General features: G+C 54.8%; 4 non-coding genes and 1 pseudogene across 4 annotated transcripts; all 5 read right to left on the bottom strand.

Moving 5' to 3' along the window:
• Positions 1-48,729: 48,729 nt before the first annotated feature.
• Positions 48,730-48,848, bottom strand: LOC142907556 (5S ribosomal RNA). Its single transcript, XR_012931082.1, has one exon. It is a non-coding gene; the product is annotated as a 5S ribosomal RNA (ribosomal RNA).
• Positions 48,849-49,100: 252 nt separating this feature from the next.
• LOC142907539 (5S ribosomal RNA) lies at positions 49,101-49,219 on the bottom strand (annotated as a pseudogene).
• A 186-nt stretch (positions 49,220-49,405) lies between these two features.
• LOC142907565 (5S ribosomal RNA) lies at positions 49,406-49,524 on the bottom strand. Its single transcript, XR_012931091.1, has one exon. It is a non-coding gene; the product is annotated as a 5S ribosomal RNA (ribosomal RNA).
• Positions 49,525-49,777: 253 nt separating this feature from the next.
• On the bottom strand, positions 49,778-49,896 carry LOC142907543 (5S ribosomal RNA). The gene has a single exon (XR_012931069.1). It is a non-coding gene; the product is annotated as a 5S ribosomal RNA (ribosomal RNA).
• Positions 49,897-50,328: 432 nt separating this feature from the next.
• On the bottom strand, positions 50,329-50,447 carry LOC142907573 (5S ribosomal RNA). The gene has a single exon (XR_012931099.1). It is a non-coding gene; the product is annotated as a 5S ribosomal RNA (ribosomal RNA).
• Between the last annotated feature and the right edge of the window lie 18,464 nt (positions 50,448-68,911).

The following is a 68,911-nucleotide window of genomic DNA, read 5'->3' as shown; positions in this document are numbered from 1 at the left end:
TGCAGGAGTGAGCGTGGATTTTGTATGAGAGAGCGTGGATGTTGCAGGAGTGAGCGTGGCTGTTGTAGGAGTAAACGTGGATGGTGTAGGGGTGAGTGTGGATGGTGTAGGGGTGAGCGTGGATGTTGTAAAGGTGAGCATGGATGATGTAGGAGCGTAGATGGTTAGGGGGTGAGCGTGGATGTTGCAGGGGTGAGCGTGGATATTGCAGGAGTGAGCGTGAATGTTGTAGGGGTGAGCGTGGATGGTGTAGGGGTGAGCGTGGCTATTGTAGGGGTGAGCGTGGATGGTGTAGCGGTGAGCTTGGATGGTGTAGGAGTGAGCGTGGACGTTGTAAAGGTGAGCATGGATGATGTAGGAGTGAGCGTAGATGGTGTAGGGGGTGAGCGTGGGGGTTGTAAAGGTGAGCATGGATGGTGTAGGAGTGAGCGTGGATGTTGTAGGGGTGAGAGTGAATGGGGTTGGGTTGAGCGTGGATGGTGTTAGGGTGAGTGTGGATGTTGGCGAGGTGAGCGTGGATGTTGCAGGAGTGAGCGTGGGTGTTGTAGGAGTAAACGTGGATGGTGTAGGGGTGAGCGTGGATGGTGTAGGGGTGAGCATGGACTTTGTAAAGGTGAGCATGGATGGTGTAGGAGTGAGCGTGGACGTTCTAGGGGTTAGAGTGGATGGGGTTGGGGTGGGCGTGGATGGTGTTGGGGTGAGAGTGGATGGTGTCGGGGTGAGTATGGATGTTGGAGAGGCGAGCGTGGATGGTGTAGGGGTGAGAGTGGATGTTGTAAAGGTGAGGGTGGATGGTGTAGGGGTGAGCGTGGATGTTGTAGAAGTGAGCGTAGATGGTGTAGAAGTGAGGGTGGATGTTGTAGCGGTGAGCGTGGATGGTGTTGGGGTGAGGGTGGATGTTGTAGGGGTGAGCGTGGATGTTGTCGGGGTGAGGGTGGATGGTGTAGAGGTGAGTGTGGATGTTGTAGAGGTGAGCGTGGATGGTGTAGGGGTGAGCGTGGCTATTGTAGGGGTGAGCGTGGATGGTGTAGGGGTGAGCGTGGATGTTGCAGGAGTGAGCATGGATTTTGTATGAGAGAGCGTGGATGTTGAAGGCGTGAGTGTGGTTGGTGTAGGGGTGAGCGTGGATGTTGCCGGAGTGAGCGTGGGTGTTGTAGGAGAAAACGTGGATGGTGTAGGGGTGAGCGTGGATGGTGTAGGGGTGAGCGTGGACGTTGTAAAGGTGAGCATGGATGATGTAGGAGTGAGCGTAGATGGTGTAGGGGGTGAGTGTGGAGGTTGTAAAGGTGAGCGTGGAGGTTGTAAAGGTGAGCGTGGATGGTGTAGGAGTGAGCGTGGATGTTGTAGGGGTGAGAGTGGATGGGGTTGGAGTGGGCGTGGATGGTGTCGGGGTGAGTATGGATGTGGAGAGGTGAGCGTGGATGGTGTAGGGGTGAGAGTGGATGTTGTATGAGTGAGCATGGACGGTGTAGATGTGAGTGTGGATGGTATAGGGGAAAGCGTGGATGGTGTAGTGGTGAGCGTGGCTATTGTAGGGGTGAGCGTGGATGGTGTAGGTGTGAGCGTGGATGGTGTAGGGGTGAGCGTGGATGTTGCAGGAGTGAGCGTGGATTTTGTATGAGAGAGCGTGGATGTTTAAGGGGTGAGTGTGGATGGTGTAGGGGTGAGCGTGGTTGGTGTAGGGGTGAGCGTGGATGTTGCAGGAGTGAGCGTGGATTTTGTATGAGAGAGCGTGGATGTTGCAGGAGTGAGCGTGGGTGTTGTAGGAGTAAACGTGGATGGTGTAGGGGTGAGCGTGGATGGTGTAGGGGTGAGCGTGGACGTTGTAAAGGTGAGCATGGATGATGTAGGAGTGAGTGTAGATGGTTAGGGCGTGAGCGTGGATGTTGCAGGGGTGAGCGTGGATATTGCAGGAGTGAGCGTGAATGTTGTAGGGGTGAGCATGGATGGTGTAGGGGTGAGCGTGGCTATTGTAGGGGTGAGCGTGGATGGTGTAGGGGTGAGCTTGGATGGTGTAGGAGTGAGCGTGGACGTTGTAAAGGTGAGCATGGATGATGTAGGAGTGAGCGTAGATGGTGTAGGGGGTGAGCGTGGGGGTTGTAAAGGTGAGCATGGATGGTGTAGGAGTGAGCGTGGATGTTGTAGGGGTGAGAGTGAATGGGGTTGGGGTGAGCGTGGATGGTGTTAGGGTGAGTGTGGATGTTGGCGAGGTGAGCGTGGATGTTGCAGGAGTGAGCGTGGGTGTTGTAGGAGTAAACGTGGATGGTGTAGGGGTGAGCGTGGATGGTGTAGGGGTGAGCATTGACTTTGTAAAGGTGAGCATGGATGGTGTAGGAGTGAGCGTGGATGTTGTAGGGGTTAGAGTGGATGGGTTTGGGGTGGGCGTGGATGGTGTTGGGGTGAGAGTGGATGGTGTCGGGGTGAGTATGGATGTTGGAGAGGCGAGCGTGGATGGTGTAGGGGTGAGAGTGGATGTTGTAAAGGTGAGGGTGGATGGTGTAGGGGTGAGCGTGGATGTTGTAGAAGTGAGCGTAGATGGTGTAGGAATGAGGGTGGATGTTGTAGCGGTGAGCGTGGATGGTGTTGGGGTGAGGGTGGATGTTGTAGGGGTGAGCGTGGATGTTGTCGGGGTGAGGGTGGATGGTGTAGAGGTGAGTGTGGATGTTGTAGAGGTGAGCGTGGATGGTGTAGGGGTGAGCGTGGCTATTGTAGGGGTGAGCATGGATGGTGTAGGGGTGAGCGTGGATGTTGCAGGAGTGAGCATGGATTTTGTATGAGAGAGCGTGGATGTTGAAGGGGTGAGTGTGGTTGGTGTAGGGGTGAGCGTGGATGTTGCCGGAGTGAGCGTGGGTGTTGTAGGAGAAAACGTGGATGGTGTAGGGGTGAGCGTGGATGGTGTAGGGGTGAGCGTGGACGTTGTAAAGGTGAGCATGGATGATGTAGGAGTGAGCGTAGATGGTGTAGCGGGTGAGCGTGGAGGATGTAAAGGTGAGCGTGGAGGTTGTAAAGGTGAGCGTCGATGGTGTAGGAGTGAGCGTGGATGTTGTAGGGGTGAGAGTGGATGGGGTTGGAGTGGTCGTGGATGGTGTCGGGGTGAGTATGGATGTGGAGAGGTGAGCGTGGCTATTGTAGGGGTGAGCGTGGATGGTGTAGGTGTGAGCGTGGATGGTGTAGGGGTGAGCGTGAATGTTGCAGGAGTGAGCGTGGATTTTGTATGAGAGAGCGTGGATGTTTAAGGGGTGAGCGTGGATGGTGTAGGGGTGAGCGTGGATGTTGCAGGAGTGAGCGTGGATTTTGTATGAGAGAGCGTGGATGTTGCAGGAGTGAGCGTGGGTGTTGTAGGAGTAAACGTGGATGGTGTAGGGGTGAGTGTGGATGGTGTAGGGGTGAGCGCTGGACGTTGTAAAGGTGAGCATGGATGATGTAGGAGTGAGCGTAGATGGTTAGGGGGTGAGCGTGGATGTTGCAGGGGTGAGCGTGGATATTGCAGGAGTGAGCGTGAATGTTGTAGGGGTGAGCGTGGATGGTGTAGGGGTGAGCTTGGATGGTGTAGGAGTGAGCGTGGACGTTGTAAAGGTGAGCATGGATGATGCAGGAGTGAGCGTAGATGGTGTAGGGGGTGAGCGTGGGGGTTGTAAAGGTGAGCATGGATGGTGTAGGAGTGAGCGTGGATGTTGTAGGGGTGAGAGTGAATGGGGTTGGGGTGAGCGTGGATGGTGTTAGGGTGAGTGTGGATGTTGGCGAGGTGAGCGTGGATGTTGCAGGAGTGAGCGTGGGTGTTGTAGGAGTAAACGTGGATGGTGTAGGGGTGAGCGTGGATGGTGTAGGGGTGAGCATTGACTTTGTAAAGGTGAGCATGGATGGTGTAGGAGTGAGCGTGGATGTTGTAGGGGTTAGAGTGGATGGGGTTGGGGTGGGCGTGGATGGTGTTGGGGTGAGAGTGGATGGTGTCGGGGTGAGTATGGATGTTGGAGAGGCGAGCGTGGATGGTGTAGGGGTGAGAGTGGATGTTGTAAAGGTGAGGGTGGATGGTGTAGGGGTGAGCGTGGATGTTGTAGAAGTGAGCGTAGATGGTGTAGGAGTGAGGGTGGATGTTGTAGCGGTGAGCGTGGATGGTGTTGGGGTGAGGGTGGATGTTGTAGGGGTGAGCGTGGATGTTGTCGGGGTGAGGGTGGATGGTGTAGAGGTGAGTGTGGATGTTGTAGAGGTGAGCGTGGATGGTGTAGGGGTGAGCGTGGCTATTGTAAGGGTGAGCGTGGATGGTGTAGGGGTGAGCGTGGATGTTGCAGGAGTGAGCATGGATTTTGTATGAGAGAGCGTGGATGTTGAAGGGGTGAGTGTGGTTGGTGTAGGGGTGAGCGTGAATGTTGCCGGAGTGAGCGTGGGTGTTGTAGGAGAAAACGTGGATGGTGTAGGGGTGAGCGTGGATGGTGTAGCGGTGAGCGTGGACGTTGTAAAGGTGAGCATGGATGATGTAGGAGTGAGCGTAGATGGTGTAGGGGGTGAGTGTGGAGGTTGTAAAGGTGAGCGTGGAGGTTGTAAAGGTGAGCGTGGATGGTGTAGGAGTGAGCGTGGATGTTGTAGGGGTGAGAGTGGATGGGGTTGGAGTGGGCATGGATGGTGTCGGGGCGAGTATGGATGTTGGCGAGGTGAGCATTGATGTTGCAGGGGTGAGCGTGGATGTTGCAGGAGTGAGCGTGAATGTTGTAGGGGTGAGAGTGGATGTTGTAAAGGTGAGCGTGGATGGTGTAGGGGTGAGAGTGGATGTTGTATGAGTGAGCATGGAAGGTGTAGAGGTGAGTGTGGATGGTATAGGGGAAAGCATGGATGGTGTAGTGGTGAGCGTGGATGGTGTAGGGGTGAGAGTGGATTTGGTGGGGGTGAGCGGGGATGTGGTAGGGGTGAGCGTGGAAGGTGTAGGGGTGAGCGTGGATGGTGTAGGAGTGAGCGTGGATGGTGTAGGGGTGAGCGTGGGTGGTGTAGGGGTGAGCGTGGATGGTGTAGGGGTGAGCGTGGATGGTGTAGGAGTGAGCGTGGACATTGTAAAGGTGAGCGTGGACGGTGTAGGGGTGAGCGTGGACGTTGTAGGGGTGAACGTAGATGTTGTAGGGGTGACCGGGGATGTTGTAGGGGTGAGGGTGGATGTTGTAGCGGTGAGCGTGGATGGTGTTGGGGTGAGGGTGGATGTTGTAGGGGTGAGCGTGGATGTTGTAGGGGTGAGCGTGGATGGTGTAAGGGTGAGCGTGGATGTTGCGGGAGTTAGCATGGATTTTGTATGAGAGAGCGTGGATGTTGTAGGGGTGAGTGTGGATGGTGAAGGGGTGAGCGTGGATGTTGCCGGAGTGAGCGTGGGTGTTGTAGGCGTAAACGTGGATGGTGTAGGGCTGAGCGTGGATGGTGTAGGGGTCAGCGTGGACGTTGTAAAGGTGAGCATGGATGATGTAGGAGTGAGCGTAGATGGTGTAGGGGGTGAGCGTGGAGGTTGTAAATGTGAGCGTGGAGGTTGTAAAGGTGAGCGTGGATGTTGTAGGAGTGAGCGTGGATGTTGTAGGGGTGAGAGTGGATGGGGTTGGAGTGGGCGTGGATGTTGTCAGGGTGAGTATGGATGTTGGAGAGGTGAGCGTGGATGGTGTAGGGGTGAGAGTGGATGTTGTATGAGTGAGCATGGACGGTGTAGATGTGAGTGTGGATGGTATAGGGGAAAGCGTGGATGGTGTAGTGGTGAGCGTGGATGGTGTAGGGGTGAGCGTGGATGTTGTAGAGGTGAGCGTGGATGGTGTAGGGGTGAGCGTGGCTATTGTAGGGGTGAGCGTGGATGGCGTAGGTGTGAGCGTGGATGTTGCAGGAGTGAGCGTGGATTTTGTATGAGAGAGCGTGGATGTTTAAGGAGCGAGTATGGTGTAGGGGTGAGCGTGGATGGTGTAGGGGTGAGCGTGGATGGTGTAGGAGTGAGCGTGGATGGTGTAGGGGTGAGCGTGGGTGGTGTAGGGGTGAGCGTGGATGGTGTAGGGGTGAGCGTGGATGGTGTAGGAGTGAGCGTGGACATTGTAAAGGTGAGCGTGGACGGTGTAGGGGTGAGCGTGGACGTTGTAGGGGTGAACGTAGATGTTGTAGGGGTGAGCGGGGATGTTGTAGGGGTGAGGGTGGATGTTGTAGCGGTGAGCGTGGATGGTGTTGGGGTGAGGGTGGATGTTGTAGGGGTGAGCGTGGATGTTGTAGGGGTGAGCGTGGATGGTGTAAGGGTGAGCGTGGATGTTGCAGGAGTTAGCATGGATTTTGTATGAGAGAGCGTGGATGTTGTAGGGGTGAGTGTGGATGGTGAAGGGGTGAGCGTGGATGTTGCCGGAGTGAGCGTGGGTGTTGTAGGCGTAAACGTGGATGGTGTAGGGGTGAGCGTGGATGGTGTAGGGGTCAGCGTGAACGTTGTAAAGGTGAGCATGGATGATGTAGGAGTGAGCGTAGATGGTGTAGGGGGTGAGCGTGGAGGTTGTAAATGTGAGCGTGGAGGTTGTAAAGGTGAGCGTGGATGGTGTAGGAGTGAGCGTGGATGTTGTAGGGGTGAGAGTGGATGGGGTTGGAGTGGGCGTGGATGTTGTCAGGGTGAGTATGGATGTTGGAGAGGTGAGCGTGGATGGTGTAGGGGTGAGAGTGGATGTTGTATGAGTGAGCATGGACGGTGTAGATTTGAGTGTGGATGGTATAGGGGAAAGCGTGGATGGTGTAGTGGTGAGCGTGGATGGTGTAGGGGTGAGAGTGGATGTTGTAAAGGTGAGGGTGGATGGTGTAGGGGTGAGCGTGGATGTTGTAGAAGTGAGCGTAGATGGTGTAGAAGTGAGGGTGGATGTTGTAGCGGTGAGCGTGGATGGTGTTGGGGTGAGGGTGGATGTTGTAGGGGTGAGCGTGGATGTTGTCGGGGTGAGGGTGGATGGTGTAGAGGTGAGTGTGGATGTTGTAGAGGTGAGCGTGGATGGTGTAGGGGTGAGCGTGGCTATTGTAGGGGTGAGCGTGGATGGTGTAGGGGTGAGCGTGGATGTTGCAGGAGTGAGCATGGATTTTGTATGAGAGAGCGTGGATGTTGAAGGCGTGAGTGTGGTTGGTGTAGGGGTGAGCGTGGATGTTGCCGGAGTGAGCGTGGGTGTTGTAGGAGAAAACGTGGATGGTGTAGGGGTGAGCGTGGATGGTGTAGGGGTGAGCGTGGACGTTGTAAAGGTGAGCATGGATGATGTAGGAGTGAGCGTAGATGGTGTAGGGGGTGAGTGTGGAGGTTGTAAAGGTGAGCGTGGAGGTTGTAAAGGTGAGCGTGGATGGTGTAGGAGTGAGCGTGGATGTTGTAGGGGTGAGAGTGGATGGGGTTGGAGTGGGCGTGGATGGTGTCGGGGTGAGTATGGATGTGGAGAGGTGAGCGTGGATGGTGTAGGGGTGAGAGTGGATGTTGTATGAGTGAGCATGGACGGTGTAGATGTGAGTGTGGATGGTATAGGGGAAAGCGTGGATGGTGTAGTGGTGAGCGTGGCTATTGTAGGGGTGAGCGTGGATGGTGTAGGTGTGAGCGTGGATGGTGTAGGGGTGAGCGTGGATGTTGCAGGAGTGAGCGTGGATTTTGTATGAGAGAGCGTGGATGTTTAAGGGGTGAGTGTGGATGGTGTAGGGGTGAGCGTGGTTGGTGTAGGGGTGAGCGTGGATGTTGCAGGAGTGAGCGTGGATTTTGTATGAGAGAGCGTGGATGTTGCAGGAGTGAGCGTGGGTGTTGTAGGAGTAAACGTGGATGGTGTAGGGGTGAGCGTGGATGGTGTAGGGGTGAGCGTGGACGTTGTAAAGGTGAGCATGGATGATGTAGGAGTGAGTGTAGATGGTTAGGGCGTGAGCGTGGATGTTGCAGGGGTGAGCGTGGATATTGCAGGAGTGAGCGTGAATGTTGTAGGGGTGAGCATGGATGGTGTAGGGGTGAGCGTGGCTATTGTAGGGGTGAGCGTGGATGGTGTAGGGGTGAGCTTGGATGGTGTAGGAGTGAGCGTGGACGTTGTAAAGGTGAGCATGGATGATGTAGGAGTGAGCGTAGATGGTGTAGGGGGTGAGCGTGGGGGTTGTAAAGGTGAGCATGGATGGTGTAGGAGTGAGCGTGGATGTTGTAGGGGTGAGAGTGAATGGGGTTGGGGTGAGCGTGGATGGTGTTAGGGTGAGTGTGGATGTTGGCGAGGTGAGCGTGGATGTTGCAGGAGTGAGCGTGGGTGTTGTAGGAGTAAACGTGGATGGTGTAGGGGTGAGCGTGGATGGTGTAGGGGTGAGCATTGACTTTGTAAAGGTGAGCATGGATGGTGTAGGAGTGAGCGTGGATGTTGTAGGGGTTAGAGTGGATGGGTTTGGGGTGGGCGTGGATGGTGTTGGGGTGAGAGTGGATGGTGTCGGGGTGAGTATGGATGTTGGAGAGGCGAGCGTGGATGGTGTAGGGGTGAGAGTGGATGTTGTAAAGGTGAGGGTGGATGGTGTAGGGGTGAGCGTGGATGTTGTAGAAGTGAGCGTAGATGGTGTAGGAATGAGGGTGGATGTTGTAGCGGTGAGCGTGGATGGTGTTGGGGTGAGGGTGGATGTTGTAGGGGTGAGCGTGGATGTTGTCGGGGTGAGGGTGGATGGTGTAGAGGTGAGTGTGGATGTTGTAGAGGTGAGCGTGGATGGTGTAGGGGTGAGCGTGGCTATTGTAGGGGTGAGCATGGATGGTGTAGGGGTGAGCGTGGATGTTGCAGGAGTGAGCATGGATTTTGTATGAGAGAGCGTGGATGTTGAAGGGGTGAGTGTGGTTGGTGTAGGGGTGAGCGTGGATGTTGCCGGAGTGAGCGTGGGTGTTGTAGGAGAAAACGTGGATGGTGTAGGGGTGAGCGTGGATGGTGTAGGGGTGAGCGTGGACGTTGTAAAGGTGAGCATGGATGATGTAGGAGTGAGCGTAGATGGTGTAGCGGGTGAGCGTGGAGGATGTAAAGGTGAGCGTGGAGGTTGTAAAGGTGAGCGTCGATGGTGTAGGAGTGAGCGTGGATGTTGTAGGGGTGAGAGTGGATGGGGTTGGAGTGGTCGTGGATGGTGTCGGGGTGAGTATGGATGTGGAGAGGTGAGCGTGGCTATTGTAGGGGTGAGCGTGGATGGTGTAGGTGTGAGCGTGGATGGTGTAGGGGTGAGCGTGAATGTTGCAGGAGTGAGCGTGGATTTTGTATGAGAGAGCGTGGATGTTTAAGGGGTGAGCGTGGATGGTGTAGGGGTGAGCGTGGATGTTGCAGGAGTGAGCGTGGATTTTGTATGAGAGAGCGTGGATGTTGCAGGAGTGAGCGTGGGTGTTGTAGGAGTAAACGTGGATGGTGTAGGGGTGAGTGTGGATGGTGTAGGGGTGAGCGCTGGACGTTGTAAAGGTGAGCATGGATGATGTAGGAGTGAGCGTAGATGGTTAGGGGGTGAGCGTGGATGTTGCAGGGGTGAGCGTGGATATTGCAGGAGTGAGCGTGAATGTTGTAGGGGTGAGCGTGGATGGTGTAGGGGTGAGCTTGGATGGTGTAGGAGTGAGCGTGGACGTTGTAAAGGTGAGCATGGATGATGCAGGAGTGAGCGTAGATGGTGTAGGGGGTGAGCGTGGGGGTTGTAAAGGTGAGCATGGATGGTGTAGGAGTGAGCGTGGATGTTGTAGGGGTGAGAGTGAATGGGGTTGGGGTGAGCGTGGATGGTGTTAGGGTGAGTGTGGATGTTGGCGAGGTGAGCGTGGATGTTGCAGGAGTGAGCGTGGGTGTTGTAGGAGTAAACGTGGATGGTGTAGGGGTGAGCGTGGATGGTGTAGGGGTGAGCATTGACTTTGTAAAGGTGAGCATGGATGGTGTAGGAGTGAGCGTGGATGTTGTAGGGGTTAGAGTGGATGGGGTTGGGGTGGGCGTGGATGGTGTTGGGGTGAGAGTGGATGGTGTCGGGGTGAGTATGGATGTTGGAGAGGCGAGCGTGGATGGTGTAGGGGTGAGAGTGGATGTTGTAAAGGTGAGGGTGGATGGTGTAGGGGTGAGCGTGGATGTTGTAGAAGTGAGCGTAGATGGTGTAGGAGTGAGGGTGGATGTTGTAGCGGTGAGCGTGGATGGTGTTGGGGTGAGGGTGGATGTTGTAGGGGTGAGCGTGGATGTTGTCGGGGTGAGGGTGGATGGTGTAGAGGTGAGTGTGGATGTTGTAGAGGTGAGCGTGGATGGTGTAGGGGTGAGCGTGGCTATTGTAAGGGTGAGCGTGGATGGTGTAGGGGTGAGCGTGGATGTTGCAGGAGTGAGCATGGATTTTGTATGAGAGAGCGTGGATGTTGAAGGGGTGAGTGTGGTTGGTGTAGGGGTGAGCGTGAATGTTGCCGGAGTGAGCGTGGGTGTTGTAGGAGAAAACGTGGATGGTGTAGGGGTGAGCGTGGATGGTGTAGCGGTGAGCGTGGACGTTGTAAAGGTGAGCATGGATGATGTAGGAGTGAGCGTAGATGGTGTAGGGGGTGAGTGTGGAGGTTGTAAAGGTGAGCGTGGAGGTTGTAAAGGTGAGCGTGGATGGTGTAGGAGTGAGCGTGGATGTTGTAGGGGTGAGAGTGGATGGGGTTGGAGTGGGCATGGATGGTGTCGGGGCGAGTATGGATGTTGGCGAGGTGAGCATTGATGTTGCAGGGGTGAGCGTGGATGTTGCAGGAGTGAGCGTGAATGTTGTAGGGGTGAGAGTGGATGTTGTAAAGGTGAGCGTGGATGGTGTAGGGGTGAGAGTGGATGTTGTATGAGTGAGCATGGAAGGTGTAGAGGTGAGTGTGGATGGTATAGGGGAAAGCATGGATGGTGTAGTGGTGAGCGTGGATGGTGTAGGGGTGAGAGTGGATTTGGTGGGGGTGAGCGGGGATGTGGTAGGGGTGAGCGTGGAAGGTGTAGGGGTGAGCGTGGATGGTGTAGGAGTGAGCGTGGATGGTGTAGGGGTGAGCGTGGGTGGTGTAGGGGTGAGCGTGGATGGTGTAGGGGTGAGCGTGGATGGTGTAGGAGTGAGCGTGGACATTGTAAAGGTGAGCGTGGACGGTGTAGGGGTGAGCGTGGACGTTGTAGGGGTGAACGTAGATGTTGTAGGGGTGACCGGGGATGTTGTAGGGGTGAGGGTGGATGTTGTAGCGGTGAGCGTGGATGGTGTTGGGGTGAGGGTGGATGTTGTAGGGGTGAGCGTGGATGTTGTAGGGGTGAGCGTGGATGGTGTAAGGGTGAGCGTGGATGTTGCGGGAGTTAGCATGGATTTTGTATGAGAGAGCGTGGATGTTGTAGGGGTGAGTGTGGATGGTGAAGGGGTGAGCGTGGATGTTGCCGGAGTGAGCGTGGGTGTTGTAGGCGTAAACGTGGATGGTGTAGGGCTGAGCGTGGATGGTGTAGGGGTCAGCGTGGACGTTGTAAAGGTGAGCATGGATGATGTAGGAGTGAGCGTAGATGGTGTAGGGGGTGAGCGTGGAGGTTGTAAATGTGAGCGTGGAGGTTGTAAAGGTGAGCGTGGATGTTGTAGGAGTGAGCGTGGATGTTGTAGGGGTGAGAGTGGATGGGGTTGGAGTGGGCGTGGATGTTGTCAGGGTGAGTATGGATGTTGGAGAGGTGAGCGTGGATGGTGTAGGGGTGAGAGTGGATGTTGTATGAGTGAGCATGGACGGTGTAGATGTGAGTGTGGATGGTATAGGGGAAAGCGTGGATGGTGTAGTGGTGAGCGTGGATGGTGTAGGGGTGAGCGTGGATGTTGTAGAGGTGAGCGTGGATGGTGTAGGGGTGAGCGTGGCTATTGTAGGGGTGAGCGTGGATGGCGTAGGTGTGAGCGTGGATGTTGCAGGAGTGAGCGTGGATTTTGTATGAGAGAGCGTGGATGTTTAAGGAGCGAGTATGGTGTAGGGGTGAGCGTGGATGGTGTAGGGGTGAGCGTGGATGGTGTAGGAGTGAGCGTGGATGGTGTAGGGGTGAGCGTGGGTGGTGTAGGGGTGAGCGTGGATGGTGTAGGGGTGAGCGTGGATGGTGTAGGAGTGAGCGTGGACATTGTAAAGGTGAGCGTGGACGGTGTAGGGGTGAGCGTGGACGTTGTAGGGGTGAACGTAGATGTTGTAGGGGTGAGCGGGGATGTTGTAGCGGTGAGCGTGGATGGTGTTGGGGTGAGGGTGGATGTTGTAGGGGTGAGCGTGGATGTTGTAGGGGTGAGCGTGGATGGTGTAAGGGTGAGCGTGGATGTTGCAGGAGTTAGCATGGATTTTGTATGAGAGAGCGTGGATGTTGTAGGGGTGAGTGTGGATGGTGAAGGGGTGAGCGTGGATGTTGCCGGAGTGAGCGTGGGTGTTGTAGGCTTAAACGTGGATGGTGTAGGGGTGAGCGTGGATGGTGTAGGGGTCAGCGTGAACGTTGTAAAGGTGAGCATGGATGATGTAGGAGTGAGCGTAGATGGTGTAGGGGGTGAGCGTGGAGGTTGTAAATGTGAGCGTGGAGGTTGTAAAGGTGAGCGTGGATGGTGTAGGAGTGAGCGTGGATGTTGTAGGGGTGAGAGTGGATGGGGTTGGAGTGGGCGTGGATGTTGTCAGGGTGAGTATGGATGTTGGAGAGGTGAGCGTGGATGGTGTAGGGGTGAGAGTGGATGTTGTATGAGTGAGCATGGACGGTGTAGATTTGAGTGTGGATGGTATAGGGGAAAGCGTGGATGGTGTAGTGGTGAGCGTGGATGGTGTAGGGGTGAGCGTGGATGTTGTAGAGGTGAGCGTGGATGGTGTAGGGGTGAGCGTGGCTATTGTAGGGGTGAGCGTGGATGGCGTAGGTGTGAGCGTGGATGTTGCAGGAGTGAGCGTGGATTTTGTATGAGAGAGCGTGGATGTTTAAGGAGCGAGTATGGTGTAGGGGTGAGCGTGGATGGTGTAGGGGTGAGCGTGGATGTTGCAGGAGTGAGCGTGGATGTTGCAGGAGTGAGCGTGGATATTGCAGGAGTGAGCGTGAATGTTGTAGGCGTGAGCGTGGATGGTGTAGGGGTGAGCGTGGATGTTGCAGGGGTGAGCGTGGATATTGCAGGAGTGAGCGTGAATGTTGTAGGCGTGAGCGTGGATGGTGTAGGGGTGAACGTGGCTATATTAGGGGTGAGCGTGGATGGTGTAAGGGTGAGCTTGGATGGTGTAGGAGTGAGCGTGGATGGTGTAGGGGTGAGCGTGGATGGTGTAGGCGTGAGTGTAGATGGTGTAGGGGGTGAGCGTGGAGGTTGTAAAGGTGAGCGTGGAGGTTGTAAAGGTGAGCGTGGATGGTGTAGGAGTGAGCGTGGATGTTGTAGGGGTGAGAGTGGATGGGGATGGGGTGGGCGTGGATGGTGTGGGGGGTGAGAGTGGATGGTGTCGGGGTGAGAGTGGATGGTGTCGGGGTGAGTATGGATGTAGGAGAGGTGAGCGTGGATGGTGTAGGGGTGAGCGTGGATGGTGTAGGGGTGAGCGTGGATGTTGCAGGAGTGAGCGTGGATGTTGTAGGAGTGAGCGTGGATGGTGTAGGGGTGAGCGTGGATGTTGTAGGAGTGAGAGTGGATGTTGTAGGGGTGGGCGTGGATGGTGTAGGGGTGAGAGTGGATGTTGTAAAGGTGAGGGTGGATGGTGTAGGGGTGAGCGTGGATGTTGTAGAAGTGAGCATAGATGGTGTAGGAGTGAGGGTGGATGTTGTAGCGGTGAGAGTGGATGGTGTTGGGGTGAGGGTGGATGTTGTAGGGGTGAGCGTGGATGTTGTCGGGGTGAGGGTGGATGGTGTAGAGGTGAGTGTGGATGTTGTAGAGGTGAGCGTGGATGGTGTAGGGGTGAGCGTGGCTATTGTAAGGGTGAGCGTGGATGGTGTAGGGGTGAGCGTGGATGTTGCAGGAGTGAGCATGGATTTTGTATGAGAGAGCGTGGATGTTGAAGGGGTGAGTGTGGTTGGTGTAGGGGTGAGCGTGGATGTTGCCGGAGTGAGCGTGGGTGTTGTAGGAGAAAACGTGGATGGTGTAGGGGTGAGCGTGGATGGTGTAGCGGTGAGCGTGGACGTTGTAAAGGTGAGCATGGATGATGTAGGAGTGAGCGTAGATGGTGTAGGGGGTGAGTGTGGAGGTTGTAAAGGTGAGCGTGGAGGTTGTAAAGGTGAGCGTGGATGGTGTAGGAGTGAGCGTGGATGTTGTAGGGGTGAGAGTGGATGGGGTTGGAGTGGGCATGGATGGTGTCGGGGCGAGTATGGATGTTGGCGAGGTGAGCATTGATGTTGCAGGGGTGAGCGTGGATGTTGTAGGGGTGAGAGTGGATGTTGTAAAGGTGAGCGTGGATGGTGTAGGGGTGAGAGTGGATGTTGTATGAGTGAGCATGGAAGGTGTAGAGGTGAGTGTGGATGGTATAGGGGAAAGCATGGATGGTGTAGTGGTGAGCGTGGATGGTGTAGGGGTGAGAGTGGATTTGGTGGGGGTGAGCGTGGATGTGGTAGGGGTGAGCGTGGAAGGTGTAGGGGTGAGCGTGGATGGTGTAGGAGTGAGCGTGGATGGTGTAGGGGTGAGCGTGGGTGGTGTAGGGGTGAGCGTGGATGGTGTAGGGGTGAGCGTGGATGGTGTAGGAGTGAGCGTGGACATTGTAAAGGTGAGCGTGGACGGTGTAGGGGTGAGCGTGGACGTTGTAGGGGTGAACGTAGATGTTGTAGGGGTGAGCGGGGATGTTGTAGGGGTGAGGGTGGATGTTGTAGCGGTGAGCGTGGATGGTGTTGGGGTGAGGGTGGATGTTGTAGGGGTGAGCGTGGATGTTGTAGGGGTGAGCGTGGATGGTGTAAGGGTGAGCGTGGATGTTGCAGGAGTTAGCATGGATTTTGTATGAGAGAGCGTGGATGTTGTAGGGGTGAGTGTGGATGGTGAAGGGGTGAGCGTGGATGTTGCCGGAGTGAGCGTGGGTGTTGTAGGCGTAAACGTGGATGGTGTAGGGCTGAGCGTGGATGGTGTAGGGGGCAGCGTGGACGTTGTAAAGGTGAGCATGGATGATGTAGGAGTGAGCGTAGATGGTGTAGGGGGTGAGCGTGGAGGTTGTAAATGTGAGCGTGGAGGTTGTAAAGGTGAGCGTGGATGTTGTAGGAGTGAGCGTGGATGTTGTAGGGGTGAGAGTGGATGGGGTTGGAGTGGGCGTGGATGTTGTCAGGGTGAGTATGGATGTTGGAGAGGTGAGCGTGGATGGTGTAGGGGTGAGAGTGGATGTTGTATGAGTGAGCATGGACGGTGTAGATGTGAGTGTGGATGGTATAGGGGAAAGCGTGGATGGTGTAGTGGTGAGCGTGGATGGTGTAGGGGTGAGCGTGGATGTTGTAGAGGTGAGCGTGGATGGTGTAGGGGTGAGCGTGGCTATTGTAGGGGTGAGCGTGGATGGCGTAGGTGTGAGCGTGGATGGTGTAGAAGTGAGCGTAGATGGTGTAGGAGTGAGGGTGGATGTTGTAGCGGTGAGCGTGGATGGTGTTGGGGTGAGGGTGGATGTTGTAGGGGTGAGCGTGGATGTTGTAGGGGTGAGCGTGGATGGTGTAAGGGTGAGCGTGGATGTTGCAGGAGTTAGCATGGATTTTGTATGAGAGAGCGTGGATGTTGTAGAGGTGAGTGTGGATGGTGAAGGGGTGAGCGTGGATGTTGCCGGAGTGAGCGTGGGTGTTGTAGGCGTAAACGTGGATGGTGTAGGGGTGAGCGTGGATGGTGTAGGGGTGAGCGTGGACGTTGCAAAGGTGAGCATTGATGATGTAGGAGTGAGCGTAGATGGTGTAGGGGGTGAGCGTGGATGTTGCAGGGGTGAGCGTGGATATTGCAGGAGTGAGCGTGAATGTTGTAGGCGTGAGCGTGGATGGTGTAGGGGTGAGCGTGGCTATTTTAGGGGTGAGCGTGGATGGTGTAAGGGTGAGCTTGGATGGTGTAGGAGTGAGCGTGGATGGTGTAGGGGTGAGCGTGGATGGTGTAGTGGTGAGTGTAGATGGTGTAGGGGGTGAGCGTGGAGGTTGTAAAGGTGAGCGTGGAGGTTGTAAAGGTGAGCGTGGATGGTGTAGGAGTGAGCGTGGATGTTGTAGGGGTGAGAGTGGATGGGGATGGGGTGGGCGTGGATGGTGTGGGGGGTGAGAGTGGATGGTGTCGGGGTGAGAGTGGATGGTGTCGGGGTGAGTATGGATGTAGGAGAGGTGAGCGTGGATGGTGTAGGGGTGAGCGTGGATGGTGTAGGGGTGAGCGTGGATGTTGCAGGAGTGAGCGTGGATGTTGTAGGAGTGAGCGTGGATGGTGTAGGGGTGAGCGTGGATGTTGTAGGAGTGAGAGTGGATGTTGTAGGGGTGGGCGTGGATGGTGTAGGGGTGAGAGTGGATGTTGTAAAGGTGAGGGTGGATGGTGTAGGGGTGAGCGTGGATGTTGTAGAAGTGAGCGTAGATGGTGTAGGAGTGAGGGTGGATGTTGTAGCGGTGAGAGTGGATGGTGTTGGGGTGAGGGTGGATGTTGTAGGGGTGAGCGTGGATGTTGTCGGGGTGAGGGTGGATGGTGTAGAGGTGAGTGTGGATGTTGTAGAGGTGAGCGTGGATGGTGTAGGGGTGAGCGTGGCTATTGTAGGGGTGAACGTGGATGGTGTAGGGGTGGGCTTGGATGGTGAAGGTGTGAGCGTGGCTGGTGTAGGAGTGAGCGTGGATGGTGTAGGAATGAGCGTGGATGGTGTAGGGGTGAGCGTGGATGTTGTAGGGGTGAGAGTGGATGTTGTATGAGTGAGCATGGACGGTGTAGATGTGAGTGTGGATGGTATAGGGGAAAGCGTGGATGGTCTAGTGGCGAGCGTGGATGGTCTAGTGGTGAGCGTGGATGGTGTAGGGGTGAGCGTGGATGTTGTAGAGGTGAGCGTGGATGGTGTAGGGGTGAGCGTGGATGTTGTATGAGTGAGCATGGACGTTGTAGATGTGAGTGTAGATGGTATAGGGGAAAGCGTGGATGGTGTAGTGGTGAGTGTGGATGGTGTAGGGGTGAGCGTGGATGTTGTAGGGGTGAGCGTGGCTATTGTAGGGGTGAGCGTTGATGGTGTAGGGGTGAGCGTGGATGTTGCAGGAGTGAGCGTGGGTGTTGTAGGAGTAAACGTGGATGGTGTAGGGGTGAGCATGGATGGTGTAGGGGTGAGCGTGGACGTTGTAAACGTGAGCATGGATGATGTAGGAGTGAGTGTAGATGGTGTAGGGGGTGAGCATGGAGGTTGTAAAGGTGAGCATGGATGGTGTAGGAGTGAGCGTGGATGTTGTAGGGGTGAGAGTGAATGGGGTTGGGGTGGGCGTGGATGGTGTTGGGGTGAGTATGGATGTTGGCGAGGTGAGCATTGATGTTGCAGGTGTGAGCGTGGATGTTGCAGGAGTGAGCGTGAATGTTGTAGGGGTGAGAGTGGATGTTGTAAAGGTGAGCGTGGATGGTGTAGGGGTGAGAGTGGATGTTGTATGAGTGAGCATGGAAGGTGTAGAGGTGAGTGTGGATGGTATAGGGGAAAGCATGGATGGTGTAGTGGTGAGCGTGGATGGTGTAGGGGTGAGAGTGGATTTGGTGGGGGTGAGCGTGGATGTGGTAGGGGTGAGCGTGGAAGGTGTAGGGGTGAGCGTGGATGGTGTAGGAGTGAGCGTGGATGGTGTAGGGGTGAGCGTGGGTGGTGTAGGGGTGAGCGTGGATGGTGTAGGGGTGAGCGTGGATGGTGTAGGAGTGAGCGTGGACATTGTAAAGGTGAGCGTGGACGGTGTAGGGGTGAGCGTGGACGTTGTAGGGGTGAACGTAGATGTTGTAGGGGTGAGCGGGGATGTTGTAGGGGTGAGGGTGGATGTTGTAGCGGTGAGCGTGGATGGTGATGGGGTGAGGGTGGATGTTGTAGGGGTGAGCGTGGATGTTGTAGGGGTGAGCGTGGATGGTGTAAGGGTGAGCGTGGATGTTGCAGGAGTTAGCATGGATTTTGTATGAGAGAGCGTGGATGTTGTAGGGGTGAGTGTGGATGGTGAAGGGGTGAGCGTGGATGTTGCCGGAGTGAGCGTGGGTGTTGTAGGCGTAAACGTGGATGGTGTAGGGGTGAGCGTGGATGGTGTAGGGGTCAGCGTGGACGTTGTAAAGGTGAGCATGGATGATGTAGGAGTGAGCGTAGATGGTGTAGGGGGTGAGCGTGGAGGTTGTAAATGTGAGCGTGGAGGTTGTAAAGGTGAGCGTGGATGGTGTAGGAGTGAGCGTGGATGTTGTAGGGGTGAGAGTGGATGGGGTTGGAGTGGGCGTGGATGTTGTCGGGGTGAGTATGGATGTTGGAGAGGTGAGCGTGGATGGTGTAGGGGTGAGAGTGGATGTTGTATGAGTGAGCATGGACGGTGTAGATCTGAGTGTGGATGGTATAGGGGAAAGCGTGGATCGTGTAGTGGTGAGCGTGGATGGTGTAGGGGTGAGCGTGGATGTTGTAGAGGTGAGCGTGGATGGTGTAGGGGTGAGCGTGGCTATTGTAGGGGTGAGCGTGGATGGCGTAGGTGTGAGCGTGGATGTTGCAGGAGTGAGCGTGGATTTTGTATGAGAGAGCGTGGATGTTTAAGGAGCGAGTATGGTGTAGGGGTGAGCGTGGATGGTGTAGGGGTGAGCGTGGATGTTGCAGGAGTGAACGTGGGTGTTGTAGGAGTAAACGTGGATGGGGTAGGGGTGAGCGTGGATGGTGTAGGGGTCAGCGTGAACGTTGTAAAGGTGAGCATGGATGATGTAGGAGTGAGCGTAGATGGTGTAGGGGGTGAGCGTGGATGTTGCAGGGGTGAGCGTGGATATTGCAGGAGTGAGCGTGAATGTTGTAGGCGTGAGCGTGGATGGTGTAGGGGTGAGCGTGGCTATTTTAGGGGTGAGCGTGGATGGTGTAGGGGTGAGCTTGGATGGTGTAGGAGTGAGCGTGGATGGTGTACGGGTGAGCGTGGATGGTGTAGGGGTGAGTGTAGATGGTGTAGGGGGTGAGCGTGGAGGTTGTAAAGGTGAGCGTGGAGGTTGTAAAGGTGAGCGTGGATGGTGTAGGAGTGAGCGTGGATGTTGTAGGGGTGAGAGTGGATGGGGATGGGGTGGGCGTGGATGGTGTGGGGGGTGAGAGTGGATGGTGTCGGGGTGAGAGTGGATGGTGTCGGGGTGAGTATGGATGTAGGAGAGGTGAGCGTGGATGGTGTAGGGGTGAGCGTGGATGGTGTAGGGGTGAGCGTGGATGTTGCAGGAGTGAGCGTGGATGTTGTAGGAGTGAGCGTGGATGGTGTAGGGGTGAGAGTGGATGTTGTAAAGGTGAGTGTGGATGGTGTAGGGGTGAGAGTGGATGTTGTATGAGTGAGCATGGACGGTGTAGATGTGAGTGTGGATGGTATAGGGGAAAGCGTGGATGGTGTAGTGGTGAGCGTGGATGGTGTAGGGGTGAGCGTGGATGTTGTAGAGGCGAGCGTGGATGGTGTAAGGGTGAGCGTGGCTATTGTAGGGGTGAGCGTGGATGGTGTAGGGGTGAGCGTGGATGTTGCAGGAGTGAGCGTGGATTTTGTATGAGAGAGCGTGGATGTTGCAGGAGTGAGCGTGGCTGTTGTAGGAGTAACCGTGGATGGTGTAGGGGTGAGTGTGGATGGTGTAGGGGTGAGCGTGGATGTTGTATGAGTGAGCATGGAAGGTGTAGAGGTGAGTGTGGATGGTATAGGGGAAAGCATGGATGGTGTAGTGGTGAGCGTGGATGGTGTAGGGGTGAGAGTGGATTTGGTGGGGGTGAGCGTGGATGTGGTAGGGGTGAGCGTGGAAGGTGTAGGGGTGAGCGTGGATGGTGTAGGAGTGAGCGTGGATGGTGTAGGGGTGAGCGTGGGTGGTGTAGGGGTGAGCGTGGATGGTGTAGGAGTGAGCGTGGACATTGTAAAGGTGAGCGTGGACGGTGTAGGGGTGAGCGTGGACGTTGTAGGGGTGAACGTAGATGTTGTAGGGGTGAGCGGGGATGTTGTAGGGGTGAGGGTGGATGTTGTAGCGGTGAGCGTGGATGGTGTTGGGGTGAGGGTGGATGTTATAGGGGTGAGCGTGGATGTTGTAGGGGTGAGCGTGGATGGTGTAAGGGTGAGCGTGGATGTTGCAGGAGTTAGCATGGATTTTGTATGAGAGAGCGTGGATGTTGTAGGGGTGAGTGTGGATGGTGAAGGGGTGAGCGTGGATGTTGCCGGAGTGAGCGTGGGTGTTGTAGGCGTAAACGTGGATGGTGTAGGGGTGAGCGTGGATGGTGTAGGGGTCAGCGTGGACGTTGTAAAGGTGAGCATGGATGATGTAGGAGTGAGCGTAGATGGTGTAGGGGGTGAGCGTGGAGGTTGTAAATGTGAGCGTGGAGGTTGTAAAGGTGAGCGTGGATGGTGGAGGAGTGAGCGTGGATGTTGCCGGAGTGAGCGTGGGTGTTGTAGGCGTAAACGTGGATGGTGTAGGGGTGAGCGTGGATGGTGTAGGGGTCAGCGTGGACGTTGTAAAGGTGAGCATGGATGATGTAGGAGTGAGCGTAGATGGTGTAGGGGGTGAGCGTGGAGGTTGTAAATGTGAGCGTGGAGGTTGTAAAGGTGAGCGTGGATGGTGGAGGAGTGAGCGTGGATGTTGCCGGAGTGAGCGTGGGTGTTGTAGGCGTAAACGTGGATGGTGTAGGGGTGAGCGTGGATGGTGTAGGGGTCAGCGTGGACGTTGTAAAGGTGAGCATGGATGATGTAGGAGTGAGCGTAGATGGTGTAGGGGGTGAGCGTGGAGGTTGTAAATGTGAGCGTGGAGGTTGTAAAGGTGAGCGTGGATGGTGTAGGAGTGAGCGTGGATGTTGTAGGGGTGAGAGTGGATGGGGTTGGAGTGGGCGTGGATGTTGTCGGGGTGAGTATGGATGTTGGAGAGGTGAGCGTGGATGGTGTAGGGGTGAGAGTGGATGTTGTATGAGTGAGCATGGACGGTGTAGATCTGAGTGTGGATGGTATAGGGGAAAGCGTGGATCGTGTAGTGGTGAGCGTGGATGGTGTAGGGGTGAGCGTGGATGTTGTAGAGGTGAGCGTGGATGGTGTAGGGGTGAGCGTGGCTATTGTAGGGGTGAGCGTGTATGGCGTAGGTGTGAGCGTGGATGTTGCAGGAGTGAGCGTGGATTTTGTATGAGAGAGCGTGGATGTTTAAGGAGCGAGTATGGTGTAGGGGTGAGCGTGGATGGTGTAGGGGTGAGCGTGGATGTTGCAGGAGTGAACGTGGGTGTTGTAGGAGTAAACGTGGATGGGGTAGGGGTGAGCGTGGATGGTGTAGGGGTCAGCGTGAACGTTGTAAAGGTGAGCATGGATGATGTAGGAGTGAGCGTAGATGGTGTAGGGGGTGAGCGTGGATGTTGCAGGGGTGAGCGTGGATATTGCAGGAGTGAGCGTGAATGTTGTAGGCGTGAGCGTGGATGGTGTAGGGGTGAGCGTGGCTATTTTAGGGGTGAGCGTGGATGGTGTAGGGGTGAGCTTGGATGGTGTAGGAGTGAGCGTGGATGGTGTACGGGTGAGCGTGGATGGTGTAGGGGTGAGTGTAGATGGTGTAGGGGGTGAGCGTGGAGGTTGTAAAGGTGAGCGTGGAGGTTGTAAAGGTGAGCGTGGATGGTGTAGGAGTGAGCGTGGATGTTGTAGGGGTGAGAGTGGATGGGGATGGGGTGGGCGTGGATGGTGTGGGGGGTGAGAGTGGATGGTGTCGGGGTGAGAGTGGATGGTGTCGGGGTGAGTATGGATGTAGGAGAGGTGAGCGTGGATGGTGTAGGGGTGAGCGTGGATGGTGTAGGGGTGAGCGTGGATGTTGCAGGAGTGAGCGTGGATGTTGTAGGAGTGAGCGTGGATGGTGTAGGGGTGAGAGTGGATGTTGTAAAGGTGAGTGTGGATGGTGTAGGGGTGAGAGTGGATGTTGTATGAGTGAGCATGGACGGTGTAGATGTGAGTGTGGATGGTATAGGGGAAAGCGTGGATGGTGTAGTGGTGAGCGTGGATGGTGTAGGGGTGAGCGTGGATGTTGTAGAGGCGAGCGTGGATGGTGTAAGGGTGAGCGTGGCTATTGTAGGGGTGAGCGTGGATGGTGTAGGGGTGAGCGTGGATGTTGCAGGAGTGAGCGTGGATTTTGTATGAGAGAGCGTGGATGTTGCAGGAGTGAGCGTGGCTGTTGTAGGAGTAACCGTGGATGGTGTAGGGGTGAGTGTGGATGGTGTAGGGGTGAGCGTGGATGTTGTATGAGTGAGCATGGAAGGTGTAGAGGTGAGTGTGGATGGTATAGGGGAAAGCATGGATGGTGTAGTGGTGAGCGTGGATGGTGTAGGGGTGAGAGTGGATTTGGTGGGGGTGAGCGTGGATGTGGTAGGGGTGAGCGTGGAAGGTGTAGGGGTGAGCGTGGATGGTGTAGGAGTGAGCGTGGATGGTGTAGGGGTGAGCGTGGGTGGTGTAGGGGTGAGCGTGGATGGTGTAGGAGTGAGCGTGGACATTGTAAAGGTGAGCGTGGACGGTGTAGGGGTGAGCGTGGACGTTGTAGGGGTGAACGTAGATGTTGTAGGGGTGAGCGGGGATGTTGTAGGGGTGAGGGTGGATGTTGTAGCGGTGAGCGTGGATGGTGTTGGGGTGAGGGTGGATGTTATAGGGGTGAGCGTGGATGTTGTAGGGGTGAGCGTGGATGGTGTAAGGGTGAGCGTGGATGTTGCAGGAGTTAGCATGGATTTTGTATGAGAGAGCGTGGATGTTGTAGGGGTGAGTGTGGATGGTGAAGGGGTGAGCGTGGATGTTGCCGGAGTGAGCGTGGGTGTTGTAGGCGTAAACGTGGATGGTGTAGGGGTGAGCGTGGATGGTGTAGGGGTCAGCGTGGACGTTGTAAAGGTGAGCATGGATGATGTAGGAGTGAGCGTAGATGGTGTAGGGGGTGAGCGTGGAGGTTGTAAATGTGAGCGTGGAGGTTGTAAAGGTGAGCGTGGATGGTGGAGGAGTGAGCGTGGATGTTGTAGGGGTGAGAGTGGATGGGGTTGGGGTGGGCGTGGATGGTGTGGGGGGTGAGAGTGGATGGTGTCGGGGTGAGAGTGGATGGTGTCGGGGTGAGTATGGATGTAGGAGAGGTGAGCGTGGATCGTGTAGGGGTGAGCGTGGATGGTGTAGGGGTGAGCGTGGATGTTGCAGGAGTGAGCGTGGATGTTGTAGGAGTGAGCGTGGATGGTGTAGGGGTGAGAGTGGATGTTGTAGGAGTAAACGTGGATGGTGTAGGGGTGAGTGTGGATGGTGTAGGGGTGAGCGTGGACGTTGTAAAGGTGAGCATGGATGATGTAGGAGTGAGCGTAGATGGTTAGGGGGTGAGCGTGGATGTTGCATGGGTGAGCGTGGATATTGCAGGAGTGAGCGTGAATGTTGTAGGGGTGAGCGTGGATGGTGTAGGGGTGAGCGTGGCTATTGTAGGGGTGAGCGTGGATGGTGTAGGGGTGTGCTTGGATGGTGTAGGAGTGAGCGTGGACGTTGTAAAGGTGAGCATGGATGATGTAGGAGTGAGCGTAAATGGTGTAGGGGGTGAGCGTGGGGGTTGTAAAGGTGAGCATGGATGGTGTAGGAGTGAGCGTGGATGTTGTAGGGGTGAGAGTGAATGGGGTTGGGGTGAGCGTGGATGGTGTTAGGGTGAGTGTGGATGTTGGCGAGGTGAGCGTGGATGTTGCAGGAGTGAGCGTGGGTGTTGTAGGAGTAAACGTGGATGGTGTAGGGGTGAGCGTGGATGGTGTAGGGGTGAGCATGGACTTTGTAAAGGTGAGCATGGATGGTGTAGGAGTGAGCGTGGATGTTGTAGGGGTTAGAGTGGATGGGGTTGGGGTGGGCATGGATGGTGTTGGGGTGAGAGTGGATGGTGTCGGGGTGAGTATGGATGTTGGAGAGGCGAGCGTGGATGGTGTAGGGGTGAGAGTGGATGATGTAAAGGTGAGGGTGGATGGTGTAGGGGTGAGCGTGGATGTTGTAGAAGTGAGCGTAGATGGTGTAGGAATGAGGGTGGATGTTGTAGCGGTGAGCGTGGATGGTGTTGGGGTGAGGGTGGATGTTGTAGGGGTGAGCGTGGATGTTGTCGGGGTGAGGGTGGATGGTGTAGAGGTGAATGTGGATGTTGTAGAGGTGAGCGTGGATGGTGTAGGGGTGAGCGTGGCTATTGTAGGGGTGAGCGTGGATGGTGTAGGGGTGAGCGTGGATGTTGCAGGAGTGAGCATGGATTTTGTATGAGAGAGCGTGGATGTTGAAGGGGTGAGTGTGGTTGGTGTAGGGGTGAGCGTGGATGTTGCCGGAGTGAGCGTGGGTGTTGTAGGAGAAAACGTGGATGGTGTAGGGGTGAGCGTGGATGGTGTAGGGGTGAGCGTGGACGTTGTAAAGGTGAGCATGGATGATGTAGGAGTGAGCGTAGATGGTGTAGGGGGTGAGCGTGGAGGATGTAAAGGTGAGCGTGGAGGTTGTAAAGGTGAGCGTCGATGGTGTAGGAGTGAGCGTGGATGTTGTAGGGGTGAGAGTGGATGGGGTTGGAGTGGTCGTGGATGGTGTCGGGGTGAGTATGGATGTGGAGAGGTGAGCGTGGCTATTGTAGGGGTGAGCGTGGATGGTGTAGGTGTGAGCGTGGATGGTGTAGGGGTGAGCGTGAATGTTGCAGGAGTGAGCGTGGATTTTGTATGAGAGAGCGTGGATGTTTAAGGGGTGAGCGTGGATGGTGTAGGGGTGAGCGTGGATGTTGCAGGAGTGAGCGTGGATTTTGTATGAGAGAGCGTGGATGTTGCAGGAGTGAGCGTGGGTGTTGTAGGAGTAAACGTGGATGGTGTAGGGGTGAGTGTGGATGGTGTAGGGGTGAGCGCTGGACGTTGTAAAGGGGAGCATGGATGATGTAGGAGTGAGCGTAGATGGTTAGGGGGTGAGCGTGGATGTTGCAGGGGTGAGCGTGGATATTGCAGGAGTGAGCGTGAATGTTGTAGGGGTGAGCGTGGATGGTGTAGGGGTGAGCGTGGCTATTGTAGGGGTGAGCGTGGATGGTGTAGGGGTGAGCTTGGATGGTGTAGGAGTGAGCGTGGATGTTGTAAAGGTGAGCATGGATGATGTAGGAGTGAGCGTAGATGGTGTAGGGGGTGAGCGTGGGGGTTGTAAAGGTGAGCATGGATGGTGTAGGAGTGAGCGTGGATGTTGTAGGGGTGAGAGTGAATGGGGTTGGGGTGAGCGTGGATGGTGTTAGGGTGAGTGTGGATGTTGGCGAGGTGAGCGTGGATGTTGCAGGAGTGAGCGTGGGTGTTGTAGGAGTAAACGTGGATGGTGTAGGGGTGAGCGTGGATGGTGTAGGGGTGAGCATTGACTTTGTAAAGGTGAGCATGGATGGTGTAGGAGTGAGCGTGGATGTTGTAGGGGTTAGAGTGGATGGGGTTGGGGTGGGCGTGGATGGTGTTGGGGTGAGAGTGGATGGTGTCGGGGTGAGTATGGATGTTGGAGAGGCGAGCGTGGATGGTGTAGGGGTGAGAGTGGATGTTGTAAAGGTGAGGGTGGATGGTGTAGGGGTGAGCGTGGATGTTGTAGAAGTGAGCGTAGATGGTGTAGGAGTGAGGGTGGATGTTGTAGCGGTGAGCGTGGATGGTGTTGGGGTGAGGGTGGATGTTGTAGGGGTGAGCGTGGATGTTGTCGGGGTGAGGGTGGATGGTGTAGAGGTGAGTGTGGATGTTGTAGATGTGAGCGTGGATGGTGTAGGGGTGAGCGTGGCTATTGTAAGGGTGAGCGTGGATGGTGTAGGGGTGAGCGTGGATGTTGCAGGAGTGAGCATGGATTTTGTATGAGAGAGCGTGGATGTTGAAGGGGTGAGTGTGGTTGGTGTAGGGGTGAGCGTGGATGTTGCCGGAGTGAGCGTGGGTGTTGTAGGAGAAAACGTGGATGGTGTAGGGGTGAGCGTGGATGGTGTAGCGGTGAGCGTGGACGTTGTAAAGGTGAGCATGGATGATGTAGGAGTGAGCGTAGATGGTGTAGGGGGTGAGTGTGGAGGTTGTAAAGGTGAGCGTGGAGGTTGTAAAGGTGAGCGTGGATGGTGTAGGAGTGAGCGTGGATGTTGTAGGGATGAGAGTGGATGGGGTTGGAGTGGGCATGGATGGTGTCGGGGCGAGTATGGATGTTGGCGAGGTGAGCATTGATGTTGCAGGGGTGAGCGTGGATGTTGCAGGAGTGAGCGTGAATGTTGTAGGGGTGAGAGTGGATGTTGTAAAGGTGAGCGTGGATGGTGTAGGGGTGAGAGTGGATGTTGTATGAGTGAGCATGGAAGGTGTAGAGGTGAGTGTGGATGGTATAGGGGAAAGCATGGATGGTGTAGTGGTGAGCGTGGATGGTGTAGGGGTGAGAGTGGATTTGGTGGGGGTGAGCGTGGATGTGGTAGGGGTGAGCGTGGAAGGTGTAGGGGTGAGCGTGGATGGTGTAGGAGTGAGCGTGGATGGTGTAGGGGTGAGCGTGGGTGGTGTAGGGGTGAGCGTGGACGGTGTAGGGGTGAGCGTGGATGGTGTAGGAGTGAGCGTGGACATTGTAAAGGTGAGCGTGGACGGTGTAGGGGTGAGCGTGGACGTTGTAGGGGTGAACGTAGATGTTGTAGGGGTGAGCGGGGATGTTGTAGGGGTGAGGGTGGATGTTGTAGCGGTGAGCGTGGATGGTGTTGGGGTGAGGGTGGATGTTGTAGGGGTGAGCGTGGATGTTGTAGGGGTGAGCGTGGATGGTGTAAGGGTGAGCGTGGATGTTGCAGGAGTTAGCATGGATTTTGTATGAGAGAGCGTGGATGTTGTAGGGGTGAGTGTGGATGGTGAAGGGGTGAGCGTGGATGTTGCCGGAGTGAGCGTGGGTGTTGTAGGCGTAAACGTGGATGGTGTAGGGGTGAGCGTGGATGGTGTAGGGGTCAGCGTGGACGTTGTAAAGGTGAGCATGGATGATGTAGGAGTGAGCGTAGATGGTGTAGGGGGTGAGCATGGAGGTTGTAAATGTGAGCGTGGAGGTTGTAAAGGTGAGCGTGGATGGTGTAGGAGTGAGCGTGGATGTTGTAGGGGTGAGAGTGGATGGGGTTGGAGTGGGCGTGGATGTTGTCGGGGTGAGTATGGATGTTGGAGAGGTGAGCGTGGATGGTGTAGGGGTGAGAGTGGATGTTGTATGAGTGAGCATGGACGGTGTAGATGTGAGTGTGGATGGTATAGGGGAAAGCGTGGATGGTGTAGTGGTGAGCGTGGATGGTGTAGGGGTGAGCGTGGATGTTGTAGAGGTGAGCGTGGATGGTGTAGGTGTGAGCGTGGCTATTGTAGCGGTGAGCGTGGATGGCGTAGGTGTGAGCGTGGATGTTGCAGGAGTGAGCGTGGATTTTGTATGAGAGAGCGTGGATGTTTAAGGAGCGAGTATGGTGTAGGGGTGAGCGTGGATGGTGTAGGGGTGAGCGTGGATGTTGCAGGAGTGAACGTGGGTGTTGTAGGAGTAAACGTGGATGGGGTAGGGGTGAGCGTAGATGGTGTAGGGGGTGAGCGTGGATGTTGCAGGGGTGAGCGTGGATATTGCAGGAGTGAGCGTGAATGTTGTAGGCGTGAGCGTGGATGGTGGAGGGGTGAGCGTGGCTATTTTAGGGGTGAGCGTGGATGGTGTAGGGTGAGCTTGGATGGTGTAGGAGTGAGCGTGGATGGTGTTGGGGTGAGCGTGGATGGTGTAGGGGTGAGTGTAGATGGTGTAGGGGGTGAGCGTGGAGGTTGTAAAGGTGAGCGTGGAGGTTGTAAAGGTGAGCGTGGATGGTGTAGGAGTGAGCGTGGATGTTGTAGGGGTGAGAGTGGATGGGGTTGGGGTGGGCGTGGATGGTGTGGGGGGTGAGAGTGGATGGTGTCGGGGTGAGAGTGGATGGTGTCGGGGTGAGTATGGATGTAGGAGAGGTGAGCGTGGATGGTGTAGGGGTGAGCGTGGATGGTGTAGGGGTGAGCGTGGATGTTGCAGGAGTGAGCGTGGATGTTGTAGGAGTGAGCGTGGATGGTGTAGGGGTGAGAGTGGATGTTGTAAAGGTGAGCGTGGATGGTGTAGGGGTGAGAGTGGATGTTGTATGAGTGAGCATGGACGGTGTAGATGTGAGTGTGGATGGTATAGGGGAAAGCGTGGATGGTGTAGTGGTGAGCGTGGATGGTGTAGGGGTGAGCGTGGATGTTTTAGAGGCGAGCGTGGATGGTGTAAGGGTGAGCGTGGCTATTGTAGGAGTGAGCGTAGATGGTGTAGGGGGTGAGCGTGGATGTTGCAGGGGTGAGCGTGGATATTGCAGGAGTGAGCGTGAATGTTGTAGGCGTGAGCGTGGATGGTGGAGGGGTGAGCGTGGCTATTTTAGGGGTGAGCGTGGATGGTGTAGGGTGAGCTTGGATGGTGTAGGAGTGAGCGTGGATGGTGTTGGGGTGAGCGTGGATGGTGTAGGGGTGAGTGTAGATGGTGTAGGGGGTGAGCGTGGAGGTTGTAAAGGTGAGCGTGGAGGTTGTAAAGGTGAGCGTGGATGGTGTAGGAGTGAGCGTGGATGTTGTAGGGGTGAGAGTGGATGGGGTTGGGGTGGGCGTGGATGGTGTGGGGGGTGAGAGTGGATGGTGTCGGGGTGAGAGTGGATGGTGTCGGGGTGAGTATGGATGTAGGAGAGGTGAGCGTGGATGGTGTAGGGGTGAGCGTGGATGGTGTAGGGGTGAGCGTGGATGTTGCAGGAGTGAGCGTGGATGTTGTAGGAGTGAGCGTGGATGGTGTAGGGGTGAGAGTGGATGTTGTAAAGGTGAGCGTGGATGGTGTAGGGGTGAGAGTGGATGTTGTATGAGTGAGCATGGACGGTGTAGATGTGAGTGTGGATGGTATAGGGGAAAGCGTGGATGGTGTAGTGGTGAGCGTGGATGGTGTAGGGGTGAGCGTGGATGTTTTAGAGGCGAGCGTGGATGGTGTAAGGGTGAGCGTGGCTATTGTAGGGGTGAGCGTGGATGGTGTAGGGGTGAGCGTGGATGTTGCAGGAGTGAGCGTGGATTTTGTATGAGAGAGCGTGGATGTTGCAGGAGTGAGCGTGGGTGTTGTAGGAGTAAACGTGGATGGTGTAGGGGTGAGTGTGGATGGTGTAGGGGTGAGCGTGGACGTTGTAAAGGTGAGCATGGATGATGTAGGAGTGAGCGTAGATGGTGTAGGGGGTGAGCGGGGAGGTTGTGAAGGTGAGCATCCATCCACGCTTTCCCCTATACCATCCACACTCACATCTACACCGTCCATGCTCACTCATACAACATCCACTCTCACCCCTACACCATCCACGCTCACCTCTCCAACATCCATACTCACCCCGACAACATCCACGCTCACCCCTACACCATCCACGCTCACCCCTACACCATCCACGCTCACCCCTACACCATCCACGCTCACTCCTACACCATCCACGCTCACCCCTACCACATCCACGCTCACCCCCACCAAATCCACTCTCACCCCTACACCATCCACGCTCACCACTACACCATCCATGCTTTCCCCTATACCATCCACACTCACCTCTACACCGTCCATGCTCACTCATACAATATCCACTCTCACCCCTACACCATCCACGCTCACCTTTACAACATCCACTCTCACCCATACAACATCCACGCTCACCCCTGCAACATCAATGCTCACCTCGCCAACATCCACACTCACCCCAACACCATCCACGAACACCCCAACCCCATTCACTCTCACCCCTACAACATCCACGCTCACTCCTACACCATCCACGCTCACCCCTATACCATCCACGCTCACCCCTACAATAGCCACGCTCACCCCTACAACATCCACGCTCACCCCTACACCATCCACGCTTTCCCCTATACCATCCACACTCACATCTACACCGTCCATGCTCACTCATACAACATCCACTCTCACCCCTACACCATCCACGCTCACCTTTACAACATCCACTCTCACCCCTACACCATCCACGCTCACCCCTACAACATCCACGCTCACTCCTACAACATCCACGCTCACCCCTACACCATCCACGCTCACCTCTCCAACATCCATACTCACCCCGACACCATCCACTCTCACCCCTACAACCTCCACGCTCACTCCTACATCATCCATGCTCACTCCTACACCATCCACGCTCACTCCTACACCATCCACGCTCACTCCTACATCATCCATGCTCACTTTTACAAAGTCCACGCATAAACGTGGATGGTCTAGGGGTGAGCATGGACGGTGTAGAGGTGAGTGTGGATGGTATAGGGGAAAGCATGGGTGGTGTAGGGATGAGTGTGGACGTTGTAAAGGTGAGCATGGATGATGTAGGAGTGAGCGTAGATGGTGTAGGGGGTGAGCATGGAGGTTGTAAAGGTGAGCGTGGATGTTGCAGGGGTGAGCGTGGATGTTGCAGGGGTGAGCGTGGATGGTGTAGGGGTAAGAGTGGATGGTATAGGGGAAAGTATGGATGGTGTAGTGGTGAGCGTGGATGGTGAAGTGGTGAGCGTGGATGGTGTAGGGGAGAGCGTGGATGATGTAGGGGTGAGCGTGCAGCTCCAAAGCTTTGGAATGCTTTGCCTTTGCTAAAAAGATCATCAGAGTCGTTGGGTATATTTAAGTGTCTTGAAAACTCACCTCTTTAAACTGGCCTTTACCCCTTAGTTCTGGCCGTTTACTCAGCTGGTTCTGTTAATTTCCTGCTTTCCATACACATGACACATTGGGATCTATGGATGAAATGCGCCTTACAAATGTAAATTATGACTGCCTACAGATACAGTATCACCAAATACATTGTATAATAGCCATAATAATCATAACCATAGTAATGAAGATGATGATGATGACAACAATTTAAGTCAACCACTGTAGGACATCGTATTCTGTAGGGTCCTCCCGACTCTACACACACAGCCCACACACCCAAGCGTGTGCCCCCCACTCTACAAGCAACCTGCAGGGTGCCCCCCACTCTACACAGCCTGCAGGGTGCCCCCCACTCTCAGTGAGTATAAAAGTGTAGGTGTGAATCAAAATGAAATACCGCTAATCCACGTGAACGAGTTGGTAATCCACCGCGCGAGGTTTTAACTTCACCACGCGTCGCTACCTCGCGACACGAGGCCAGCACCCACAATGTCGAGAACGGCACACGGAGCCTGATCACGGGGCGGAGTAATTCTCGGCAGTGCGCACTCGCGCACGTGCGGGGCGGTTTACTCCGACAAATAGTCCGGTCTACCGCGCGTGGTCCTCGGGAGCGGTGGGGCGGAGTCGGTCAGAGGGGGGGTTGGGGGTTGTTGCGTTGTTGCCGATGTTTGTGTGCACACACACACACGTGTATGTATATATACATACACACACACGTGTATGTATATATACATACACGTGTGTGTGTGTATTTTACGTGTGAAAGCTTGGGTAATCCATCATCCAACAGTGGATTGAACATGGCAGCTGCGAATGATGATCTGTGGCGGTCGGTGAATAAGGACACCCGCTGAAGTTAGCGGTGGCCGGATATTGAACTCATGTCACTGGATTCATGGTGCAGTGTTGCTATCCGCTGCGCCACCAGTCCACCTCATACAAAGACTTTCGGCTCGCAGTAACGATTATCTGAAACAATTCCGGGCGTCCCCTAGGTCGACTCTGCCTCAAGTGGGTACCTGGTGCGGTGTGTAAACATCGCCAATAGGAAGACAAAGGTGTCCAGGCGTGGTCCTGGCCACAACATACCCTCGTGCGCCGCTCCGGCCTTCAGAGCTGCTCGCTAGTAACACTTCCCCGAACAGTCTGTTAAGGCTATGCAGGGGGGCCTTTGTGTTTGTGGTTACAGTGCCATCGATGAGCTCCTCCGACAGGCGAGGCTGCGTTGCCCAAGCAGCTTCTGTTTGGCCGGATAGAAGGGGGCTAAACGAACGCGGCACAGCCTCGAGAAGAGCCGGGCCAATGTGGTACAGGAGGATGTGGAGCTGAGACTTGACGATAACCGCTACCAGCAGGGGTGTCAAGATCGTGAAGGAGGCGACTGGGAACTTGGAGGCGTTCGCTCTTCAGCAACAATGGAGGGCAGAGAGGCGACGCTCACAACAACGCACGGAGCGCCGCGTGGATAAAACGCAGACAATTGGCCCAATCACGTGACCTCGAAGTGCACCAAGCCTGGCACAAGCGTGGTGGTAACGTCACCTCTTTTTGCGCATATGAAGTTTGAATGATCACCATCTGTTCTTCAGAGACTGAGTAAGTAAGTACCTGGTGCGGTGTGTAACCACTGGGCCACCGTTCCACTCACACATTCATACAAATCTGGCATCACAGGCACCAGAATGTAAGACGCACCCTAGATGGGTGGTGTGTCACATGGTGGGGAGATGGTTGGGTAGGTGTGTGTGAGTGAGTGTCGTGCTGCGCTATGAACCCGGCGACCGCGTTCGATTCTCACGGTCAACACCTGTGACGATTATTTAATCGGTGCTAGGCCTCGCATAGGTCGACTCAGCCTCAAATGAGTACGTGGTGTTTTCTGTAAATATCGACACTTTTTACACATCGTTACTGGGAGACAAAGGGGGTCGGGCGTGGTGCTACCCACCTACCCCTACTGTACCGTGCCGGTATTCATAGGTGCTCGCTAACAGTACCTACCCCAACATTCTGTTGAGGCTACACGGGGGATCTTTGTCTTTGTTTGTCAGTGTGGGAAGCAGTGGTGCAACGGTTGGCGCGCAACGATCCCGGCGATCCGAGATCGCTCATTGGTCAGTGGAGTCGTGACGTTGCACTAAGGGAGCGCGCTGATTGGTCGGCAGCGTGCACTGGGCTCGATGGCTGGGGACGTGGATTGTATCATTGCAGAATGCCGCGTCACGGTCATGTGGCGATGAGCTGCTTTGGTGTCCTGAAGCGATGCTGCTTCCTCAAGCAAATTGAGTGAAGCTGCCTGGAATCAATGTATCATTGTAATGAATACGGTACTATATTTGGCACATTCAACATTATGATGAAATTAGGAGACGCAACAAATAATTAAAAGTGTGAGGTTCCTCAATAATCTGGATTTTGATTAAATAAATATGTATTGTACTTTGTCACTGGAGATTTCCCACGTCAGTCCTTTGTTGAAAATGTTTAAACATGTTTGACTTACAATATGTGACATGCATTTGTAGGGGATGTCCGAGCCATCCTCACACACTCGCACCACACAGACACACAATCTCCGCACTCAACATCGCACACACCAATCACACGCTAAGGAATACACGAGAAAGGGGTCAAGGGTTAAAGGGCGCTGACGTCACACGCACGCGGCGTGCTCGACAGAGACGTGGATTAGGAAGGGGGTGGAGTTGGAGGGTTTAAAGGGGGCGCGGTGAGACGCGTGTTCGGGGTTGGTTTGAGGAACGAGTGTGGCTGTGGTTTGAAGAATAAAGAAGTGCTTTACCAGTCTCCGACTCCTCTTCACATTCAACATCAAAGCAATACACTGTAATTATTCTGTTTGGTTACGAATCATTAATTTAAACGCAGCAGCCTTTGTTTCACTTTTTGCACTAAGTGGGTGGCTCTGAAAAGAGCCTTTGTGGTGGAGTGAATCGCGCGTGGCCCGAGCGGATTCACTTCTTTGACTTCGTAGCATTGGACTTGGCCGGACTCTTCAGCACCTTCTTGGTCTCGACAGCTAACTTCAACTTATTGGGACTCTTGGACGCCTTGGCAGCTTTTTTGCTTCCATGGGAGAGTTCCAGGAAAGCAAAGAAGCAGCGGAAGTGGGGTCGAAAGTGATGGTTGGGGGTGAGGCGGATAGTGATGGTGCAGGTTCAGGCGGATAGTGACGGTGGGTTTGGGTGGATAGTGAAAGTAGGGGGTGGGGTGGAGGGTGGTGTGGTGGAGGGTGGGGTGGCGGGGTGGGGTGGAGGGTGGTGTGGTGGGGTGGCGGAGTAGTGTGGTGGGGTGGAGTGTTGTGGTGGGGTGAAGGGTGGTGTGGTGGCATGGAGGGTGGTGTGGCGTGGTGGAGTGGAGGGTAGTGTGGTGGGGTGGAGGCTGGTGTGGTGGGGTGGAGGGTGGTGTGGCGGGGTGGAGGGTGGTGTGGCGGATGGGGTGGAGGATGGTGTGGCGTGGTGGAGTGGAGGGTGGTGTGGTGGGGTGGGGTGGAGGGTGGTGTGGTGGGGTGGAGTGGAGGGTGGTGTGGCGTGGTGGAGTGGAGGGTGGTGTGGCGTGGTGGAGTGGAGGGTGGTGTGGCGTGGTGGAGTGGAGGGTAGTGTGGAGGGGTGGGGTGGAGGGTGGTGTGGTGGGGTGGGGTGGAGGGTGGTGTGGCGGAATGGAGGGTGGTGTGGCGAGGTGGAGGGTGGAGGGGTGGGGTGGAGGGTGGTGTGGCGAGGTGGGGTGGAGGGTGGTGTGGCGGGGTGGGGCGGAGGGTGGTGTGGCGGGGTGGGGCGGAGGGTGGTGTGGCGGGGTGGGGTGGAGGGTGGTGTGGCGGAGTGGGGCGGAGGGTGGTGTGGCGGAGTGGGGTGGAGTGTGGTGTCGCGTGGTGGGGTGGAGGGTGGTGTGGTGGTGGGGTGGAGGGTGGTGGGGTGGAGGGTGGTGGGGTGGAGGGTGGTGGGGTGGAGGGTGGTGGGGTGGAGGGTGGTGGGGAGTGGGGCACATCGTCATGGTGTGGGGTGAGGAGCATCGTGTTGGTTGAGGATGAGGAGTATAGTGATGGTGGAGAGTTAGGCGGATAGTGATGGTGTTTCAAGTTTCATTTATTTAGGTATAGCCCTGTGAGCCATGCGGCTCTTAAGTCGGGTGCAACCGCAACCAACAAAATATGAATACAGAACATCCCAAAGCGACGACGCGCAACAGAAACATCCTGGAACAGTGGTTCTTAACCTGGGTTCGATCGAACCCCAGGGGTTCGGTGAGTCGATCTCAGGGGTTCGGCAGAGCCCCCGCCACGGAGGTCCGGACACACTTGAATTATTGTGTAAATTTGTGATGACACACACGGCCCGCTTGGCCATCACTGGCTGCAGATGATCATGCTACACTGCTTGGCCAATCAGCGCTGCGGGGAATTTAGTGCGTACTCAGTAGTCAACGTGTGACTGTTGTTGTCGTACGTCGTGTGATTTCTTTAATATTTTATCCATACTAACTATGTCGGGCAAAAGAAGAAAGTGGTCGGACGAATATGTACAACATGGATTCTCATGTATCACGGAACGTGATGGGAGTGAGCGTCCTATCTGCATGATTTGCAACGCCAAGTTGAGCAACTCTAGTCTTGCACCGGCAAAACTAAAGGAACACTTCTTGAAGCTGCATGGAGACGGGGAATACAAGAACACAACACTTGCTGAATTCAGGGTGAAGAGAGCCAGATTCGATGAAAGGGCCACTCTGCCTGCTCTTGGATTTGTACCTGTTAACAAACCGATCCTGACAGCATCGTACGAAGTTGCTTACCTGATCGCAAAGCAGGGCAAGCCACACACCATTGGTGAAACACTTGTGAAACCAGCTGCATTAAAGATGGCGAATCTGATACTCGGAACAGCGGCCGAAGGTAAATTATCCCAAATTCCCCTTTCAAATGACCCCGTCAGTGACAGAATAGAAGACATGAGTAAAGACATCTTGGCTCAAGCAGTCGCGGATCTGATTTCAAGCCCGGCAAAATTCAGCCTTCAACTCGACGAAACCACAGACGTTTCTGATCTAAGCCAGCTTGCTGTTTTTGTACGCTATGTGAAAGACGACATGATAAAAGAAGAGTTTTTATTTTGTAAGCCTCTTACAACAACAACGAAGGCAGCCGATGTGAAGAAGCTTGTGGATGACTTCTTCAGAGACAACAATCTTTCATGGGATATGGTTTCTGCAGTTTGTACGGACGGAGCTCCAGTCATGCTGGGAAGAAAGTCTGGTTTTGGTGCGCTAGTAAAGGCCGATGCACCACACATCATTGTGACGCATTGTATTCTGCACAGGCATGCGTTGGCAACAAAAATCTTACCTCCAAAAATGACAGAAGTATTAAAAACTGTGGTGGAATGTGTGAACTATGTGCGAAAAAGTGCTCTGAGGCACCGCATCTTCAGTGAGCTGTGTAAAGAAATGGGCTCTGAATTTGAGGTACTTCTGCTCCATTCTAATATTCGGTGGTTATCCCGGGGACAGGTGCTGAATCGTGTTTTTGCCATGCGTGTGGAATTAGCCCTGTTTTTGCAAGAGCACCAACACTGCCATGCAGATTGCTTCAAAAATCCTGAGTTCATTCTCATTTTAGCGTACATGGCTGATATATTCGCAGCTCTCAATCATCTCAATCAGCAGATGCAGGGTGGTGGAGTCAATATCATGGAAGCGGAAGAACACCTGAAGGCTTTTCAAAAAAAGCTACCGTTATGGAAACGACGAACAGAGAACAATAACTTCGCAAACTTCCCGCTTCTGGACGACTGTGCAAGTAAGATCGAAGATGTGTCTGGAATCGGAGATATTTCTGTATCCACAGAACTGAAGCAAACAATTGCCACGCACTTAGATGAGCTTGCAAAGTCTCTCGACGGATATTTCCCTACAAGAGAGTCATATCCAGCATGGGTGAGACAGCCGTTCACGTTTGCTGTTGAAACAGCAGATGTCAATGATGAATTCCTCGACGAAATCATTGAAATTCAGCAGAGCCAGGTTCAACAGCAACTCTTCAGAACAACAACGCTCTCAACGTTTTGGTGTCGACAAATGAACAAGTATCCAGTTATTGCTAAGAAAGCCCTGGATTTTTTATACCATTTGTTACAACATATCTTTGTGAGCAATCCTTTTCGAGGATGCTGGACATAAAAACGAAGAAAAGGAACAGACTTTGCTGTGAAAATGACATGAGAGTGGCACTTGCCAAGGTGAAGCCACGCATATCTGAACTGATCTCTCAAAGGCAACAGCAGAAGTCACATTGATTTCCAGGTATGTAATTTGTTGTGAGTTTATGCATTGTGTTGGTTTTATTCTTTGAACAAGGTAATGTTCATGCACGGCTCATTTTGTGTACCAGTAAAAAACATATCTATGTCTTGAATTTGAAAAAAATCACATTTTATTTTTCACTAAACAGGGGTTCGGTGAATGCGCATATGAAACTGGTGGGGTTCGGTACCTCCAACAAGGTTAAGAACCACTGTCCTGGAATAAACCAGAAAATATTCCACACACACAAAAAACGTATTAAAACGCTGTGTGCAAAAATCACAATGTGGTGCAAGCCAACAACAACAACTATAAGACAAATTTTGATTTTTATTGTTTCATATATTTTTTATTATTTTGTTGTTTCCCTTCAACGCGACTTTACCGAAAGAACTAAGAATATGAACTATAAGACAATTTAGATTAACCATATGTTTTTGAATCACCAAAATAAAGCTATAAAAAACAATGTAACAACAGTAATCTTAGGAACTGTAATTTTAAATTTAACAATAAACGATATACATAACACTGACGACAAAAACCTGCAGCCATAACTGGCAGCACGACACTCCCAGTGTATGATGTGTGAGTGAGTCAGCAGCAGCGTGAGTGAGTGTATGATGTGCGAGTCACTGTATGATGGTTGAGTCCGTATTAGGTTGAGTGAGTGTATGATGTGTGAGTCAGCGTACGATGTGTTAGTCAGCACATGATGAGTGAGTCAGTGTATGATGTGCGAGTCAGTGTATGATGTGTGAGTGAGTCAGCAGCAGCGTGAGTGTATGATGTGTGAGTCAGCGCACAATGTGTTAGTCAGCGCATGATGAGTGAGTCAGTGTATGATGTGTGAGTGAGTCAGTGGCAGTGTGAGTGAGTTTATGATGTGCGAGTGAGCCAGCACACGATGAGTGAACCTGTGTATGATGAGTGAATGGGTCAGTGGTTGTGCGAGTGTATGATGTGTGAGTGAGTAAGCACATGATGAGCGAGTCAGTGCATGATGTGTGAGGGAGTCAGTGTATGATGTATGATAAAGTCAGTGTCGGCTCCCTCTGCTCGCGCGTCGCCCCCCCCCCTCCCCCCTCCGGCTCCGTCGGCCCTCCCTTGGCTCCGTCGGCCCCCCCCCGGCTCCGTCGCCCCGCCCCCCCCGGCTCCGTCGCCCCCCCCGGCTCCGTCGCCCCCCCCCCCGGCTCCGTCGCCCCCCCCCCGGCTCCGTCGCCCCCCCCCGGCTCCGTCGCCCCCCCCCCGGCTCCGTCGCCCCCCCCCCGGCTCCGTCGACCCCCCCCCCGGCTCCGTCGTCCCCCCCCGGCTCCGTCGCCCCCCCCGGCTCCGTCGCCCCCCACGGCTCCGTCGCCCCCCCCCCGCCCCCGTCGCCCCCCCCCCCGGCCCCCTCGGCTCCATCGGATCCTTCTGTCGGCTCCCTCGGCCCCTCACAAACGGCCCCGCCAGCCCCTGCTCGGAGTGCGGCCCGGGAACGCCCCGGGAGCGCACGCGCGCCTCAGGCGGCCATCTTGGATTCGTCTTCTTGGTCTTTGTCGAGGATGGGTTGGATAGTGATGGTAAGGGGTGGGGCGAAAAGCGATTGTTGTGGGTGGGGAAGATAGTGATGGTGGGGGGGATGGGCATATAGTAATATTTGGGCGTGTGGCGGATCGTGATGGTGCAGGTTCAGGTGGATAGTGATGGTGAGGGGTGGGTGGATTGTGATGGGGGAGATTGAGGAGGGTAGTGATGGTGAAGGGTGAGGCGGATAGGAATGGTAAGGGGTGGGGTTAATAGTGATTGTGGTGGGTGGGGCAGATCGTGATGGCGGTGGGATGGGCGTATAGTAATGACGGTGGGTGGGGCAGATTGTGATGTTGGGGGGTTGGGTGGATCGTGATGTTGCGGCGTTTGTTGGATAGTGATTGTGGGGTTTGGGGCGGATAGTGATGGTAGGGGGTCGGGCGGATTGTGATGGTAGTGGCTGGGTTGGATAGTGATGGTGAGGGGTGGTGAATAGTGATGTTAGGGGGGGGGGGGCGGATAGTGATGGTGAGGAGTGAGGCGGATCGTGATGGGGAAGGGTGAGGCGGATTGTATTGGTAAGGGGTGGGGCTAATAGTGATTGTAGTTGGTCGGGCAGATCGTGATGGTGGGGGGATGGGTGTATAGTAATGGTGGTGGGGGGGGATAGTGGGGATGAGGCGTTCGTTGATGGTGGTGGATGGGGCAGATTGTGATGGTGGGGGATGGGTGGATAGTGATGTTGCGGGGCTGGTTGGATGGTGATTGTGGGGTTTGGGGCGGATAGTGATGGTGGAGGGCACACCGAATAGTGATGATGGGGGTTGGGGCTTACTGTGAAGGTGGGGGGTGAGTGGATGGTGATGGTGGAGGGTGGTTTGGAGAGTGATGGTGGGGGGTGAGATGGTCGGGCAGGATGGAGGGGAGGCGGGGAGAAGATTTTCAGACGAAAATCTTCTCCCCGTGGCAGCGCCTCTTCTTGCTGAGTGAAGGCCTCCCGCAAAAGTCATTATAATATGAGAGGTTGACTCTCAGGTGGCCTCCCACTTCGTAGCCCTGCTCCTCGGCCACGAAGGAGGGGCAAGTCCTCTGGGCCCGCGTCATCACCCCCACCGGAGCTCGGGGACGCTTTGTGGGACGAGCCAAGCAGCTGCTGCTGTTGGGTCCAGCTGCTTTTTTCTGCCGGCGTCGTTGAGGTGACTTCTTGGCTGCTTCCATCTCGAGCCAGATGTCCTTAACAGCCGCCGCCTCCCAGAACCCGACTGTAGGAACTGGCGCAGGGTCGACCTGAGATAACTGAGGCCCGCACAGGCCCAGGCAGCAACAGCAGCTGCACAGCTGTTCATATCCCAGCAGGGGATTCTCGGCTGTCAGGAGGCAGGCGTCGTGGAGGAGGTGGTGGTACTCTGTTGACTCCGCTCCTTCACAGGATTCTGGGGGATGAGTGAGACCTAGGGCACAGTAGGGGGATGTCATCAGCACTGGGCAGTACCTGGACCGTACCCTTAATTATCATCATGCAAGTACTCACATTCGTCATTCAGTCATCCACGTCAACATTCTATGATCATTGTACTTAAACGTCGGCTGCACCCTTAGAATTGCATGGAAAGCTTGTGGGAGGAGCACACGGACCTTGGAATATGTACGACCCAAATACATCATTGCGAGGGTGACCTTGGCTAGGCAACGCATCTAGACGGCCATGTCATCAATGTTTTTATTGTAATTATATACTAATTATATTTTATATCAAAGTAATTGTAGTGTAAATTTTGATTTAAAGCTTTCGTGACTGCAGTAATTCATATTCTTAGCACTTTCGGTAAAGTCACATTGAAGGGAACATAACACAAACGGTCGAAACGTCGTGAGAATTTTTATTGTTTTATATATATTTTATTATTTTATTGTTTCCCTTCAACGTGACTTTACCGAAAGAGCTAAGATTATAATTGTAGTGTTCTACGATGGGGGCGGAGCCTGCAGAAGACGGGGGCGGGGCCACATAGGCCGTGGCAGTGACGTCACCAGAGGGCGGGGCTCGAGGCCTGGACCGTTGGCGACAGTTGGAGCGGGGAGGCCGTTGCCATGGCTACCCGGGTTTGTTGTTGCCCACCCACATCGCTATAATAAAGACTTTACTTGTTTACTTAGCGCTCGTTTATCATTGATTTACTTATTTATCGTTACCGAGACTATCCTTATGACTTAATTACTTGTTAAATAGATAGCAACTCGTCACGTTCTTTAGAAGGAAAACCAAAGAGGCAAATTTACACATAAGTGCTTCTGGCAGATGTGGCCACAGGCCAAAGAGACACGCACATTGATGTACTCATCGTCGGTATTAAATTATTGTTTACTATCGATCAAGGACGGGCACGTCAAAGCTATTTGAGGAAAGTGAGTGGTGGTGCTGATTGGTACTTGCTATGAGCACCTGCCCCTAGTCAGAATCAGAATCTCAATCTATATTCATACTGGAGGAATACGATGAACTATACAGCTCGTTTTCAAAGATGTTCAGTACCTTGGTTCGCCTCGTAGTCTGCGACCACTTCGGCCCAAGCGGCTGTGGAGGGGGACTTCGCAGGCTTCTCAGAATCCGGAGTCGAAAGGGAGGGAACGGGGGGGAGGCGGAGGAAGAAAATCGTGAAGCGTGCCGCTAAGCATGCTCCTCATATACAGCTACAGAGACGAAGATCCCCCTGGCAGCCTTGGACCAGTGCTGTGCTGAAGAGCAGCACGGCACACCACGCCTGGCCACCTTTGTCTCCCCTATGCTGATGTTTTCAACGGGGGCTCTTTACATAGGTGATGTTTTAACACGTTGAATCAGATACTGTAATCGTTTTGAGTCTGAGTAGACAAAGAGGAGGCCCATGACTTTTTCACTAAATACCAACCACCGTGGAATATAAATTCGCGCTACTCCTCTAGCGACACAACAGCCCTGCCTACTCCCCACACAGGAATCTACACACACACAGCAACACTCGCTCCACTCACCATGTCAATATCTTTTCGTGCAATATTCTCGTATGAGGTCATCATTTGGAAATCTTGAGCAACGCAAGAACGCAGCTCTCTGCTCAACGCCTCTGCTCAATATGGCAGTTAGGACCACGTGACATCGGTTAGGGCCTCGTGACGGCGCGTCGGACAACTCGTTGCGAGGCAACTGGCGATTTGGGTGACGCCACGGCGAGTCACGTGCTCCTTGGTACACGAATCAGAGAGGAACCCAGCACACGAACCACTCACACGCGCCTCGCGCACCCTTCTGAACAGACTGTTGGTAGAAGGTGCACACACACACCCCAACAAATACACTTCGTATAACAACGCGTGAATACGAATGTAAATAGATGTTCCATTGTCCGAATATTTATTTAAGATACCTACGTACAAATTAATTAGAATATGTATTTATACTGGAGAAATCCAATCAATAACTCACAAACCACCCACCCACCCTCTCAAGTTCTCAAGCATACAATAACCCATTCGCCAAGCCGTGCTGGCCTTCACAGGTGCTTGCTCACAGCACCTGCCCTAATAATCTGTTAGGGTTGTTGGGGGGTAGGTGCTGCGGGATCTGTGTCTTTGTGTGAGCTGGTGAATGTGGGGAGCGGTAGTGTTGTGATTAACGCACTTCGCCACGAAGCCGGCCAATCAGTTCGATTCCCGCTCACGGCAAAGACAAGTGACGATTGTCTGAATCGGTTATTGGCCTCGCTAATTCAGCCTGAAATCAACACGTTGTGTAAACATCACGACTAGGGAGACAAATGCGGCCGGGGATGGTGTTGGTCACTTATGCCCTCGTGTACCGTGCCGTTCTTCATAGGTAGTCGCTAACAGTACCTGCCCCAACATTCTGTTAAGGCTACACGGGGGATCTTTGTCTTTGTTTGTGAAAGTGTGGGGAGCGGTGGTGCAACGGTTAGCGCGCTGCGAACCTGGAGATCAGAGATCTCTGGCGCAGAGCGCGCTCTCATTGGTCCGTGGAGTCGTGACGTGATGCTAAGGGAGCGTGTTGATTGGGGTCGTCAGCTTGCAAAGGACTCGATGGGGAAGCCGTTTTCATAACAAACTCGACGCTCGTGGTTTGTATCATTGCAGAATGCCGCATCAAAGTCAAGTGGCTATGAGCTGCTTTGGTGTCCTTAAGCGCTGCTCCTTTCTCAAGAAAATACCCTTCCAAAAAAAGATACTCGATTAAAACCACGAGAGACCGTGCAGTGGTTGTTTTGGCACCATTCAGTATACATCATCTAAATAAGATGTTAATCTTTGAAACTGCACATTTTTTAAGATGTAATAACGAGGTCATAACAAGTGTCAGATGTAAAACCTCTTTCCATTGTTTGGATTTCACTTCCCCATAATTCGGGTGAAAATTATCGCAACATTCAAATATCGTGTATAGAATATGCTCTTTGTTGAGACCACCACGAATGAAATAGATTTTACTGCATGGTTGTTCAAAACCATGACTCTGAAATCGTTTTGGTATACAACTATGCACTGCGAAAACCTACCGACAGAAAACATGTTTTTGTAACCAAACGCTCAATGCTGAGAGCGTTTGGTTATGAAAATATTCGTGCGAGTGTGCTGCACGGGACTTTGCCTTGGCTCGAGATTAACCACCGGTCTTGCCACGTCCAGACATGGTGAGGACGACGAGGACACATTGAAAAGGAGACTCGGGCTGGTGTACTTCAACTTATTTATTTCGTTGTCACCGCTCGTACATTACAGCAACACTCATCATCAAACCAACCCAGTTCCACGTTTTTCAGTCACTTTTAAACCTCTTCTCCACCAATTACCTTTCTCCCACTTCTCGCTCTTTCCCGATCCGCTCTCCGCACCAATCCGATCCGAGTGTCAACCACTCACTCATCGGATTGCGTTTCGTGCACGTCGTGCTCACACCCCGATCTCTCTTCCCCGCCCGAGCGTGCCGCGTGCGTGACGTGGTGATCCCTGACCTCCGACCCTTGATGCGTTAGGCATGCGTGATGTCGAGTGCGGAAGGTATGCGTGCTGTTTGTGTTGTGCGAGTGTGTGAGGATGGGTGACACATCCTCTATATCACCGCTTTCTCGGTTGAGACAGAGCCCTCCTCGGCTACTGCAGCTGCTGCAGTAGCAGCAGACAGCGCCTCACGCAACCGCGCGTCGCTCGCGACTCCCGAGCAGAGCGCGTGGCTGCGATTCTACGAGAATAAGAGCCCGGTCCACTCTCACGAGGAACTGGCGCGCAACATCAAAACACGTTTCGGGCAATTACCCTTCCCAAAGCACTCTATAATCAGATCGGCACAGCCGCAGAGAACGCAGGAGGGACGCGATATTGTGAGGGACGTGGGCCCCTGGCTCCCCCTCCGGGGGAGGGTTGATCTCGGGAGAGCTGCAGGTTCCGGACTCCTCGCTCATGTGAGAGCCACCGCTATCCAACTGCTCACTCGTGGGGAGAGGGCTACTGCTCCCCAGCTCCTCTCCTCGCGCCGGAGCCCCTCGGGTCCGCAGGTTCTGTTTGGGGGGCATAGCTCGGGGCTGGCGCATGGCTGCCTGGAATCAATCTGTCGCTTCTCAGCCACTCAAACGCGACGTATCCGTTCACACAACCCCACGCACCACTCTCACGCGCTGAACCGGGGGTCAGAGGGCAATGACGTCCTTCGCACACGCGTTGCCACCGAGGGCGGGCAATGGAGATTGTTTAAAGGGCTGTAGGGATAATCCCACGTGTACCCAGGCGAGTCCACCGTCGCTCACCGCGGGCACAGGCTAAACAAAGGCAGTATGGATAATTTTGCGTGTACGCCGCCTGTCTACCTGACGCACACGTTAAACACAAGGGCGGATGAGTAACCTCACGTGCCCCTGTACGAGTCCGCCGCCGCTCGCCACACACACACGCTAATCACGAGCTACGCGCAGGGGCGAGCGCAAACACGTGGGTAAATACACACTCGCGCACAAACACAGGGTACGACGCAGGAACCCCGGTCGGGCCCGCACACAATGGCCGCCTCAACAGAGTTACCCACGTGCAAATCCCCGTACCACGACGAGCGGACTCACACCACCATGTGCCCGTTCCACACTCGCAGAAACCACACAAGGTTTGTTGATCACTGACGATTTATTCCTGGCGTGTCTGTGGGCTACTATTACCCAAGTCAGTCCGGGTCAGCAGGGCAGGTTTAACCTATCTCTCGATGGTCTAAACCTGATCTACCTCGTCCCCTTGGAGTGAAACTCCCCACTCTCGCTTTCGTACTCACATTTCGCCTCCGATGCGTGGGCCGTCGCGGAGAGACGAGGCTGCACGAGGTTCTTGCGGGGAGCGGGGCCTGGCTTCGCTGATACTCGTCCCACGGACGACCCAGTGGCCGGCAAGCTGACTGCTCCGATCGCTCATTTGAGGAGAACGCGAACCCCCATCGTCGCTCTCCTCTCCCATTTTATCCCTCTCTACATCAAAGGTCTGCCCGGCTAACCCGCGATACCCCACCGCCATTGGTGCGCCCACCTCGGTGCCTTCACAGACGTCCGCTTCCCTCTCTACCCATCAACAGGGGCCGCCGTTGGGCCGTTGCCATTGGCCACGGCGTGCAAGCGTACTTTGCCGGCCAATCGGATGCTTCCCCTGGTGCTCGTGTGGACCTAACCGCGGTGACTGAGTAGCCTTGTCGTGAGCATGCAATTGCACGTCAATTCACGGCTCTGTGGTGTAATTCAACCTGGGGGAAGTCGGACAATTCCCTGGCCCCAGGAAACCGTGAGGGATGTCCCTACGAAGAAGGCCCCTGGGTGAAAACCTGGAGGCCAGGTGACTTCCCCACGAGGTCCTACGTGGGGGGTGTGTGTGTTGTGTGTGCTCATTTTGGGGATGGTGAGGGAGAAGCAGCTTCGGCCTGCACGCTCTCCCGTGGTGGCGTTGCAGGCATGGCTCCGACGGAGTGGCTTCGCTGCTATGGCACCACATAGCCCGCCGAGGTGCCAGTCTCCGTCCCGGGTTGACTGGAGCATCTCGCCTGGGTTGCCCCCACGAGGTAGCGCCGCGGGGTCCGCGGGACTCGCCCGGCCCTCGTGGCTGGCCTCGGGGGTGGTGGCTCCGTCTTTTGGGCTTTTAGCGGCGGTCTCTTCCTCCATTCCAATGGCTCCTCTCGTCCCTCGGCACCTGTGGGCTGGGGAACAAACTCAGAGGCAGCAGGGTTTAGGTGCCATCGTCCCCGCCCCCCCCAGCCTGGGCCGTGACCCCTCGGGGCCGAGCATGGAGGGTGTTGGGACCCCGGGATTTCGGGGTACCCAAACTGCGGGGTTCTCCCTTGCTGGGGCTGCCTTCCATGGTTTTAATTGGCGGACGTTGACCACCATCTCTCGGCCCCTGTCTCCGCCCTGAATCAGCACCGTCCAGGGGGAGATCTGCCGCCCCACGGTCCAGGGTCCGCGCCAGTAGGTGGTCAGTTTCCCCAGCTGTCCAGCCCCGACACGAGGGGTGTATAGCCACACGTTAGAGCCCGCCGAGTAGAAGGGGGGCTCCATAAGGGGCCGGGCGCCCTGCTCTTGGTGCCGATGCGCGGCCTCTCCTTGTGGGTAGGCCCGGCCCCGGGCCCCTCGCAGAGTCTCCATCAGGTGCTCCACGGGGCGGCTCCCCTCATCCCGTTGCAGTGGGGGAACGCCGAACAGCAGATCTGCAGGTAGACGAGACTCACGGCCACACATCATTAGGAACAGGGTCTGTCCCGTAGACGTGTGTACTGTGGTGGCGTAGGAGAACAGGGCATAGGGGAGGTGTTCGTCCCAGTCCTGCTGAGTTGCGGCCACCATGCATTTGAGCTTCCCAGCTAAGGTCTGGTTCATACGCTCCACCATACCGTTCACCTGGGGGTGGTACGCCGTGGTTCGGTCCTTCTGGATTCCGAACTCGCGGCACAGCACCTGAAACAGCTCTGCCTCGAACTCACTACCTTGCTCGGTAATGACCCATTCGGAGATCCCGTGCTTAAGTACGTAGTGCTCCACGAATGCCCAGGCCACCACAAGGGCCGTCTTATCGGGGATGGCCACCGCCACGGGATAGCGTGCGAAATACTCCACCGGTGGGATCGCGGAAATGGCCCCTGTAGGTCGATCCCAACCAGCTGGTTTGTCCGACTGACGCGGAACGGCCTCAGGGGTACCTGATATTGCGCCGCTTTCGGCCCACATTGCTGACACGCGCGGCAGCCCTGTACCCAGGCGGCCACGTCTTGCGCCAATTTGGGCCAGAGATATTGGCGACGCAGGGTCTCCCTAGTGCGCCGTTCCCCATCATGGCCCCCGAGCAGGTGGTCGTGCACCAGCCATAGCAGCTGGGGTCGCACCTGGGCGGGAACACAGATGCACCCTCTTACCACCCCGTTCTGCACACACAACCGGGCATACAAACCACTCCAGGGTCCTGGTAGGGTGCTCTTCTTTTCCCGCAGGGCCGCTTCCACTGCCGCCAGATCCGGGTCCCGTTGCTGGGTCTGTCTCAACTGCTCGTCGTCCAGGCCCGGGAAGGCGCAGCTGACGTCCTCTTGGATCCGCCCGGTCAGGGTGGGGCAGTCCGTCGGCTCCTTCTGTAGGGGTCTCCGCGGCGCATACTGCACTCTCTCTCGTGAGAGGGGGGTCTCAGTGCGCTCCCGGGGGGGCGTTGCCTGTTGGCAGCGTCCCCCATGAAGCATGGGCAGGCCTCCTCCGCCCTCGTCTCGGCGCACACCATGGGCTGCCTCGACAAGGTGTCCACATTTTCGTGCATCCGCCCAGCCCGGTACTCGATCTGCAGGTTGTATTCCTGCAGCTGCGCCAGCCATCGGGTCATCTGCCCCCGCGGTTTCTTGAATGTGAGATGGAGCTGCAGAGCATAATGGTCACTCCGCACCCGACATTTTCTGCCATACAAATACGGCCAGAACTGTTTACATGTGAAGATCACGGCATACAGTTCCTGACGGGTCACGCAATAGTTCAGCTCGGCCCTGCTCAGGGTCCAGCTGGCGTATGCGATGGCCCGCTCCATCCCATCCTGCACCTGTGACAACACCGCGCCCAGCTCATAGCTGCAGGCGTCGGTGTCCAAAATCAAATCGGTGGAAAAATCCGGGAAAGCCAGGGTGGGGGTATGGGTGAGGTGGTCTTTGAGGGTGGTGAAGGCCGTCAGGCGGCCTCCGTCCACTGATAAGGGTTCTTAGGGGAAGTGAGTTGGGTGAGGGGGCGTGCAATCTCGCTGAATCCCTTTACAAATCGATGATAATAGGTGGCGAGCCCCAAGAATGACCTGATCTCCGTCAGGTTCCTTGGCCATGGCCATTCCACTATGGCGCGTACCTTCTCCGGATCGGTGCGCAACCCTGCCTCGCTGATTCGGTGTCCAAGGTACCCCACCTTGTGCTGCGCAACATAACACTTACGTGGCTTGAGTTTGAGATGGGCGGCTCGCAGTCGCTGGAACACCTCTCATAACCTGGACCAGTCCTCAGACAGAGATATACTGAACACTATCACGTCATCCAGGTAAATTAGGCACTGTTCCCACTGCAAGCCCCGCATCACCAGCTCCATCAACCACTGGAACGTCGCAGGCACATTAGTGAGTCCGAACGGGAGTATCCGAAACTCAAACAGTCCCATCGGTTTGGTAAATGCAGTCATTGGCCGATCCTCCTCCGCCATATCCACCTGCCAGTACCCGGATGCTAGATCGAGGGTGGAAAAATACCGCGCCACCGCGAGGCTGTCAAAGGTGTCATCGATGCGGGGGATGGGGAAGGCATCGCCGAGGGTGACTGCGTTCAACTTTCGGTAATCAACACAAAACCGGGTCGACCCATCCTTTTTCATCACCAGTACCACCGGGGCAGACCAGGGGCTAGCTGAGGGCTGGATTATGTTATCTCGGAGCATTTCCACGATGGCATCTTTAATCTGGGCCCGTTCAGGCGCGCCCACTCGGTATGTGGGGAGTTTAATTGGTTGGGCGGCACCGGTGCCAATTTGGTGCTTAACAAGGTCAGTCCGGCCCACATCCGAATCGTGCTCACTGAACACGTCGGCGTCATCGCTCATGAAAACGTTTATTCTGAGCTCCTGGTTTAGCCCCGAATGAGTAGCATCAAACAGTATTTTACAATAAAATATTGATCCCAATGCAGTACACCATATCGACGTGAAATTGGCAGGTGCACTCACTGGATGAGTCGAAGTGTAAAAAGCGACCCATCCAGATACAACAATGCAAAAGCCTACAACACCTGGTATTCCCAGGCAGTCTCCCATCCAAGTACTAACCAGGCTCGACTCTGCTTAGCTTCCGAGATTAGACGAGATCGGGCGCATTCAGGGTGATATGGTCGTAGGCCATGCTTGGAAAGACCTGTCGCACATTCAGATGTATAAAACAATCAACATTCAAATATACTTCTGGAGGTCATCGCTCATAAAACCTTTATTCTGAGCTCCTGGTTGAGCCCCGAAAGAGTGGCATCAAACATTATTTTACGATAAAATATTGATCCCAATGCAGTACACCATATCGACGTGAAATTGGCACGTGCACTCACTGGATGAGTCGAAGTGTAAAAAGCGACCCATCCAGATCCAAAAATACAAAATCCTACAACACCTGGTGTTCCTAGGCAGTCTGCCATCCAAGTACTCACCATGCTCGACCCTGCTTAGCTTCTGAGATCAGACAAGATTGGGCGCATTCAGGGTGATATGGTCATAGGCCATGCTTGCACACACCTGTCGCACATTCAGATGTATGAAACAATTAAAGTTCAACTATATTTCTGGAAATCATCGTTCATGAATACTTATATTCTGAGCTCCTGGTTGAGCCCCGAAAGAGTGGCATCAAACAGTCTGGATGAGTCGAAGTGTAAAAAGCGACCCATCCAGATATAACAATGCAAAAGCCTACAACACCAGGTATTCCCAGGCAGTCTCGCATCCAAGTACTAACCAGGCTCGACCCTGCTTAGCTTCCGAGATCAGACGAGTTCGGGCGCATTCAGGGTGATATGGACGTAGGCCGTGCTTGCAGAGACCTGTCGAACACTCATATGTATAAAACAATCAACATTCAACTATACTACTGGAGGTTATCGCTCATGAAAACGTTTATTCTGAGCTCCTGGTTTAGCCTCGAAAGAGTGGTATCAAACAGTATTTTACGAGAAAATATTGATCCCAATGCAGTACACCATATCGATGTGAAATTGGCAGGTGCACTCACTGGATGAGTGGAAGTGTAAAAAGCGACCCATCCAGATCCAAATATACAAAAGCCTACAACACCTGGTATTCCCAGGCAGTCTCCCATCCAAGTACTAACCAGACTCGACCGTGCTTAGCTTCCGAGATCAGACGAGATCGGGCGCATTCAGGGTGATATGGTCGTAGGCCATGCTTGGAAAGACCTGTCGCACATTCAGATGTATAAAACAATCAACATTCAACTTTACTTCTGGAGGTCATCGCTCAAAAAACCTTTATACTGGTAGGAACGAAGTTGTAAACTGAGTGTACCAGCCTGCAATAGATTAATGTGTCCGTACGTCCGTCCGTCCCCTTTCAATACTTTAACGAAGTGAAATCTCGTGCTGTTGGGTGTATAAAATCAGTAATAGACAGCGCAGAGACTTGTCCTACCAGCCCACCCTGCAGGGACCTGTTTCTGAGCTCCTGGTTGAGCCCCAAAAGAGTGGCATCAAACATTATTTTACAAGAAAATATTGATCCCAATGCAGTACACCATATCGACGTGAAATTGGCAGGTGCACTCACTGGATGAGTCGAAGTGTAAAAAGCGACCCATCCAGATCCAAGTAAACAAAAGCATACAACACCTGCTATTCCCAGGCAGTCTCCCATCCAAGTACTAACCAGACTCGACCCTGCTTAGTTTCCGAGATCAGACGAGATCGGGCGCATTCAGGGTGATATGGTCGTAGGCCATGCTTGGAAAGACCTGTCGCACATTCAGATGTATAAAACAATCAACATTCAACTATACTTTTGGAGGTCATCGCTCATAAAACCTTTATTCTGTGCTCCTGGTTGATCCCCAAAAGAGTGGCATCAAACAGTCTGGATGACTTGATTCGAAGCTTTCGTGACTGCAAGAATTACTCTTTGTTTTTTTCGGTAAAGTCACGTATAAATAAAAAATAATAAAATAACAATAGCGTACGACGTTTCGGTTGCAACACAAGCAGTCATCATCAGGTACAGAAGAGCTAAATTTACGAGAGAGAGGAAACACATAACCCCAGATGTATATACAGACACCCAAGAAGGGGGCGTGGATGGAGTGGGGTGTGAGAGTGGATGGTGTCGCGGTGAGAGTGGATGGTGTCGGGGTGAGTATGGATGTTGGAGAGGTGAGAGTGGCTGGTGTAGGAGTGAGCGTGGATGGTGTAGGGGTGAGCGTGGCTGGTGTAGGGGTGAGCGTGGAAATTGTAGGGGCGAGAGTGGATGTTGCAGGAGTGAGCGAAGATGGTGTAGGGGGTGAGCGTGGAGGTTGTAAAGGCGAGCGTGGAGGTTGTAAAGGTGAGCGTGGATGGTGTAGGAGTGAGCGTGGATGGTGTCGCGGTGAGAGTGGATGGTGTCGGGGTGAGTATGGATGTTGGAGAGGTGAGCATGGATGGTGTAGGAGTGAGCGTGGATGTTGCAGGAGTGAGCGTGGATGTTGTAGGGGTGAGCGTGGATGGTGTAGGGTTGAGAGTGGATGTTGTACAGGTGAGCGTGGATGGTGTAGGGGTGAGAGTGGATGTTGTATGAGTGAGCATGGACAGTGTAGATGTGAGTGTGGATGGTATAGGGGAAAGCGTGGATGGCGTAGTGGTGAGCGTGGATGGTGTAGGGGTGAGCGTGGATGTTGTAGAGGTGAGCGTGGATGGTGTAAGGGTGAGCGTGGCTATTGTAGGGGTGAGCGTGGATGTTGTAGGGGTGAGTGTGGATGGTGTAGGGGTGAGCGTGGATGTTGCCGGAGTGAGCGTGGGTGTTGTAGGAGTAAACGTGGATGGTGTAGGAGTGAGCGTGGATGGTGTAGGGATGAGCGTGGATGGTGTAGGGATGAGCGTGGATGGTGTAGGGGTGAGCGTGGATGTTGTAGGGATGAGAATGGATGGGGTTGGGTGTGGCGTGGATGGTGTTGGGGTGAGAGTGGATGGTGTCGGGGTGAGAGTGGATGATGTCGGGGTGAGAGTGGATGGTGTCGGGGTGAGTATGGATGTTGGAGAAGTGATCGTGGATGGTGTAGGGGTGAGCGTGGATGTTGCAGGAGTGAGCTTGGATGTTGTAGGGGTGAGCGTGGATGGTGTAGGGGTGAGAGTGGAAGTTGTCAAGGTGAGCGTGGATGGTGTAGGGGTGAGAGTGGATGTTGTGGGGTGAGGGTGGATGGTGTAGGGGTGAGCGTGGATGTTGTAGAAGTGAGAGTAGATGGTGTAGGAGTGAGGTTGGATGTTGTAGCGGTGAGCGTGGATGGTGTTGGGGTGATGGTGGATGTGGTAGGGGTGAGCGTGGATGTTGTAGGGGTGAGAGTTGATGGGGTTGGGGTGGGCGTGGATGGTGTTGGGGTGAGAATGGATGGTGTCGGGGTGAGAATGGATGTTGGAGAGGTGAGCGTGGATGTTGCAGGAGTGAGCGTGGATGTTGTAGGGGTGAGAGTGGATGGTGTAGGGGTGAGAGTGGATGTTGTAAAGGTGAGCGTGGATGGTGTAGGGGTGAGAGTGGATGTTGTATGAGTAAGCATGGACGGTGTAGATGTGTGGATGGTATAGAGGAAAGCGTGGATGGTGTAGAGATGAGCGTGAATGGTGTAGGGGTGAGCGTGGCTATTGTAGGGGTGAGCGTGGATGGTGTTGGGGTGAGCGTGGAAGTTGCAGGAGTGAGCGTGGATTTTGTATGAGAGAGCGTGGATGTTCAAGGGGTGAGGGTGGATGGTGTAGGGGTGAGCGTGGATGTTGCAGGAGTGAGCGTGGGTGTTGTAGGAGAAAACGTGGATGGTGTAGGGGTGAGCGTGGATGGTGTAGGGGTGAGCATGGACGTTGTAAAAGTGAGCATGGATGATGTAGGAGTGAGTGTAGATGGTGTAGGGGGTGAGCGTGGAGGTTGTAAAGGTGAGCATGGATGGTGTAGGAGTGAGCGTGGATGTTGTAGGGGTGAGAGTGAATGGGGTTGGGGTGGGCGTGGATGGTGTTAGGGTGAGTGTGGATGTTGGCGAGGTGAGCGTTGATGTTGCAGGGGTGAGCGTGAATGTTGCAGGAGTGAGCGTGAATGTTGTAGGGGTGAGCGTGGATGGTGTAGGGGTGAGAGTGGATGTTGTAAAGGTGAGCGTGGATGGTGTAGTGGTGAGAGTGGATGTTGTATGAGTGAGCATGCACGGTGTAGAGGTGAGTGTGCATGGTATAGGGGAAAGCATGGATGGTGTAGTGGTGAGCGTGGATGGTGTAGGGGTGAGAGTGGATGTGGTGGGGGTGAGCGTGGATGTGGTAGGGGTGAGCGTGGATGGTGTAGGGGTGAGCGTGGATGGTGTAGGAGTGAGCGTGGATGGTGTAGGGGTGAGCGTGGATGGTGTAGGCGTGAGCGTGGATGGTATAGGAGTGAGCGTGGACATTGTAAAGGTGAGCGTGGATGGTGTTGGGGTGAGCGTGGATGTTGCAGGAGTGAGCGTGGATGTTGTAGGGGTGAGCGTGGATGGTGTAGGGGTGAGAGTGGATGTTATAAAGGTGAGCGTGGATGGTGTAGGGGTGAGAGTGGATGTTGTGGGGTGAGGGTGGATGGTGTAGGAGTGAGCGTGGATGTTGTAGAAGTGAGAGTAGATGGTGTAGGAGTGAGGTTGGATGTTGTAGCGGTGAGCGTGGATGGTGTTGGGGTGATGGTGGATGTGGTAGGGGTGAGCGTGGATGTTGTAGGGGTGAGAGTTGATGGGGTTGGGGTGGGCGTGGATGGTGTTGGGGTGAGAATGGATGGTGTCGGGGTGAGAATGGATGTTGGAGAGGTGAGCGTGGATGTTGCAGGAGTGAGCGTGGATGTTGTAGGGGTGAGAGTGGATGGTGTAGGGGTGAGAGTGGATGTTGTAAAGGTGAGCGTGGATGGTGTAGGGGTGAGAGTGGATGTTGTATGAGTGAGCATGGACGGTGTAGATGTGTGGATGGTATAGGGGAAAGCGTGGATGGTGTAGAGGTGAGCGTGAATGGTGTAGGGGTGAGCGTGGCTATTGTAGGGGTGAGCGTGGATGGTGTTGGGGTGAGCGTGGAAGTTGCAGGAGTGAGCGTGGATTTTGTATGAGAGAGCGTGGATGTTGAAGGGGTGAGGGTGGATGGTGTAGGGGTGAGCGTGGATGTTGCAGGAGTGAGCGTGGGTGTTGTAGGAGAAAACGTGGATGGTGTAGGGGTGAGCGTGGATGGTGTAGGGGTGAGCATGGACGTTGTAAAAGTGAGCATGGATGATGTAGGAGTGAGTGTAGATGGTGTAGGGGGTGAGCGTGGAGGTTGTAAAGGTGAGCATGGATGGTGTAGGAGTGAGCGTGGATGTTGTAGGGGTGAGAGTGAATGGGGTTGGGGTGGGCGTGGATGGTGTTAGGGTGAGTGTGGATGTTGGCGAGGTGAGCGTTGATGTTGCAGGGGTGAGCGTGAATGTTGCAGGAGTGAGCGTGAATGTTGTAGGGGTGAGCGTGGATGGTGTAGGGGTGAGAGTGGATGTTGTAAAGGTGAGCGTGGATGGTGTAGTGGTGAGAGTGGATGTTGTATGAGTGAGCATGCACGGTGTAGAGGTGAGTGTGCATGGTATAGGGGAAAGCATGGATGGTGTAGTGGTGAGCGTGGATGGTGTAGGGGTGAGAGTGGATGTGGTGGGGGTGAGCGTGGATGTGGTAGGGGTGAGCGTGAATGGTGTAGGGGTGAGCGTGGATGGTGTAGGAGTGAGCGTGGATGGTGTAGGGGTGAGCGTGGATGGTGTAGGCGTGAGCGTGGATGGTATAGGAGTGAGAGTGGACATTGTAAAGGTGAGCGTGGATGGTGTTGGGGTGAGCGTGGATGTTGCAGGAGTGAGCGTGGATGTTGTAGAGGTGAGCGTGGATGGTGTAGGGGTGAGAGTGGATGTTATAAAGGTGAGCGTGGATGGTGTAGGGGTGAGAGTGGATGTTGTGGGGTGAGGGTGGATGGTGTAGGGGTGAGCGTGGATGTTGTAGAAGTGAGAGTAGATGGTGTAGGAGTGAGGTTGGATGTTGTAGCGGTGAGCGTGGATGGTGTTGGGGTGATGGTGGATGTGGTAGGGGTGAGCGTGGATGTTGTAGGGGTGAGAGTGGATGGGGTTGGGGTGGGCGTGGATGGTGTTGGGTTGAGAGTGGATGGTGTCGGGGTGAGAATGGATGTTGGAGAGGTGAGCGTGGATGTTGCAGGAGTGAGCGTGGATGTTGTAGGGGTGAGAGTGGATGGTGTAGGGGTGAGAGTGGATGTTGTAAAGGTGAGCGTGGATGGTGTAGGGGTGAGCGTGGATGTTGCAGGAGTGAGCGTGGATGTTGTAGGGGTGAGCGTGGATGGTGTAGGGGTGAGAGTGGCTATTGTAGGGGTGAGCGTGGATGGTGTAGGGGTGAGTGTGGATGTTGCAGGAGTGAGCGTGTATTTTGTATGAGAGAGCGTGGATGTTGCAGGAGTGAGCGTGGGTGTTGTAGGAGTAAACGTGGATGGTGTAGGGGTGAGTGTGGATGGTGTAGGGGTGAGCGTGGACATTGTAAAGGTGAGCATGGATGATGTAGGAGTGAGCGTAGATGGTTAGGGGGTGAGCGTGGATGTTGCAGGGGTGAGCGTGGATATTGCAGGAGTGAGCGTGAATGTTGTAGGGGTGAGCGTGGATGGTGTAGGGGTGAGCGTGGCTATTGTAGGGGTGAGCGTGGATGGTGTAGGGGTGAGCTTGGATGGTGTAGGAGTGAGCGTGGACGTTGTAAAGGTGAGCATGGATGATGTAGGAGTGAGCATAGATGGTGTAGGGCGTGAGAGTGGGGGTTGTAAAGGTGAGCATGGATGGTGGAGTGAGCGTGGATGTTGTAGGGGTGAGAGTGAATGGGGTTGGGGTGAGCGTGGATGGTGTTGGGGTGAGTGTGGATGTTGGCGAGGTGAGCGTGGATGTTGCAGGAGTGAGCGTGGGTGTTGTAGGAGTAAACGTGGATGGTGTAGGGGTGAGCGTGGATGGTGTAGGGGTGAGCGTGGATGGTGTAGGCGTGAGCGTGGATGGTATAGGAGTGAGCGTGGACATTGTAAAGGTGAGCGTGGATGGTGTTGGGGTGAGCGTGGATGTTGCAGGAGTGAGCGTGGATGTTGTAGGGGTGAGCGTGGATGGTGTAGGGGTGAGAGTGGATGTTATAAAGGTGAGCGTGGAAGGTGTAGGGGTGAGAGTGGATGTTGTGGGGTGAGGGTGGATGGTGTAGGGGTGAGCGTGGATGTTGTAGAAGTGAGAGTAGATGGTGTAGGAGTGAGGTTGGATGTTGTAGCGGTGAGCGTGGATGGTGTTGGGGTGATGGTGGATGTGGTAGGGGTGAGCGTGGATGTTGTAGGGGTGAGAGTGGATGGGGTTGGGGTGGGCGTGGATGGTGTTGGGTTGAGAGTGGATGGTGTCGGGGTGAGAATGGATGTTGGAGAGGTGAGCGTGGATGTTGCAGGAGTGAGCGTGGATGTTGTAGGGGTGAGAGTGGATGGTGTAGGGGTGAGAGTGGATGTTGTAAAGGTGAGCGTGGATGGTGTAGGGGTGAGAGTGGATGTTGTATGAGTGAGCATGGACGGTGTAGATGTGTGGATGGTATAGGGGAAAGCGTGGATGGTGTAGTGGTGAGCGTGAATGGTGTAGGGGTGAGCGTGGCTATTGTAGGGGTGAGCGTGGATGGTGTAGGGGTGAGCGTGGCTATTGTAGGGGTGAGCGTGGATGGTGTAGGGGTGAGCTTGGATGGTGTAGGAGTGAGCGTGGATGGTGTAGGGGTGAGCGTGGATGGTGTAGAGGTGAGCGTAGATGGTGTAGGGGGTGAGCGTGGAGGTTGTAAAGGTGAGCGTGGATGTTGTAGGGGTGAGAGTGGATGGGGTTGGGGTGGTCGTGGATGGTGTGGGGGGTGAGAGTGGATGGTGTCGGGGTGAGAGTGGATGGTGTCGGGGTGAGTATGGATGTTGGAGAGGTGAGCGTGGATGGTGTAGGGGTGAGCGTGGATGTTGTAGGGGTGAGCGTGGATGGTGTAGGGGTGAGAGTGGCTATTGTAGGGGTGAGCGTGGATGGTGTAGGGGTAAGTGTGGATGTTGCAGGAGTGAGCGTGTATTTTGTATGAGAGAGCGTGGATGTTGCAGGAGTGAGCGTGGGTGTTGTAGGAGTAAACGTGGATGGTGTAGGGGTGAGTGTGGATGGTGTAGGGGTGAGCGTGGACATTGTAAAGGTGAGCATGGATGATGTAGGAGTGAGCGTAGATGGTTAGGGGGTGAGCGTGGATGTTGCAGGGGTGAGCGTGGATATTGCAGGAGTGAGCGTGAATGTTGTAGGGGTGAGCGTGGATGGTGTAGGGGTGAGCGTGGCTATTGTAGGGGTGAGCGTGGATGGTGTAGGGGTGAGCTTGGATGGTGTAGGAGTGAGCGTGGACGTTGTAAAGGTGAGCATGGATGATGTAGGAGTGAGCATAGATGGTGTAGGGCGTGAGAGTGGGGGTTGTAAAGGTGAGCATGGATGGTGGAGTGAGCGTGGATGTTGTAGGGGTGAGAGTGAATGGGGTTGGGGTGAGCGTGGATGGTGTTGGGGTGAGTGTGGATGTTGGCGAGGTGAGCGTGGATGTTGCAGGAGTGAGCGTGGGTGTTGTAGGAGTAAACGTGGATGGTGTAGGGGTGAGCGTGGATGGTGTAGGGGTGAGCGTGGATGGTGTAGGCGTGAGCGTGGATGGTATAGGAGTGAGCGTGGACATTGTAAAGGTGAGCGTGGATGGTGTTGGGGTGAGCGTGGATGTTGCAGGAGTGAGCGTGGATGTTGTAGGGGTGAGCGTGGATGGTGTAGGGGTGAGAGTGGATGTTATAAAGGTGAGCGTGGAAGGTGTAGGGGTGAGAGTGGATGTTGTGGGGTGAGGGTGGATGGTGTAGGGGTGAGCGTGGATGTTGTAGAAGTGAGAGTAGATGGTGTAGGAGTGAGGTTGGATGTTGTAGCGGTGAGCGTGGATGGTGTTGGGGTGATGGTGGATGTGGTAGGGGTGAGCGTGGATGTTGTAGGGGTGAGAGTGGATGGGGTTGGGGTGGGCGTGGATGGTGTTGGGTTGAGAGTGGATGGTGTCGGGGTGAGAATGGATGTTGGAGAGGTGAGCGTGGATGTTGCAGGAGTGAGCGTGGATGTTGTAGGGGTGAGAGTGGATGGTGTAGGGGTGAGAGTGGATGTTGTAAAGGTGAGCGTGGATGGTGTAGGGGTGAGAGTGGATGTTGTATGAGTGAGCATGGACGGTGTAGATGTGTGGATGGTATAGGGGAAAGCGTGGATGGTGTAGTGGTGAGCGTGGATTGTGTAGGGGTGAGCGTGGATGTTGTAGAGGTGAGCGTGAATGGTGTAGGGGTGAGCGTGGCTATTGTAGGGGTGAGCGTGGATGGTGTAGGGGTGAGCGTGGCTATTGTAGGGGTGAGCGTGGATGGTGTAGGGGTGAGCTTGGATGGTGTAGGAGTGAGCGTGGATGGTGTAGGGGTGAGCGTGGATGGTGTAGAGGTGAGCGTAGATGGTGTAGGGGGTGAGCGTGGAGGTTGTAAAGGTGAGCGTGGATGTTGTAGGGGTGAGAGTGGATGGGGTTGGGGTGGTCGTGGATGGTGTGGGGGGTGAGAGTGGATGGTGTCGGGGTGAGAGTGGATGGTGTCGGGGTGAGTATGAATGTTGGAGAGGTGAGCGTGGATGGTGTAGGGGTGTGCGTGGATGGTGTAGGGGTGAGCGTGGATGTTGCAGGAGTGAGCGTGGATGTTGTAGGGGTGAGCGTGGATGGTGTAGGGGTGAGAGTGGATGTTGTAAAGGTGAGAGTGGAAGGTGTAGGGGTGAGAGTGGATGTTGTATGAGTGAGCATGGACGGTGTAGATGTGAGTGTGCATGGTATAGGGGAAAGCGTGGATGGTGTAGTGGTGAGCGTGGATGGTGTAGGGGTGAGCGTGGATGTTGTAGAGGCGAGCGTGGATGGTGTAAAGGTGAGCGTGGCTATTGTAGGGGTGAGCGTGGATGGTGTAGGGGTGAGTGTGGATGTTGCAGGAGTGAGCGTGTATTTTGTATGAGAGAGCGTGGATGTTGAAGGAGTGAGCGTGGGTGTTGTAGGAGTAAACGTGGATGGTGTAGGGGTGAGTGTGGATGGTGTAGGGGTGAGCGTGGACATTGTAAAGGTGAGCATGGATGATGTAGGAGTGAGCGTAGATGGTTAGGGGGTGAGCGTGGATGTTGCAGGGGTGAGCGTGGATATTGCAGGAGTGAGCGTGAATGTTGTAGGGGTGAGCGTGGATGGTGTAGGGGTGAGCGCGGCTATTGTAGGGGTGAGCGTGGATGGTGTAGGGGTGAGCTTGGATGGTGTAGGAGTGAGCGTGGACGTTGTAAAGGTGAGCATGGATGATGTAGGAGTGAGCATAGATGGTGTAGGGCGTGAGAGTGGGGGTTGTAAAGGTGAGCATGGATGGTGGAGTGAGCGTGGATGTTGTAGGGGTGAGAGTGAATGGGGTTGGGGTGAGCGTGGATGGTGTTGGGGTGAGTGTGGATGTTGGCGAGGTGAGCGTGGATGTTGCAGGAGTGAGCGTGGGTGTTGTAGGAGTAAACGTGGATGGTGTAGGGGTGAGCGTGGATGGTGTAGGGGTGAGCATGGACTTTGTAAAGGTGAGCATGGATGGTGTAGGAGTGAGCGTGGATGTTGTAGGGGTTAGAGTGGATGGGGTTGGGGTGGGCGTGGATGGTGTTGGGGTGAGAGTGGATGGTGTCGGGGTGAGTATGGATGTTGGAGAGGTGAGCGTGGATTGTGTAGGGGTGAGCATGGATGGTGGAGTGAGCGTGGATGTTGTAGGGGTGAGAGTGAATGGGGTTGGGGTGAGCGTGGATGGTGTTGGGGTGAGTGTGGATGTTGGCGAGGTGAGCGTGGATGTTGCAGGAGTGAGCGTGGGTGTTGTAGGAGTAAACGTGGATGGTGTAGGGGTGAGCGTGGATGGTGTAGGGGTGAGCATGGACTTTGTAAAGGTGAGCATGGATGGTGTAGGAGTGAGCGTGGATGTTGTAGGGGTTAGAGTGGATGGGGTTGGGGTGGGCGTGGATGGTGTTGGGGTGAGAGTGGATGGTGTCGGGGTGAGTATGGATGTTGGAGAGGTGAGCGTGGATTGTGTAGGGGTGAGCGTGGATGTTGTAGGAGTGAGCGTGGATGTTGTAGGGGTGAGAGTGGATGTTGTAAAGGTGAGGGTGGATGGTGTAGGGGTGAGGGTGGATGGTGTAGGGGTGAGCATGGATGTTGTAGAAGTGAGCGTAGATGGTGTAGGAGTGAGGGTGGATGTTGTAGCGGTGAGCGTGGATGGTGTTGGGGTGAGGGTGGATGTTGTAGGGGTGAGCGTGGATGTTGTCGGGGTGAGGGTGGATGGTGTAGAGGTGAGTGTGGATGTTGAAGAGGTGAGCGTGGATGGTGTAGGGGTGAGCGTGGCTATTGTAGGGGTGAGCATGGATGGTGTAGGGGTGAGCGTGGATGTTGCAGGAGTGAACGTGGGTGTTGTAGGAGTAAACGTGGATGGTGTAGGGGTGAGCGTGGATGGTGTAGGGGTGAGCGTGGACGTTGTAAAGGTGAGCATTGATGATGTAGGAGTGAGCGTAGATGGTGTAGGGGGTGAGCGTGGATGTTGCAGGGGTGAGTGTGGATATTGCAGGAGTGAGCGTGAATGTTGTAGGCGTGAGCGTGGATGGTGTAGGGGTGAGCGTGGCTATTGTAGGGGGTGAGCGTTGATGGTGTACGGGTGAGCTTGGATGGTGTAGGATTGAGCGTGGATGGTGTAGGGGTGAGCGTGGATGGTGTAGGGGTGAGCGTAGATGGTGTAGGGGGTGAGCGTGGAGGTTGTAAAGGTGAGCGTGGAGGTTGTAAAGGTGAGCGTGGATGGTGTAGGAGTGAGCGTGGATGTTGTAGGGGTGAGAGTGGATGGGGTTGGGGTGGGCGTGGATGGTGTGGGGGGTGAGAGTGGATGGTGTCGGGGTGAGAGTGGATGGTGTCGGGGTGAGTATGGATGTTGGAGAGGTGAGCGTGGATGGTGTAGGGGTGAGCGTGGATGGTGTAGGGGTGAGCGTGGATGTTGCAGGAGTGAGCGTGGATGTTGTAGGGGTGAGCGTGGATGGTGTAGGGGTGAGAGTGGATGTTGTAAAGGTGAGCGTGGATGGTGTAGGGGTGAGAGTGGATGTTGTATGAGTGAGCATGGACGGTGTAGATGTGAGTGTGGATGGTATAGGGGAAAGCGTGGATGGTGTAGTGGTGAGCGTGGATGTTGTAGAAGTGAGAGTAGATGGTGTAGGAGTGAGGTTGGATGTTGTAGCGGTGAGCGTGGATGGTGTTGGGGTGATGGTGGATGTGGTAGGGGTGAGCGTGGATGTTGTAGAGGTGAGAGTGGATGGGGTTGGGGTGGGCGTGGATGGTGTTGGGGTGAGAGTGGATGGTGTCGGGGTGAGAATGGATGTTGGAGAGGTGAGCGTGGATGTTGCAGGAGTGAGTGTGAATGTTGTATGGGTGAGCGTGGATGGTATAGGGGTGAGAGTGGATGTTGTAAAGGTGAGCGTGGATGGTGTAGCGGTGAGAGTGGATGTTGTATGAGTGAGCATGCACGGTGTAGAGGTGAGTGTGAATGGTATAGGGGAAAGCGTGGATGGTGTAGTGGTGAGCGTGGATGGTGTAGGGGTGAGCGTGGATGTTGTAGAGGCGAGCGTGGATGGTGTAAGGGTGAGCGTGGCTATTGTAGGGGTGAGCGTGGATGGTGTAGGGGTGAGCGTGGATGTTGCAGGAGTGAGCGTGGATTTTGTATGAGAGAGCGTGGACGTTGCAGGAGTGAGCGTGGGTGTTGTAGGAGTAAACGTGGATGGTGTAGGGGTGAGTGTGGATGGTGTAGGGGTGAGCGTGGACGTTGTAAAGGTGAGCATGGATGATGTAGGAGTGAGCGTAGATGGTTAGGGGGTGAGCTTGGATGTTGCAGGGGTGAGCGTGGATATTGCAGGAGTGAGCGTGAATGTTGTAGGGGTGAGCGTGGATGGTGTAGGGGTGAGCGTGGCTATTGTAGGGGTGAGCGTGGATGGTGTAGGGGTGAGCTTGGATGGTGTAGGAGTGAGCGTGGACGTTGTAAAGGTGAGCATGAATGATGTAGGAGTGAGCGTAGATGGTGTAGGGGGTGAGCGTGGGGGTTGTAAAGGTGAGCATGGATGGTGTAGGAGTGAGCGTGGATGTTGTAGGGGTGAGAGTGAATGGGGTTGGGGTGAGCGTGGATGGTGTTGGGGTGAGTGTGGATGTTGGCGAGGTGAGCGTGGATGTTGCAGGAGTGAGCGTGGGTGTTGTAGGAGTAAACGTGGATGGTGTAGGGGTGAGCGTGGATGGTGTAGGGGTGAGCATGGACTTTGTAAAGGTGAGCATGGATGGTGTAGGAGTGAGCGTGGATGTTGTAGGGGTTAGAGTGGATGGGGTTGGGGTGGGCGTGGATGGTGTTGGGGTCAGAGTGGATGGTGTCGGGGTGAGTATGGATGTTGAAGAGGTGAGCATGGATGGTGTAGGGGTGAGCGTGGATGTTGTAGGAGTGAGCGTGGATGTTGTAGGGGTGGGCGTGGATGGTGTAGGGGTGAGAGTGGATGTTGTAAAGGTGAGGGTGGATGGTGTAGGGGTGAGCGTGGATGTTGTAGAAGTGAGCGTAGATGGTGTAGGAGTGAGGGTGGATGTTGTAGCGGTGAGCGTGGATGGTGTTGGGGTGTGGGTGGATGTTGTAGGGGTGAGCGTGGATGTTGTCGGGGTGAGGGTGGATGGTGTAGAGGTGAGTGTGGATGTTGTAGAGGTGAGCGTGGATGGTGTAGGGGTGAGCGTGGCTATTGTAGGGGTGAGCGTGGATGGTGTAGGGGTGAGCGTGGATGTTGCAGGAGTGAACGTGGGTGTTGTAGGAGTAAACGTGGATCGTGTAGGGGTGAGCGTGGATGGTGTAGGGGTGAGCGTGGACGTTGTAAAGGTGAGCATTGATGATGTAGGAGTGAGCGTAGATGGTGTAGGGGGTGAGCGTGGATGTTGCAGGGGTGAGTGTGGATATTGCAGGAGTGAGCGTGAATGTTGTAGGCGTGAGCGTGGATGGTGTAGGGGTGAGCGTGGCTATTGTAGGGGGTGAGCGTGGATGGTGTAGGGGTGAGCTTGGATGGTGTAGGATTGAGCGTGGATGGTGTAGGGGTGAGCGTGGATGGTGTAGGGGTGAGCGTAGATGGTGTAGGGGGTGAGCGTGGAGGTTGTAAAGGTGAGCGTGGAGGTTGTAAAGGTGAGCGTGGATGGTGTACGAGTGAGCGTGGATGTTGTAGGGGTGAGAGTGGATGGGGTTGGGGTGGGCGTGGATGGTGTGGGGGGTGAGAGTGGATGGTGTCGGGGTGAGAGTGGATGGTGTAGGGGTGAGCGTGGATGGTGTAGGGGTGAGCGTGGATGTTGCAGGAGTGAGCGTGGATGTTGTAGGGGTGAGCGTGGATGGTGTAGGGGTGAGAGTGGATGTTGTAAAGGTGAGCGTGGATGGTGTAGGGGTGAGAGTGGATGTTGTATGAGTGAGCATGGACGGTGTAGATGTGAGTGTGGATGGTATAGGGGAAAGCGTGGACGGTGTAGGGGAAAGCGTGGATGGTGTAGGGGTGAGCGTGGATGTTGTAGAAGTGAGAGCAGATGGTGTAGGAGTGAGGTTGGATGTTGTAGCTGTGAGCGTGGATGGTGTTGGGGTGATGGTGGATGTGGTAGGGGTGAGCGTGGATGTTGTAGAGGTGAGAGTGGATGGGGTTGGGGTGGGCATGGATGGTGTTGGGGTGAGAGTGGATGGTGTCGGGGTGAGAATGGATGTTGGAGAGGTGAGCGTGGATGTTGCAGGAGTGAGTGTGAATGTTGTATGGGTGAGCGTGGATGGTATAGGGGTGAGAGTGGATGTTGTAAAGGTGAGCGTGGATGGTGTAGCGGTGAGAGTGGATGTTGTATGAGTGAGCATGCACGGTGTAGAGGTGAGTGTGGATGGTATAGGGGAAAGCGTGGATGGTGTAGTGGTGAGCGTGGATGGTGTAGGGGTGAGCGTGGATGTTGTAGAGGCGAGCATGGATGGTGTAAGGGTGAGCGTGGCTATTGTAGGGGTGAGCGTGGATGGTGTAGGGGTGAGCGTGGATGTTGCAGGAGTGAGCGTGGATTTTGTATGAGAGAGCGTGGACGTTGCAGGAGTGAGCGTGGGTGTTGTAGGAGTAAACGTGGATGGTGTAGGGGTGAGTGTGGATGGTGTAGGGGTGAGCGTGGACGTTGTAAAGGTGAGCATGGATGATGTAGGAGTGAGCGTAGATGGTTAGGGGGTGAGCGTGGATGTTGCAGGGGTGAGCGTGGATATTGCAGGAGTGAGCGTGAATGTTGTAGGGGTGAGCGTGGATGGTGTAGGGGTGAGCGTGGCTATTGTAGGGGTGAGCGTGGATGGTGTAGGGGTGAGCTTGGATGGTGTAGGAGTGAGCGTGGACGTTGTAAAGGTGAGCATGAATGATGTAGGAGTGAGCGTAGATGGTGTAGGGGGTGAGCGTGGGGGTTGTAAAGGTGAGCATGGATGGTGTAGGAGTGAGCGTGGATGTTGTAGGGGTGAGAGTGAATGGGGTTGGGGTGAGCGTGGATGGTGTTGGGGTGAGTGTGGATGTTGGCGAGGTGAGCGTGGATGTTGCAGGAGTGAACGTGGGTGTTGTAGGAGTAAACGTGGATGGTGTAGGGGTGAGCGTGGATGGTGTAGGGGTGAGCATGGACTTTGTAAAGGTGAGCATGGATGGTGTAGGAGTGAGCGTGGATGTTGTAGGGGTTAGAGTGGATGGGGTTGGGGTGGGCGTGGATGGTGTTGGGGTGAGAGTGGATGGTGTCGGGGTGAGTATGGATGTTGGAGAGGTGAGCATGGATGGTGTAGGGGTGAGCGTGGATGTTGTAGGAGTGAGCGTGGATGTTGTAGGGGTGGGCGTGGATGGTGTAGGGGTGAGAGTGGATGTTGTAAAGGTGAGGGTGGATGGTGTAGGGGTGAGCGTGGATGTTGTAGAAGTGAGCGTAGATGGTATAGGAGTGAGGGTGGATGTTGTAGCGGTGAGCGTGGATGTTGTCGGGGTGAGGGTGGATGGTGTAGAGGTGAGTGTGGATGTTGTAGAGGTGAGCGTGGATGGTGTAGGGGTGAGCGTGGCTATTGTAGGGGTGAGCGTGGATGGTGTAGGGGTGAGCGTGGATGTTGCAGGAGTGAACGTGGGTGTTGTAGGAGTAAACGTGGATGGTGTAGGGGTGAGCGTGGACGTTGTAAAGGTGAGCATTGATGATGTAGGAGTGAGCGTAGATGGTGTAGGGGGTGAGCGTGGATGTTGCAGGGGTGAGTGTGGATATTGCAGGAGTGAGCGTGAATGTTGTAGGCGTGAGCGTGGATGGTGTAGGGGTGAGCGTGGCTATTGTAGGGGGTGAGCGTGGATGGTGTAGGGGTGAGCTTGGATGGTGTAGGATTGAGCGTGGATGGTGTAGGGGTGAGCGTGGATGGTGTAGGGGTGAGAGTAGATGGTGTAGGGGGTGAGCGTGGAGGTTGTAAAGGTGAGCGTGGAGGTTGTAAAGGTGAGCGTGGATGGTGTACGAGTGAGCGTGGATGTTGTAGGGGTGAGAGTGGATGGGGTTGGGGTGGGCGTGGATGGTGTGGGGGGTGAGAGTGGATGGTGTCGGGGTGAGAGTGGATGGTGTCGGGGTGAGTATGGAAGTTGGAGAGGTGAGCGTGGATGGTGTAGGGGTGAGCGTGGATGGTGTAGGGGTGAGCGTGGATGTTGCAGGAGTGAGCGTGGATGTTGTAGGAGTGAGCGTGGATGGTGTAGGGGTGAGAGTGGATGTTGTAAAGGTGAGCGTGGATGGTGTAGGGGTGAGAGTGGATGTTGTATGAGTGAGCATGGACGGTGTAGATGTGAGTGTGGATGGTATACGGGAAAGCGTGGATGGTGTAGTGGTGAGCGTGGATGTTGTAGAAATGAGAGTAGATGGTGTAGGAGTGAGGTTGGATGTTGTAGCGGTGAGCGTGGATGGTGTTGGGGTGATGGTGGATGTGGTAGGGGTGAGCGTGGATGTTGTAGAGGTGAGAGTGGATGGGGTTGGGGTGGGCGTGGATGGTGTTGGGGTGAGAGTGGATGGTGTCGGGGTGAGTATGGATGTTGGAGAGGTGAGCATGGATGGTGTAGGGGTGAGCGTGGATGTTGTAGGAGTGAGCGTGGATGTTGTAGGGGTGGGCGTGGATGGTGTAGGGGTGAGAGTGGATGTTGTAAAGGTGAGGGTGGATGGTGTAGGGGTGAGCGTGGATGTTGTAGAAGTGAGCGTAGATGGTGTAGGAGTGAGGGTGGATGTTGTAGCGGTGAGCGTGGATGGTGTTGGGGTGTGGGTGGATGTTGTAGGGTGAGCGTGGATGTTGTCGGGGTGAGGGTGGATGGTGTAGAGGTGAGTGTGGATGTTGTAGAGGTGAGCGTGGATGGTGTAGGGGTGAGCGTGGCTATTGTAGGGGTGAGCGTGGATGGTGTAGGGGTGAGCGTGGATGTTGCAGGAGTGAACGTGGGTGTTGTAGGAGTAAACGTGGATGGTGTAGGGGTGAGCGTGGATGGTGTAGGGGTGAGCGTGGACGTTGTAAAGGTGAGCATTGATGATGTAGGAGTGAGCGTAGATGGTGTAGGGGGTGAGCGTGGATGTTGTAGGGGTGAGAGTGGATGGGGTTGGGGTGGGCGTGGATGGTGTGGGGGGTGAGAGTGGATGGTGTAGGGGTGAGCGTGGATTTTGTATGAGAGAGCGTGGATGTTGCAGGAGTGAGCGTGGATTTTGTATGAGAGAGCGTGGATGTTGCAGGAGTGAGCGTGGGTGTTGTAGGAGTAAACGTGGATGGTGTAGGGGTGAGTGTGGATGGTGTAGGGGGTGATCGTGGAGGTTGTGAAGGTGAGCATGGATGGTGTAGGAGTGAGCGTGGATGTTGTAGGGGTGAGAGTGAATGGGGTTGGTGTGGGCGTGGATGGTGTTGGGGTGAGTGTGGATGTTGGCGAGGTGAGCGTGGATGTTGCAGGGGTGAGCGTGGATGTTGCAGGAGTGAGCGTGAATGTTGTAAGGGTGAGGGTGGGTGTTGCAGGAGTGAGCGTGGGTGTTTGTAGGCGTAAACGTGGATGGTGTAGGGGTGAGCGTGGATGGTGTAGGGGTGAGAGTGGATGTTGTAAAGGTGAGCGTGGATGGTGTAGGGGTGAGAGTGGATGTTGTATGAGTGAGCATGGACGGTGTAGATGTGAGTGTGGATGGTATAGGGGAAAGCGTGGATGGTCTAGTGGTGAGCGTAGATGGTCTAGTGGTGAGCGTGGATGGTGTAGGGGTGAGCGTGGATGTTGTAGAGGTGAGCGTGGATGGTGTAGGGGTGAGTGTGGATGTTGTATGAGTGAGCATGGACGTTGTAGATGTGAGTGTAGATGGTATAGGGGAAAGCGTGGATGGTGTAGTGGTGAGTGTGGATGGTGTAGGGGTGAGCGTGGATGTTGTAGGGGTGAGCGTGGCTATTGTAGGGGTGAGCGTGGATGGTGTAGGGGTGAGCGTGGATGTTGCAGGAGTGAGCGTGGGTGTTGTAGGAGTAAACGTGGATGGTGTAGGGGTGAGCGTGGATGGTGTAGGGGTGAGCGTGGACGTTGTAAAGGTGAGCATGGATGATGTAGGAGTGAGTGTAGATGGTGTAGGGCGTGAGCGTGGAGGTTGTAAAGGTGAGCATGGATGGTGTATGAGTGTGCGTGGATGTTGTAGGGGTGAGAGTGAATGGGGTTGGGGTGGGCGTGGATGGTGTTGGGGTGAGTATGGATGTTGGCGAGGTGAGCATTGATGTTACAGGGGTGAGCGTGGATGTTGCAGGAGTGATCGTGAATGTTGTAGGGATGAGAGTGGATGTTGTAAAGGTGAGCGTGGATGGTGTAGGGGTGAGAGTGGATGTTGTATGAGTGAGCATGGAAGGTGTAGAGGTGAGTGTGGATGGTATAGGGGAAAGCATGGATGGTGTAGTGGTGAGCGTGGATGGTGTAGGGGTGAGAGTGGATTTGGTGGGTGTGAGCGTGGATGTGGTAGGGGTGAGCGTTGAAGGTGTAGGGGTGAGCGTGGATGGTGTAGGAGTGAGCGTGGATGGTGTAGGGGTGAGCGTGGGTGGTGTAGGGGTGAGCGTGGATGGTGTAGGGGTGAGCGTGGATGGTGTAGGAGTGAGCGTGGACATTGTAAAGGTGAGCGTGGACGGTGTAGGGGTGAGCGTGGACGTTGTAGGGGTGAACGTAGATGTTGTAGGGGTGAGCGGGGATGTTGTAGGGGTGAGGGTGGATGTTGTAGCGGTGAGCGTGGATGGTGTTGGGGTGAGGGTGGATGTTGTAGGGGTGAGCGTGGATGTTGTAGGGGTGAGCGTGGATGGTGCAGGGGTGAGCGTGGATGTTGCAGGAGTGAGCATGGATTTTGTATGAGAGAGCGTGGATGTTGTAGGGGTGAGTGTGGATGGTGAAGGGGTGAGCGTGGATGTTGCAGGAGTGAGCGTGGGTGTTGTAGGCGTAAACGTGGATGGTGTAGGGGTGAGCGTGGAAGTTGTAAAGGTGAGCATGGATGATGTAGGAGTGAGCGTAGATGGTGTAGGGGGTGAGCGTGGAGGTTGTAAATGTGAGCGTGGAGGTTGTAAAGGTGAGCGTGGATGGTGTAGGAGTGAGCGTGGATGTTGTAGGGGTGAGAGTGGATGGGGTTGCAGTGGGAGTGGATGTTGTCGGGGTGAGTATGGATGTTGGAGAGGTGAGCGTGGATGGTGTAGGGGTGAGAGTGGATGTTGTATGAGTGAGCATGGACGGTGTAGATGTGAGTGTGGATGGTATAGGGGAAAGCGTGGATGGTGTAGGGGTGAGCGTGGCTATTGTAGGGGTGAGCGTGGATGGCGTAGGTGTGAGCGTGGATGTTGCAGGAGTGAGCGTGGATTTTGTATGAGAGAGCGTGGATGTTTAAGGAGCGAGTGTGGATGGTGTAGGGGTGAGCGTGGATGGTGTAGGGGTGAGCGTGGATGTTGCAGGAGTGAACGTGGGTGTTGTAGGAGTAAACGTGGATGGTGTAGGGGTGAGCGTGGATGGTGTAGGGGTGAGTGTGGACGTTGTAAAGGTGAGCATTGATGATGTAGGAGTGAGCGTAGATGGTGTAGGGGGTGAGCGTGGATGTTGCAGGGG

The sequence above is a fragment of the Petromyzon marinus genome, chromosome 79 (assembly GCF_048934315.1).
Source record: "Petromyzon marinus isolate PM22_M1 ecotype Great Lakes invasive population chromosome 79, UKy_Petmar_22M1.pri1.0, whole genome shotgun sequence".
In the NCBI taxonomy this organism is placed as follows: Eukaryota; Metazoa; Chordata; class Hyperoartia; order Petromyzontiformes; family Petromyzontidae; genus Petromyzon; species Petromyzon marinus.
The sequence above is the reverse complement of the archived record's forward strand: the minus strand, read 5'-3'. Positions and strand labels throughout refer to the sequence as shown.